The sequence below is a fragment of the Schistocerca serialis genome, chromosome 5, assembly GCF_023864345.2.
Source record: "Schistocerca serialis cubense isolate TAMUIC-IGC-003099 chromosome 5, iqSchSeri2.2, whole genome shotgun sequence".
Lineage (NCBI taxonomy): Eukaryota > Metazoa > Arthropoda > Insecta > Orthoptera > Acrididae > Schistocerca > Schistocerca serialis.
In genome coordinates this window covers 154,253,289-154,325,377 of record NC_064642.1, presented here as the reverse complement: position 1 = coordinate 154,325,377, position 72,089 = coordinate 154,253,289, and positions in this window count along the sequence as shown.

Here is a 72,089-nt window from a genome sequence, read left to right as displayed (position 1 = left end):
TTGTATGATTATATGATAGCGGAACAAACACTGGTAGCAGTTACTTCTGTAAAATATCTGGGAGTATGCGTGCGGAACGATTTGAAGTGGAATGATCACATAAAATTAATTGTTGGTAAGGCGGGTACCAGGTTGAGATTCATTGGGAGAGTGCTTAGAAAATGTAGTCCATCAACAAAGGAGGTGGCTTACAAAACACTCGTTCGACCTATACTTGAGTATTGCTCATCAGTGTGGGATCCGTACCAGATCGGTCTGACGGAGGAGATAGAGAAGATCCAAAGAAGAGCTGTGCGTTTCGTCACAGGGTTATTTGGTAACCGTGATAGCGTTACGGAGATGTTTAATAAACTCAAGTGGCAGACTCTGCAAGAGAGGCGCTCTGCATCGCGGTGTAGCTTGCTCGCCAGGTTTCGAGAGGGTGCGTTTCTGGATGAGGTATCGAATATATTGCTTCCCCCTACTTATACCTCCCGAGGAGATCACGAATGTAAAATTAGAGAGATTAGAGCGCGCACGGAGGCTTTCAGACAGTCGTTCTTCCCGCGAACCATACGCGACTGGAACAGGAAAGGGAGGTAATGACAGTGGCACGTAAAGTGCCCTCCGCCACACACCGTTGGGTGGCTTGCGGAGTATCAATGTAGATGTAGATGTAGAATATTTACAATAATGATAATAATAATAATAATAATAATAATAACGTCGTGTGGCTCATTGGCCTGGTGCAAGTCCTTCTTTTGGACGCCGGTGACTTGCCCGCTCCTAACCTACCACAGTTGTACAACTGGAGAAAGGGGACTTGCTGTTTAAGGCGGAATCTGAACCATGTGCCGTTTCTAGCGACCCCTCTCGTAGCTGAAAGGTGCAGGATAGGTTAAAACTGAAAACTTCAATATCCGACCGGGATTCGATCCTGAAACCCCTCTTTTCCCAGTCAAACACTTCACTGATAGACAACGACGCTCGACCCTTCGAGAGAAACCACAGAATCTGCCTCTATTGACTTTCCTTGTAAGAGCACGACACTTGTATGACTGATGTTATTTGTCTCTTCTTCGCCGAGTTTGAACTTAACCGGCTTGCTCTCTGCCCCAACAAGAGGACATAGTCTAAGATTATCCGCAAAACCCGACTTTTTGTTAAAACGTACCTATTGTCTGAAGATTAATCCAAGACTTCAGCTGGAGAATTAGTACGGAAATACGTAGATAAAATTATATGAGATCTTAGTTCAAATGGTTCAAATGGCTCTGAGCACTATGGGACTTAACATCTATGGTCATCAGTCCCCTAGAACTTAGAACTACTTAAACCTAACTAACCTAAGGACAGCACACAACACCCAGCCATCACGAGGCAGAGAAAATCCCTGACCCCGCCGGGAATGAGATCTTAGTAACCATGTGTTCAGGTCCAAGTTAGTTCATCACACGACTACTGGCTACAAGGTGTAGCACAGCTTCGCTTTCTTTCTTGGATAGATTTAAAACTAACGTGCCCAATAACATGGTAGGAAAAATGGACGTGTCAAAATTTCAGCAACTGTACATTCTGGTACGTTAAAAATAGTGACATGCTTTTGCATTAAAAGAAATTGTGTGCTGTAGTCTTCTTTTGAAAACCAATTTATTTGCCCAGATGGCTATGTTAACAATTACTGGATTACTAGTTTCGGCAATATATATTGGCATCCTCAGATCTACAGTCATATAAAAAGAGCGTAGTAGGGCATACACAGCGGCTTAATGGCAAAAATTGCAGACCCATGAAACCGGGCAGTGCTAGTTACATCATATAATACTTACACCTTTCTGTCTCATGAGGACTATACAATATGCTATAAAGTATTAAATCTCATAAAATTCTGCTCATATGGATGAATACAATCCGAAGTCAACATCTAATGACGAATACCTGTAATAAAAAAAAATTTAAATAAAAAGATACCATAAAGAATTCGAGGCTTTACAATGACATGTTACATTCCTTCTGTTAATGCCAATGTTACATTAGTTGTAACTGACGTCATGCAGTGCTGATCGCCATCTGATGGTACGTCTGAGCACTAGGTTCCGTTCAAATCCAGTGGTCAGTTATTCTGTCACAGCCACAATGGCATTACACCATAAAGCGGCAACATGTGGGTTGTGTCTGTCTTGTTCGTACCATTCGTACTTCAAGTTCTACATACTTTATGATAGCACACCGGGCATGTCATTCTAGTGCCTCGCCTTTTTATGGTATGCTTTTATTTGAAAATTTATTTATTAGCTGTATTCGTTATTAAATGTTGACTTTGTATTGTAACCGTCTGTAAGAACAGAATTATGTAAGATATTTTACAGCATATTACGTAGTCCTCATGTGACATAGTGGTGTAAACATTGTATGATGTGAGTACGATTTCCAGTTTTATTGGTGTGTAATTTTTATCACTGAACTGCTGTGTATCTTCTCCTACATTTTTATATGTACCCTCGACATATTTTCTTTTTATAGATCCGAGGATGGCAACTAGTAATCCAGTAATTTTTTATCTTAGCCATATACGCAAAGAAATTGGTTTGCAAAAGAAGATTACAGTACACAATTGCAGGTCGCCTCCTGCACTGAATGACTATATCAGGTAACCATAACAGAAATTGTATTTTACACGTTAGAAATATTAAATTCTAAATAGCAATCAAAAGCTAAAAGCAGTGGTTTGGATTTAATGAGATTCTAAAATACATGCAGTAGGCAATGTGTCCAGGTCAAGCATAAAGTTATACCTACTAGCGGGCAGTAGACTGTGAGGTAGATCAGAGATCCACGACACAGCACGTAACTCGAGTATAGCGAGTGCACTATTATGTAGTCTGGAAACATAGTTGCAAGATGCCTTGAGTCATAGATAGCACTTAATGTGTGCGGTATCCCTCTGCCAGCGATAAACATATTGACAGAACTGTCATTCCACTGCATGATAATGCAGAATGATGAACATGTTTCCATTCTGTGGATCACAGGAACCATCATGACTCTTGCTGATACCTCTTATTAGTGACAAAGTGCCCTCTGAAGGTCATAAATGGTCCATGGTGGTCGTTGAAGAGGTGCAGTCACTTGTGATAGAGTGCCCTATTTACTTTCAGTTAGATTTAAGTCCAGAGAAGCCAGCAAGCCGCGAGGTCTTCACCTATCTGGTAGCTGTCCGCCAGTGTGGCTGGACATTATGATCCATTATATAAAGCCCAGTTTCTCATACACCATTGAAAAGGAGCATATTCCGTTGCAGGATGTCAGCCCAATAGATAACAACTGTTACAAAAACTCCAGGAAACCAACTGAAACAAGTCGGTACCATGTGCTCTGCCCTGCTTCGTGATTCATACACTCTGCTATGCCGTGTCGGACGCATGGCTAGTGTTCTCAGGCGACAGCGATGATCTTGTTCTTGGCTATGTAGTACAGGTGCTGCCAGCTTGTGGCTGCTGCGAGACATGTGACCATCGGTAGCGCCGCCATGGCTGTGTTGAGGCACGGAGTAATATCTTTGTCTGTGGTTGGAGACGGGCGCAGTGTTAGGGGATTGGCAGAGAGATGTCAACAGTCAACGCGGAGGTCTGTGGCGGCGGCCAAGACTCGATGCTCGATCCGGGCTTGTGATGGACCGTGAGTGATGAGGGTTGCTGGAGGGACACCAAGGAAAGCAGGTCAGTAGGAAGCCAAGTACTGATGGAGTTGGCGCGTGTATCGATACCAGATGGACACGGTCAGCACAGACAGCAATGGAGTGTGGAAAACAACCTGTCGAATCGGGTGCTGTTTTCTCCTGTCCCATGCATGGCGTTGCAGGAAAGCAAGGAACGCCTTCAGTAGACCGCAAGGAGCACAATCGGAGTGCTTTAGAGTTAATGTTTGTATCCTGGTGCTCTTGTGTTCAAGTCGAGACAGTGTTATAAGTGTTAACTGAAGTTAATTGTAGCTCAAGTGGTCGAGATTTGTCATCGTTGAGTTACGGCATGTTATAGCTACCTGCATGCAGTCCGTGCTAAGTCAGTTCTCATTATTGCAAATGGGGCGTCCTAAATTGAATATTATGTCACAAATCAGTCTGGTTGGTATCAGAACGTGCAGTGCACGTGACTGTACAAAGATTAAAAGTAATTTAAAATCTTGTTACAGCTGTGGATCTGTTCCATGCTCGGTGGTTCATTCATGTGAATTGTGAATTGCTATATTCCCTTGCATGAACGAATTCTTTACATTTGTAACTGGTGTACTGATCACTTACACGTAAGCATAAGTAGTTGAGTGGTATATTGGGAGTTGGTGTCATGGTGATTGGGGGTAGCTACTAGTCACCAGGCGAGAAACAGCTAGTAGCGATTTCACTGAGTTTTCTTTTAACAAATGTGAACATTTTCTGGTATAATTTGTTACTATTGGCATAGCTATTGAAGGCCGAAGGCCGTATATTGTAAAGTGATTGAATTGTTTTATATTAATTATTGTTATTATTTCACGAAGATATTTTGTGCTGTTCAAGCCCCATTCAACTGTATTTGGGTCTAAAAAAGTCTTCATTTTATTTTAATAGTGTTTTCTGCTTAGTTAAATAAGTCTTTGCGCAGGAAATAAAATGCTGGAAAGAATAATGAAACCCATGTCTGTGTAACTCCCAGATTGAAGCCACCTCTACCTGAATCCCATGTTACACCATGCAAGATCGCTCTGTGTGAGTCAATTGCTTCAAAGTATACTGTGCCTTATGTGTCGATAGGCAAGCAGCAAAGAGAATTCTGTGCCACTCCACGTGTTACATCTTAGTTTAGGTACTTCCACCAGCGTGAGACAACGAGAAGGCAGGCTGCCAAATTCAGTAGTAGCGATGTGCTCTGAATGGAGGAAGTTAAACACTTGCTTCTTCATCTCCTTCGGTGTAGTTTAAACATTCTGGGCGAATATGATGGTGTTTTGATGTTTCAGAATGCTGTTTGCTAGAACTAGGTAAGACTGGTTCTTGTTGCATGCGCTAGCTGTGTCATTCAATCATGATTCATTCATGGTTCTTGTGTTTCAAGTATATTCTGAAAAAACGTTCATTCAGAGTAACTTATGGAATCGGGTATTTGAGGATTTCCTGCAGGATTTTATTATTTTTTTATAAACTGTTAAAATTCACATGCACACATGTGTGGCAATATAGAGATATAAGTTTTCTATCGGTGACTAGAAATGGTTTATTTTACCTTTCCACCTCTCTTGTAAAAGAACTGAAAACATTTTCTAGCTTTTATTATGGATATTGTCGGGTGATTATGTGATTTGCGCGATTGTGTACCAGTTGCATTGGTGATCTGTACCTTCTTCTTTAAACATTGATTTTCTCAAATTTTTTACACATCATGTTTTTAGCAATATAGAATTTTCCTTTGTTCTGTGTTGCAGCCATGAGAATTTGTTCATCTGCATTCATTCAAACTGGACTCATGATACCTAATTCCATTTTACTTTGTAGTGTGTGTGGAAACCAAATTACCTCTTCCCTTTGTAATGCATGTACTTGCTATTTCCTCGTGAAGTATTTTCAGCAGTCAGGTAATGGCGTCTGTGGTGCAGCTCGTGTAATGTAGATTGGAGTATCAGTTTGATCATTTTCAGGTCCACCACAGCTCAAGGTTCAGTAATTTTGAAGATAAAGCGCTATAGAAAACAATCACGTAGCAGTTGTAAAGGTTCTAGCACGCCATTACCTAGGTTTTACGAGTCAGATGTTACACATGGTTCCATATTTGAAAATTGTTATAAAATCTAGGGTGAAACTTGTTCAAAATTTGTTCGAACCTGTACCAAAGTTTTAAAAGTTGTAGGATTTCACCAGGCAGCGACATACATATACCTAACACATTGCTGCTCTGGCAGAAATACTACCTCCACCATGTGAATCCTTTAAAAACTGCTACTAGGGTTACTGCGAGTCACACGAGCACAGATGAAGAGAATCGCTGTCTTGGCTAAGGGGTGAATCACCTGTGAAGAGGATACTATTCCACAATTCCTACATCCATTCATAGAGGACAAAACACCACAGTCGATGGGCCTCGTGTTCCCTATTTGTGAGAGGAGTGCGTCTGGTGAATCGCCAAGTAAACAGTAACGCCCTGTAGCCGGTGGTACACAGTCTAACGGGAGATATGTAAGGTGGAGGCTGTCTAGAGGTCTCAGGAAAGAGTAGCGCTGGATGGACGTCTTAGGGGAGACAAGATGATGGTCATAGTGATGGGTAGTAGCACATTTTCTGTAGTGGCGTAGCAAGACAGCCACGCCACTCGGAGGTAGCCGAAAGGCACGCGTTAAGCTCACGCAGTTTGGCGTGAGGTCTGGAACAGGACAATATCTTGAGAATTGCAAATAAAGTACGTAGAGGATGTAATACTTAACTTTAATCCATAATCGGTGTACATCGCTCTTGTACAGATATAATCTCCATTTCACTATACACTGGTAATGGCGCCTTGCTAGGTCGTAGCCAATGACTTAGCTGAAGGCTATGCTATGAGAGCGTATTGGTCAGTGTAGCTTCGCTAGCAAAGTCGGCTGTACAACTGGGGCGAGTGCTAGTACGTCTCTCTAGACCTGCCGTGTGGTGACGCTCGGTCTGCTATCACTGACAGTGGCGACACGCGGGTCCGACGTATACTAATGGACCGCGGCCGATTTAAAGGCTACCACCTAGCAAGTGTGGTGTCTGGCGGTGACACCACGTTTTCCACCTCACTCACACTGCCAGTCAATGCTTCTTCTCCCGAGAAATTTTTTCTCTGCTGGGATGTACGGTACTGATGACTTTCCACTGGTAATCCATCTTCCACTGACTATGTCTTGCCTAATAATTTGATAATGTCATGCACAATGCTACCCAAATATGTGCGCTGCCCCACTGTGCTTCTCTGCTACCCGAATGCTGTGTGACACATGCACACAACAAGTGACCACAGTAACTACACGAGATGCCCTTTACGTTTTTACAAAAACAATAAAAGAATATCGGTTTTTACTGTTCGTCCTGCCAATTTTCTATTAGAAAAACAAATAGTGAACTATGTTTGCAGTGAAGAATCGAAAAAATTTCACTTCTGTGTGTTCGTGAAAGGACGTTTGAAATTATGGCTCACTCGTACAAAGAAATGGGCACAATGTACAAATGTATAAATCCAATATCCGAATTAAGAAACATGATTCCGGACAATTTCTGTATGCTGGACGCAGCTGCTTCGCTTGTCCACGACGTGATTTTGTGAACGCCTCTACGGCAACGCCTCTTCATATCCCTACAAACGGCTATCATTATCGCCTGTAGCCGTTTGTGCTTCACGGTTGAAAGCTGTCAAAAGCGCTGGCGTGTAACAAGGATTTCCTTAAGTTGACTCGACTGTAGGAGCGTCTTAGTAGTGAGGAATAAATGTATTAAAACATCATTTATGATAGGCATTTTCTCACGTATCTCAGTGTTTATGACATCATATCTTTGAACTACGATAGGTAAATGGTTCTTACCCCTACAGTAATAGGCCGGCCGAAGTGGCCGTGCGGTTAAAGGCGCTGCAGTCTGGAACCGCAAGAACGCTACGGTCGCAGGTTCGAATCCTGCCTCGGGCATGGATGTTTGTGATGTCCTTAGGTTAGTTAGGTTTAACTAGTTCTAAGTTCTAGGGGACTAATGACCTCAGCAGTTGAGTCCCATAGTGCTCAGAGCCATTTGAACCATTTGAACCCTACAGTAATTGTTGCCTGACAGTAAGGGATATGTGTACCAAATTCGGTTGAAATCTGTCAAATGGTTTAGGAAGAGATGTGGCATATACTTACACACACACACACACACACACACACACACACATGCATATACATAATTTTATAATATGTATGGATTTCATAGGTTCGGATCAGTTCCTGCAACATTTTTCTACTTTGATGTCGATAGCTCGAGGAAGGATTCATCTTGAGATGTTGAAAATCGCTGTTTACACATTTTTTGTTTGACACAATGGGACAAAAGGAAGCTGTCAGTCAATCAGTCTGGCGAACAGGGACGATTAGTTTGATGTTTCGTTCGTCAAATAATCGACCGTTTAACTTACTGTGTGGCAGCTGGAATTTTCGTGACCATTTATTTATCGGATGGCTTTTTAACACATTGAGAAAAATCACACATAATATAAAGCAAAATATACAATACAAAACCTTATAAACAATCATCTAGAGAATTTATGTGATCTTTCGACTTCGCAGTCGCCAGCAGGAAGTTTTCTGGTCTGCCATCATGTGGTGTTGTGGGGCGTTCTGCGGTGTATCTGATAGTTTGTGGGTCTGTCACATAGTGCGGATGTTTGCTTACCACATTTGTGTAAAAAATATGCATATATGCCATGTTGGGTTCCAATTCTGACAGCGTTGGTCATGTTTTGGGTGGCAGGTCAAATGCCAGTGCTTTTTGGGTCGAACATAGCATAATATTATTTTGTTGATCAGTCCATTCTTGAGGCAGTGCGTTGAACTTATCTTCGACCGCCACTCTTACTATTTTTTCTGGTTGTTGCATAGAGGGAAGTCAGTTATTGTGTGCATCATCGATGGTTTGCTATACTGGTAGATTTTTACTATCTGCCATCTTTTTCTACTCGTTCATGAGAGAACTTATGAGTCGTGGGCGACGATGTGGAGAATGGTTTAATACTGGTAGCCATTCAGTAGTTACTGATTTGACAACATGAAAAATAGTTCTCATGGTGCTATTTAGCTGGGCGTCTCTTTTTTATGCATTTGGGCTGTTCAGCCAAATTAGGGCACAATACTCTGCAGCTGAGAAGACAAAGACACAGAGCACAAGAACGTAGGATGGATACCTATGCTCTTGTTTTCAATTTTTCGGTCGTTTTTGTTAGATGCACTCTAAAAGATAGTCCTATCAAGGATTAACCCCTGATAAATGATGTTTTATTACGAATAAGTGTAATATTTTAAACTTTCGGCGAATTTATTGTATTGGTGAAGCAGGAATCCTCCGTTTAGGTGGCGTTTGGTTGGAGTCTCCATTTGTGAAAGTAATACCCAGCTAAGTGTAGATCCTCCATTACCATTTCTTCTGACAGTTCAGTTTAGCTACATCTTGGTGCAGGTACCCAGTCTTTGGTGTAACTAAGCTTCTGTGATTTTGTTTTTGACATGTCTGCAATACGCAAGCTGAAGAGGAGCAGGGGCTGACGCCTGTGGTAGACTATTTTTTCAGTTTTCTTGGGGAGCAGATATCGGATCTCACAACTACCTGGAATGCTCAGCCGTTTACCATGCTGTCGATTAATCGAGCGGTTGATTTGCAAGACATTATATGAAGACGCTTGTGCATCGTATGAAGAAGCATGTGTATCAGGCGTTATCTCCGTACTGTATCGTATGCCACTTATGGGTCAATCAATGTAGCAGCAGTTTAACTTTTAAAATATGTGCCTATTGGTTGTGTGTAACCGTGACGTGGTGGGGTTCGGCAGTGGAGTATGCAAACTGGCTGCCACACTTACGTACTCAACACGGAAGCGTTATAAAAGCTGCTGCACACCTTGTGTAACATTAAATCAGTTACAGTAATTGAAATACTCTATGATCTCAAAACTGTGGAAATTACAAATCGAAGCAATTCGTGTTAGTAATTCATAATGCAAAATGATCTAAATTTCCTACCGTATATATTAAAATGTTCCAAATAGAGGCAGCTGTATTGTCAATGGAACGCCGCCACAGCAAGAGCATAATTTAGTTTCGCAAAAAAAAAAAAAAAAAAAAAAAAAAAAAAAAAAAAAAAAAAAAAATCGGCCATATTTATATTTCAATTAGATTCGCCTGGCATGGGCTGTTGTAGGGAAAAAAGGATAAAATCCTATATTTTAACCTATTACTTTATTTTCTCGAATTCATTTCACAATTAGATGATTGAAAATTAGTTGTTCGAATAGAATGTGAATGTCTGTTCACACGTTTATAGCTCAAGTGGTTGCTTGCTTGAAGCCAAACTAAAATTATATGACTTGAAAATGAGTTTAACAGATTCAGTTCCATAACAGTAAACACACTAATGTGAGCACTGCTTGAGTAAAATTATCGTAGGTACAGTAAGCACTCTTAGTATATGATTAATGCCTCAGACCAAATGCTACGGAACCAGGATTCGTCGTCCCAGATATGTGCAGCTCGCAAACACAAGTGAAAAACGGATCAAAGGTCAAAATAAGTGAAATTACTGAAGAGGAAACGCTAGCTAAGGAATAGACCTCGCAAATTGTGAGCTACCCAAAGCAAAAGCAGCGTTAACACTTAAAATCCATATTTACTCAAAGGACTTTGCAAAACTGTGCCAGGCTGCGACTGCGTGCCACGACCGCACGGTCACACATCTGGAATAGAAGGGAGAACCGATAGAGGTACTCAAGGTACCCTCCGCCACACACCGTCAGGTGGCTTGCGGAGTATGGATGTAGATGTAGATGTAGATATCTATCGTCTTCTCCATGTACCTCTCTGCTCCCAGAACCCGACGGCTTGGAAGGGAAAACTCACGAATTTCGCTCCAGTGACGAGCAAGAATTTCTCTGAGCACGCCAAAACGCAGGGGAAACCTGCCAAAACTTCTCCGTCATCGCTTACTGTATGGTCATTACGTGACCAGAGGTTGGTACGCAGTATTTGCTATGTTGCACTCACTCGATCAGACATTCACACCATAGCACTTATGCTGATAACCAATCGGATTGGCCGACAACATCCGGAATGTGAAACTCAAAAACGCGACCTTATATTTCAGATCATAATGTTCAGCACCCAATGGTGAACATGGGTTTCCACAGCAGACGACCTCTGCGCGTTCCCATGCTGGCCCAACGACATCCTCAATCACGATTACAGAGAGCATGGAGTCATATATAATGCACCATGGATCATTGGGAACGAGTCTCCTGGTCGGCTGAATCATGTTCCATTCTACATCAGGTTGATGGTCGGGTCTGGATATGCAGAATCCAAGCGGACCACTGCTTGGAACATGCATTTCACAACTAACACTGAACAGTGGGGGCAGTATTATACTACGGGGATCGTTCACTAGGGTGTCCATGAGATTTGTGGTAGTAATAGAGGGCACCATAAGAGCTGTGGACTATGCGAACATTACTGTGGAACACATGCATCCCTTGATGCTTAATATTTCCATCGACGGCCTTTGTCACAAGGCCAGAATCCTACAGTGGTTTGAGGAGCTCGGTAGTTAATTCACATTGTTGTTTTGGCCAGCAAATTCGCCTGGTTTGAACCTGACGGAATGGCTATGTGCGCCAGCTCTCTGTCCACATGCTCTAACACCCCTCCTGGTTTGTGGGTCGCCTGTGTGTGTGTGTGTGTGTGTGTGTGTGTGTGTGTGTGTGTGTGTGTGCACGTTATACGCCTTTTAACTCTCTGAGTATGGAGACAAAGCAAAGCAAAGGATTTAACTAACGTGATATGAAGAGTGGCCCTGTCACTTACAGATACCCCCTGGAGGTAGTGATTAGAAACCATACCTAACCGATAACAACAAATAGTTGCATCACAATGAATAGCCTACAATTAAAGCATATCACACAGACTCTTCAGTGATTTCCTAGGATATTCAGACTATATTCTCGTCCCCAAGCTCATCCAAATTAACTATTGCATCTGAAGATTTTTTTCAAAAAAAGCAAAACAACAAAAATCATCGATCAAGGGAAACTGATGTCTACTGAAAGAATAAATGCAATTCTGAAGTATACAAAATTGTTTTAAGTCAGAATCCTTTTAAATCAAAATGAAACAATGCCATAATCGTCCAACGGGCATGTAAAACAAAATAAAAGTCACGCTAAACTAATATTAAGGATCAACTGCCTAGTTCTTTTCTGTTTTTGGATGTGATATGCGAAAGAAGATGCAAAATGACTGACATCGCCTCAGTTCGAAATTCTAGAAGAAGCTGCTCCCAAACAATAAATGTGAAACCTCACTGGAGATAAAAAAATATGTTAATAGTGCTCACAGCAGTTCACTTTTACAACCACATAACGCGGGAGTGAATCGTAATATCACCGTGAATACAGCGTGGTAGCGCAACAGAGTGACGTTTAGCGAAGAAATCTGCGCCGTCGAAAAAGCTACAGCCCTTCAAAATATTCTGAATGCTAAAATAAAAGATCCTGGAGAGCAGACTGCGATCCACACAACTGTTATATCTGAATACCGTCTTGTAGATTCTTTACACATAACAGACGGGAGACGTGAACTCCCAGCCAGAACGGCAAAGTTCAGAAACGTATCAGCGTGGGTGCATAACAAGAGAAATGCTCTCAAGATCACCATATTCTGCGAAATAGATGAGAACTCTAAGCCAGAAAGGCGAAGTTCAGAATTGTCCAAGTTTACAAGTACAGCAGTCTAAAATAGAACTTTGCCTGAGAGCAAAAGACAGCAAGTCCGTCCGTTGTCAACAAGAACCGACACGGAAGACGACCGTTCCTTACGGGAGGACCTTCTCTAAGAACCACTGGCTCTCCAGCAAACCTCTGATTTCCTTCATCCTGCACTCTCTCCCTCTCTGCTCATTCTTCCAACCGCCGACTACCCAGCAACTTTAGCTTGGTTTTTGGCGTTAAAATTTCTAGAATTTATCCTTGTTTTGCTACCTAAACAAAATTCCACCACTCGGAGATCACTCAGTGAAAAATTCGTGGAAGCAGCCGGCGACGGTGACCACCGAGCTAACGGCTGCTGGTGCCACCGTGTCACTTACGACGTTCCATGCTTCCTCTATATTATTCAACAAGATTTCCAGACTCGACTACAAGGTGCCAACTGAGCTCAGGTGCCCATCGTGTCTGCACTCTCGCGGTCCAGTCTGTGAGTTCACCGATCGCTCTAGCATGAAAGGACTGTGCCACCCAGAGTGTTCTTGTGGGACTCCTACAGTGAGCTGGACTGGGGAACCCCCTTTGAAAGCTGTGCCGCCACACCCTAACACTAAATGCCACATCTGGGTTGGCGAGGACTGCCAGCACACACACCATGAGACCTATGTCCCTTTCCTGTCTCATATTCCATTGAGCTGACAGTCTTTGATAATAAAACCAGACACCCATCGTGCAATGAACATTAAGAATTAGTGGAAAAATGTACCTTATGATGTCAGTCACATTAAAATGTCCTCCTAAATGATACAGACCCTACAAAACATTTCCTAATTTCAGATTAATCACGTGGCAAGAGGTGGAAATTGGATCATTTACGACGCAAAATACTGGCGCTTTACCAGGGTTCTTAATTTGCGGGAATTGCCTGACTTACGGAGAGGCTTTCGACATCATACAGCTCTGGAAACCTACCAAGGGTTTGTCGAAACTATGCTATACAGATTCATTGCTGCATTGATTAAAGTGGACCATCACACTATTAAACAGGTGAGCATAAAGTTTTGAAATATCAGTGTGTCTCAATAATGCCATTAAGTGTTCATATACAAAAAACGTGAAAGACAACCGTCCTATAATAAAAACCTGTATATACTTAGTGTTGCGGGTAAAAAGACGTGATTTCTTTCAGATGCATCATATATGCCACGAGTTTCCGTAGTCTCTACATATACGTAAATATTTCTACAACTGTAGAAGACTTACACAATAACAGCACATGTAAGATCCACTGAGACGTGGGCTTCCGTTTTTTAGGGTTCAGCACTGTCCCCAAAACCATATAGGTTAGTTTCTTCAAGGTTGTTAGACATTTTGCGTACTGCACTGTTAACAGAGCGGTAAATTCATCATCAGGTAACGTGAACAACTCTTGGTGTGCGTTACCACTGACAGCTGGCAAGAATACTCTAAAGTAAAGCTCAGTTACATTTTCTAGGAGATCTGCGACCTAAGAGATTCCGCTGCACGCTATGGAAACATCGTTGTAGAAGATTAAATTTATTGGCGGGTCTGGCTAGGACCTCAGTTTGACCCTTGAGACAAGTTTAAATTATTAGAATCTCAAAACATTACAGGCTTGAGCCCAGTAGCCACTTTATTACGTTCGTTAAGACTGACGTTTCTCTCGCTGGGCCAGAAACAGAAGCCCGTGGAAAATCTATGTTTTATCCTCCAACTTCGTTCCTTGCAATGTTCTTGGAATTTCCAGAAGGTAAAGTGTCAGGATACTTTTAGAAATATTTGATTGCAGATCGTCAGAGACGTACCACGTTGTACCACAAATGTCTGCCTCTTACACTCTATGATGTTCCACAGTCGACTGGCCAGTTTCGCGATTCCATAGAAACGCTAAACGGTAAATTAACGTTTTTAGTTTAAAGTAAACTGTCGCTGTTGTGGTGCAGACTGATTGCCTTTAGTCTCTGTAACGGGTGTTCCTTTTGATCCTGCTCCCCTCCCGCCCCCTCCCCCCATCTACCGCTAATTTCATTTATTTGTTAATTAGGATTAGTTTCTGTTTACTTGCGTCAACAGTCCTGCAATAGTTTATAAATGACAATATTTTCCGCCTGGATTGTTACTGGATGTACTTTTCACGATTGACGTTTCGTTCCGTTGTGGCATTCTCAAGTGACAGCTCGCTATGAAGTACATCAAAGAATGATCGTCCCATTTAAGAGGGCACTGCCCTCGTGTCAACCATGTTTACTTACTCTATATGCATAGCGGAGAAAGTTGTAACTTCTCTGAAACTTACATTTATTTTTGTTCCAGCCTGCGGACCAGTTTCTGCTGACGCCGTAGGAATCTCTCTGCGACATAGGCTACCCGCTGTTTTAAATGACAAGCGAAGTCCACCGTTGTTGTGGCACTTTCGGACTTCGCCCAGGCAACTAGAATCTAGACTGGATGATTTACAACTATGTGGGTCCTTCGTAGCAGACACAAATGACATATATCATGATGCTATTCTAAACCGCTTCACATGAAAACTAGGACTCCTTAAAGTGGCTGCTGTACGTTTCATTTCCCATTTTCCTGCAGATGAACTAGTTGCTCGTCCTTTCAACAGATAAAGGAAAGAGGTAAAACTCTTCTTACCCTCTCCCTTCCCCCCCCCCCCCCTCTACACTAAAATATTGACTTTAGCTGACAGTGAGGTTCAAATACAACTCAAACTACATGTGAACATAAATGATCTTCGGGAACAATGCTCTGCGTAGAAGCGTGTCTCTTTTAGTATATTCTCTCATGGTACAGCCTGACTACATTGATCTTCCTCTACAGCGAACATGGTATTTGCTGTAAAAGGTTGCTAGGAGATAATACGCACTTGATTTGTACTACAGCATCGCGTATCTATATAGAGCGCTAAATACATGTGAATGTGGGTTGCTGAACTTCCTTAGGGACTTCACGCTGTCGTATGTTGACCAGTTTCTGTTGAGACGAAAGAGATTCATCATTTTGGGACGTACTGAGGCGGTCAGTGCGTGTCCTACAAAACCAACGCTTGTTGGTTGCCTGCTGGTAGCTCAACACACGTCTGAGGAGTTTGTGTCCATCTATGGCACGTTGAGTTTGAATTATAACATTTTTATGATTGGTGCTGCTATAACAATTTTATGTGGCATGATGACAATCAGTTTGATCGAAAATTATTTGTTACTTAGCAGCTTTTTCACAGAAAGTATTATTGATTTAACCATTGCTAGATTTGTTAGTACCACTTACTGTCGAAATTGAGCCCAGTTTCATTAACATCTCTTATCCCTTGCCGGACCAAACATTTATGATACCAGAGTGTCACGACTTTGTTGAAGGAACAAAGTATTCCAATGACTGGATACGAAGGAATCATATGGAAGCCCACAAAGGGGCTTTCTAATTACAGTTTTGTCTTGGCTACTGCATCTTTCAGTCGAAACAATAGGTTTTCTGGATCCTGCTTTGCGACAGTTTTGGCATTTTCTGTAGCATAAGATATGAAAGTGTAGTACTCCTAGACAATTTACATCAAAACAGGACAAAAAATATCTAAGTAATCGTATACATTGTGGGGTGGCTTAAAATGAAACTAGGATCTTCTCAGCTTCAACACTGAAAATTAACCGTACTATGAAACAGAAATAGAAATAACAATTCCAGATGGCTGTATCAGGAATATATTCTGCTCTTCTGGTGTTCTTATGCATATAGTGGACGTAATGGGAATGTGACATTGGGTAGCCTTTGATTATACCAGACGATCATTCTTATCCACGTAGAAAACACTACGACTGACGACCAAAAATTTCTTCACGCGAAAAAAGAAACACAATTTTTAAGAGATAATGTTATCGCCTAAAGGAATATACTCAGTTAATGGATGTACAGGTATCGAAGGCACATTACCAGTAGGTGGGGCAGAGCCAATTGTAGCTCAATAAGTCCATTGTTCCCCCTATGTAAACAAACCAGCCACGTGGCCTAGGATCCTTCCGAAAACGAACGATACACTTGTGCTCTTATGTGAGTGTACTTTATGATCTAAGTACTATAATTTATGACGTAAAAAATAGGCACCTTTTCCTCTCCCACTCCCACTCTCCTCTAGTCCAAACTGTGTGGTGTAACACTCTATTATCATTATATAAAAATTAGTTTAAGAAAAACGCGTTGATCTCGAAAAAACTGGAGGAGCGATTCTTCTTGGTGTTGTAGCTCTCTGGGCTGCCCTGGGACCAATGGAGGTAACTTGTGAAACCTGTGTGAAAGTTTACATAAAAATGGTATAAGATGTTTAGGCAACAAATCATTGTCAATTGGATTCAAATTACGGCACTCTCCCAGAAATTTTAAGAAGCAGATTTAAGCCACTCAAACATGTAGTAAGCATTAACAGTCTCGTCTTGCTCATCAAATTCAGAATTTTTCAGTTACAGCATCTTGACACATTTGGGCATAATTTGTTCCAGAATATTTAGGACGACTAGGTTTAGATGGTTTCTTGAGAAATGCAGTGTTCTGCAGTTATCATTCTTCTTTACCAGCGACTAATGAATGATGCTTTACTGAATGATGCTTCACAACTTGCATTATATGCTTGTTACCGTTGCTTAAATTAACAACTGGTACTATCACTCTGCATTTATCCATTTATCATTGATTTTTAAACAGTATCTTTGTGAGCAATAGCACTGAACTAGCTGTAGAATCCAGTGCATTCTTCTTTTATACATTAAAGCAAACATGATATACATTTTTCACATTTTAAGGTTGCATAAACTGCTGGAAATGCTATTTATTAACAGTGGATAAAAGAACATTCTCCCAGTCATAAAGAACTCTCAAAGGATGAATGTGTCACATCGTGCAGTGCAACTTTCCTCCACTTCACTGCGACACGCAAGTAAATATTAGCAGTGATGATGATGGGAGTAACATATACTCATACATATATGCTGGTAACACATTGTTCAGTTTCTTTATTTCACACAGTTGAGGCAAAGCCATCAGAGTCACCAGATGGGAAAACAATGCTGTTTAATTAATAATGCCATAGTTAGCATACCAAACTCTGCATCCATTGGTGGAAATCGTCACTCAGCTTCATGATGCATGCTGTGCATTAGCACAAGGGAGTATGCATGAACCAGCCATGCCTGATACAGGCAGCGGACTGCACCTTTATTTAACCATGTTCATATATCCAAGTATATGTAAGACTTCATAAATACAAAAATATAGGAGTTACTTGTACGTTTGTTCTCTCTGTAAAATCCCTTGTACACTAATGTAAAAGTATAGTCACCACTATGACTGAGTTGACAAAACAGCCTGTTCACAATGATTTTGTAGTAGTTGAGTGGTTCTGGAATGATACAAATGAAAAACAGAAGAAGAAGAAGAAGAATGGACCACCCTTCCTGACAATATACGAATGACAGTTGTAAGTCCATAAGATTGTAGCAAGACAAATGTCATTTTGTCATGGCGAACACATGCTGATGGGATTCATGTTGGGTAAGTGCATGTATTTGAAAAAAAAAGAAGAACTAGCTATTGCAGGAGATATTGTCCAGCATCGATGGTGTAACATCCATAACATGCAGGAAAGGCAGTGATGTCATGCTACTGGAAAGAGTAATGTCAAACACTGTGACGTTGTGCCACTGGAAAGATTAAAGCTGAACTCTGAGTTTATATTTAACGATATTGCTGTGGAGAACCAGGATTAGATATGGAAATAATTCTGTGTTGGACGTCGTATTGGGATTGATGTGTTTTATTTCGACCAAACAGATTCCAAGAGTTTCTGTTTAAAAGATAGTGTACCAATACGTCACTGTGTCAGTATATTGTGTACTGCAGACAAATTCTAATGCATGTTATGCACTCATTCCAAGAAGGGGGTGCACAGGCCAAACATCCATTTATAGATTAATATGTAAAACTGAAGCAATCAATAAAAGCGTCAACGCAAAAGTGTCGGAATTAAATAGTCTTACCAAGGCAACAGCTATGAAAGTAGAGGTGTGTGTGTGTGTAGTGTGCCCCTCACTCTACGGTTATTGCGAAAATTTGACTGTGTTGCAGGTGTACCCAACAGAAATAATAAATTTCTTTAAAGTCAGTACTGCCACTAGACGTTTATTTGAAATGTTAGATTTACACATACACAATCATGATTTCGGTTTCAAAGTGCCATTATCAAGTGTTTTCTGAAAGCAGATTAGACGATAACAGTGAAATACATAACAAGTGATATAACCATACATATAATGCTTACTTACAAGTGTTATACATTGCCTAAGATGGCATACTGTCATATTAAAATATACTATTAGCCACATTGGCTAAGAGCACAGCCTATTGGTTTGTTTCATCACTGAGTATACCATCTTGAATGAATGACATTTGGCTGTCAAATTGTCTTGGTCAAAGAAATTCTTGTTACAAGCAGGTGACTTTTTCCTTTAATCTTTGGCTTCAGTGTCCAGTAGGATGGGGAATGTTAGGTGCAATTTATTTTCTTTGGTAGTTGTTACATCTTTGCAGTACCTGTTTATCGTAGTATACAATGAAGTTTACTGCTCATAAAAAGTAACAAACATCTCGATAATATTAGCTGCATCCATAAATATAACAGTCCAGCTAATCATTGACGTTGTTTAAAGTACATTTTAGTAGGTAAATATACAGCTTTGTGCGTGAAATTAACACATGGCCACCTATAAGTTGTGTAATTTTGCCCCAGTTCAGAATTAATACAATACAGTGCAATTACTTATTCTACTCTCTCATTAATTAACCAGTGATGTTTGAAGCGATATTTATTATGTACATATCATCAGGCATGTAAATCCTGTTATATGTGGTAGATAATTACTTAGGAATAAGTGCAAATAACACAGGTATGTGAAACATGTCTTGTACATAAAAGCATGTAAGCATCGTCATCTTCTCAGTAACCTGCAATAGAGTTATCAATACAGGCATACAAGATCCCATTTCCAAATGTGCCTCTAACCGCATGTGAGTAACATGGTACTGTACTAAATTAACAGGAGGGCAAGAAAACATCTGCTAAACAGTTGGTAACTGTATGTAGCCAGTGGTCACGACGCCATTGGCCGAGGTGAATCTGATTATGGTCTCAGTTGAGATGAAAATGGTATCGAGTCTGGGCTGAGGTGTTGTCACAAAACTGCCTCCAAATGGTTCCAAATTTTCCACAGCAAAAAACAATGATGTAGCTAAGTATAATGCGTATATGTGTGATTATTCTGAAATAAGAATCTTATAGAAATATCAATAAATTTTTATAGTGTTTATACAGAAATTCATCTGCATCTCTGTTTTTCGATATAGATTCCATCATCTCATCATCAATAGTTTTATTGCCTCTTAATGTATTCTCCAGCTCACCATGGGAATCTCTGTCCTCCACCGCAATATCATTATCAAGCACACATATAAATGAAAGAAAGTCTAATACACAATGTATGCAAACATGAATTATTGTAGAAACACTCTTTTGTTCCCAGAATGAGATTTTCACTCTGCAGCGGAGTGTGCGCGGATATGAAACTTCCTGGCAGATTAAAACTGTGTGCCCGACCGAACTCGAACTCGGGACCTTTGCCTTTCGCGGGCAAGTGCTCTACCATCTGAGCTACCGAAGCACGACTCACGCCCGGTACTCACAGCTTTACTTCTGCCAGTATCTCGTCTCCTACCTTCCAAACTTTACAGAAGCTCTTCTGCGAACCTTGCAGAACTAGCACTCCTGAAAGAAAGGATACTGCGGAGACATGGCTTAGCCACAGCCTGAGGGATGTTTCCAGAATGAGATTTTCACTCTGCAGCGGAGTGTGCGCTGATATGAAACTTCCTGGTAGATTAAAACTGTGTGCCCGACCGAGACTCGGAAGGTAGGTAGCTCAGATGGTAGAGCACTTGCCCACGAAAGGCAAAGGTCCCGAGTTCGAGTCTCGGTCGGGCACACAGTTTTAATCTGCCAGGAAGTTTCACTCTTTTGTTGGTTACAATGTATGTATAAACTTATACACAATTGGATTATAGCCATGTGCACTTAGAGCTCAAAATGGCATCATGCCTAGTGTTGGATAAAATGTAACTTCAGCAGCTACCACATCTGCCTATTCCATCATTGTAATATCTTTATCAACCACATCTATAAATGAAAAGCATCTCATAAGCACACACCTGTAAATGGAAAAAACAATCATTCATAAAGTATGCATGCATAAATTATGTAAAAGTACTCTTGTGAGTTACTATACATGTATCTGTTCATCGACATTTTGATGGAAAATGCTGTGAAGTAATCTGGGGTATTTCTATGAAACACAACAAAGAATGAGGTATGTGTATCAGTCACAAAATATTCTTGGATATCACATTGTTAATGCAGCTGTACAACTTGGGGACTGGCCTCTTCTAAGATAAGCATAGTGCATACACTCCAGGATCTAAGCACATGCATAGCTGACAAATTTGTCATAGTGTCTACTTCCTGGGAGAACACAATCAGTGGCCTGGGTTTGGTCGTAACATGCTCATCCATCCCCATCAGAGCAACATAATTCAGAAATCGTTTAGGCAGAAATCACAGCATTAGCTAATCATTGTAAAACAAAATTATTCATATTCAGTTATGTAAAGACATGTAATTATGAGCATGATCTTCGTTTGTTAGCAACGATGGTTTGTCCATCCCTGTACCAGCCACATCCCCCCAGATTTAAGAGGTCCAGTGTTTTGTCACCCATCAATGGCGACAGTATGCTGCAGTCTGTCTGTACCACGAAAGAAAAAATCACTAGTTCATGACTATACACAAACACACACATACACACATAAAGTATTTTCAATGCATATCTGGAATCAATGAAGCAACTTACCACCGTTTTATTTTCAACCCATAAAAGAAATGGATGATGCTACAATTGTTATTTTCTTTTACAGTGCAGACTGGAGGAGGAGGAGTTCTATTTACGCAGATGTATCACTTCTGTGTGTACGGCTGCATTAAAGTACTGAATTCGGTGACTGTATGGAGGACTAATAGAGCACAGAAAATTTGCCAGAGGTTAATGCTAGTGTATCACACATGTGCATGGGTGCATTGATAAATCCAATCACTGCTTTGAGGACTGATAGTGCACAGCAAGTTTACCAGAGGCTATAAATTTCTAGTGTGTATTATTCAATGTTTGTATCAAATTCCATTATCATACTGAATATGTGCATTATATTGCCTGTTCATCCAGATGCATAGACCTCGTAATAGAGGCAGCAAATCTGGGAGGCATCTGATTTGTACACGGTCAAGTCACATTAATGTGATCACTGTCTATGTTCAACTCAGTGTCCAATAACTACTAACAGACAGCAGGTGGCTGCACTGGGGTATATAAAGCATGTCATTGATGCGGAAAAGCCGGCCTGAGTGGTCGAGTGGTTTTAGGCAATACAGTCTGCAACCGCCCGACCGCTACGGTCGCAGGTTCGAATCCTGCCTTGGCATGGATGTGTGTGATGTCCTTAGGTTACTTAGGTTTAACTAGTTCTAAGTTCTAGGGACTGACAATCTCAGAAGTTAAGTCCCATAGTGTTCAGAGCCATTTGAACCATTTTGATGCGGAAAACAGTGCAGTCATTGTTCGTAATACAGAAACAGAACGATTTGTCGATATTCAAAAGGGCACGATCATTGGATTTCAGGCCAAGGGTGGAAACAATTTGTTAACTGTTCATACGCTGCCATGGTTAAAGTATACTATACATGGAGAAATAGCGCCATCCAAAAATGGTCATGAGGCAGCTGTTGTCCTCCATGTGCCGTAGATGACAGAGGTGAATGACAGCCATGGAGATATGTACAGGCAAACAGATGTGCAACTGTTGATCCAAGAGGCTACCAACAATGTCTCCTCAATGGCCATTCAGTGAACGTTGCTGTGTATGGGCCCCGACTGTTGTTTATAGCGACAAAGGTTGGAATTTGCACGCCATTACTACAACTGGACATTCACTGAGTGCCAACAGGTGGCCTTTTCAGATGAATCACGTTTTATGCTCCATCAGACATATGGCCATTGATTTATGTCAGGAGGAACGTTATGGTTTGGAGAACGTTTTTGTGCCATTCCCTGGGTGATCTCATCATTCTGGAAGGCACAATGGATCAATAGAAATATGTATCTATGCTTGGGGCCCATATGCACCCCCACAAGGGAATTTTTCCTATGCACAATGGCATCTACCAGCAGAACAATGTAGCTTGTGACACAGTTTGCAGTGTACTTGCATGGTTCAGAGACATCAGGATGAATTTATCATACTTCCCTGACTACCAAACTCTCCAGTTTAAACCCAATAAAGAATATGTGATACTACGTCAATGGAGCTGTTGCACTATGGATCCTCAAACGAGAAACCCAGTGCAGCTGGCCACAGCACTGGAGTTAACATGTCTCCACATCCCTGTCAACACCTTCCAGAATCTCATTGACATTCTTCCTGCATGTCACACAGCGATGCACACTACAAAAGTTGGTTATTCTGGCTTTTGACAGGTGGTCACATTAATGTGAGTGGACTCTGTATTATTTACATTACATTGGGAGTTTATATGTGGAAACTTGGACACGCTCTGTTTAAGATAAGAGCAGCCTACGTGATGAAATGAGATTACATTGCAGTTTCTGGCCTGTGATGAATAGAGGGACCTGCAAGTTGGCAGCTGCAGTGGCAGGGACTCAGTTCTACACATCAATCTTAGAGGAGTAGGGAAAGGGAGTGGGAGACGGGGGGGGGGGGGGGGGGGAGGTGGCTATTTTTTGGATCACAGATTATATTAACTTGGTCATAAATTAGATTTACATATATATAGAGCAGAAGTGTGTGGTTTGTATGCATGAGGGTTCCACGCCATATGGCTGGTTTGTTGATATAACAAGAATAATGGGCCCATTGAGCTAGAGCCAGCTGTGCAACTCTACTGTTAATGTAATGTAAGAAAACTTTCTTATTTGCAATAAATGGATATTAAGCATGAATAGCTTCTTTTCTTAAGCCCTGATATTAAAATCGCACAATAATCTTTTGTCATACACTGTTGCTACGGTCGCAGGTTCGAATCCTGCCTCGGCCATGGATGTGTGTGATGTCCTTAGGTTAGTTAGGTTTAAGTAGTTCTAGGTTCTAGGGGACTGATGACCGCAGATGTTAAGTCCCATAGTGCTCAGAGCCATTTGAACCATCATACACTGTTTCGGTCGTTTCTTCTATGGTGCATAGTGAAAAACCCATTGGACAAGCTCACAAAAATTGTTTTAAACCAAAACTAAACACTCATTAGCAATGTTTATTTGAATGTGTTTTTGATCAATGGAGAAGACATTCATCACGCAATGTGGTAGGTTCACTGTGTCAGTATCTTTGCAGCCTCAGTGCTTTCTGGATTCTTCGGTATGGTAGCACTGAGTCTACAGCTATGACGTTTCACCACAATATCAGCGATTGCACAAGTTTGTAGACATCCTGGGGACTCTCTACCTACAGTTGGATGTATCAAATTGGTGCAAATGGCTCTGAGCATTATGGGACTTAACATCTATGGTCATCAGTCCCTTAGAACTTAGAACTACTTAAACCTAACTAACCTAAGGACATCACACAACACCCAGTCATCACGAGGCAGAGAAATTGAATGTATCACCATGCTTAAACTCAGCGATCCACTTCTTAACAGCCGAACGTTGGAGAAAACAATCCTTTAAATTCGCATATGAATTCTTTTTTATCTTTATCGAGGTTAAGCCCTTTCAAGTGAAAAATTTTATCACAGCTCGTGATTCAATTTTATCGTTTTTGCTAGTCTTCAAACTCGATTGTTTATACGATCATTGTTAACCATCAGGTATATGTGTGTTTCTGAAAATTCACAGGTTGCCATACAGAGACACATGCCATCCAAAAACACTTACAGAGGTGGAAAGTGTTACGCCATGATGAAACATCCTGATATTTACCGAACACTGTGAAGATATCCAGATCACATAACCAGTATTAAATAATTAAATTTTCTTTTAATTCGAAACTGATGTCTGTCATCAGCAATGGCACGAAGTGTGATATGGATACATTGTTGTACTCGTTGGGGCATGGAAACAATCGAATGTCACCTTGAGAAATTTCTAGCCCTGCTTGAATAACGTGAGGAGTCAGTTCATGTACTTTCAATAAGTAATGCCAGTTTCCGTTAAAAATGCGGAATTTGTTGTGGGCATCGTGGAATATTCCCGCTTCAGCTGTTATAGTCTCATGGATAGATGGCGGCTCTATACGTGACCTTTGTAACCGCTCAATGTCATTCAATACGATCACGACGACACCCCTCGATCGACGTTAACACTCGTGGTGTCACTCGCCTTCATACATGGCAGTGGACGTTTGAAAGTTCGTGAAGCTAGCTCAATGGTCGTCAATTGATTTAAATGTATTTCCCGGCTGACTCTTAATTCAATTACTGCCACGGGGGTGAGGAGAAAGAACACATCCTGGTGGTACCAGGATTATGCGTATTTAGATGTTCGATTAATCTGAATGGTTTGCAATGTTCCAGCGATTCTATTCGAACTCAATGCTGATGTACCGACAAGGACCATTTTCGCAGATAAACAGGCAAGTATGTAATGGATGTTCAGTTTCTCTATATAGTTCGTCGCAATCACACATTATACATCCGCTGTAAGAACAATTTCATGCATTTACATTTTTGGTGGACCACAATATTGGTTGGCTAAATATTATGACGATACGTTGCGTACAACTTCCACAGATATTGTTTATCATGTTGTCAAGACTACGTAATGAAGCCAAAATCGTGGATAAAACTGAATCTGTTACAGTTGTCAGAATTGCAACTTATGATGCAATTCTTGTATTTAATGATGGGAATCTAGTGAGGATGAAGATACCAGAGAGATTGGGTTTTAAGATAGGAAATTTCACTTACGATTTCTTCAGACAAAAAGATTTACAGCGCTTCTCTGTAGCTGAAAAGTCTGTTGAAAATCTGGTAAAGGAAAGAAGGCAGAAAACAAGATTTTAAAATAAGAAACTAGAATAGAAACCTTGAAGGGAAAGAGGACCCTAATTACAAATCTGGAGCCTTCTTAAGACGTGACATAAGAAAAAGCGTTAGGCTGAACTTTATATTACATTGTCTGCAAATTATGTTTTTTAAAATTATTGTACCTTTCTCTCAGAATCTATGACGGCTGCAGTTATTACATTTTGTACACTTATTTATATAAACCCAATAAACTTTATCGCAGGAGTAAATTTTAAAATTCTGAGAGTCAACTGAAATATGGGGCAAAATACATGGAATTATCCCTGAATTTTATATTATACATAAGGAATTATAACTAAAATATTATTAATGTTGTGTTATTCGATATATTCATTAAATATGATGAGGGAGGGTTAGAATACACATCAAAAAAGTTTCGCATCACCCCGGTTCCCAGAACTCCTGAAGACAGACGTTGTCTGCGGATATTGTATCAGAGATACAGTCCCTTTGACTGTTCAGAGCTGTCACTAAACCCCCCCCCCTTCCCCAAAGATGTAAACAACCATGGATGAGCAGGGCCTATTAGACGGAGGAGACCCGATAGCCGATCACTTCCAGTCATTCCACCAGGAAGGAGGTACGGTTCGTGTTGTCTGTAGTTCAACCATGCCCACACGGTCAATAGCACGGCTCGACCGCGTCCGCATTGTTGCTTTGTGCCAGAAAGGGCTCTCAGCAAGGGAAGTGTGCAGGCGTCTCGGAATGAACCAAAGCGATGTTGTTCGGACATGGAGGAGATACAGAGAGACAGGAACTGTCGATGACATGCCTCGCTCAAGCCGCCCAAGGGCTACTACTGCAGTGGATGACTGCTACCTACGGATTATGGCTCGAAGGAACCCACTAAGTTGAATAATGCTTTTCGTGCAGCCACAGGACGTCGTGTTACGACTCAAACTGTGTGCAATAGGCTGCATGATGCGCAACGTCACTCCCGACGTCCATGGAGAGGTCCATCTTTGCAACGACGACAGATGGGCCCAACAACATGCCGAATGAACTGCTCAGGACTGGTATCGCGTTCTCTTCACTGATGAGTGTCGTATATGTCTTCAACCAGACAATCGTCGGAGACGTGTTTGGAGGCAACCGGGTCAGGCTGAACGCCTTACATACACCGTCCAGCAAGTGCAGCAAGATGGAGGTACCCTGATGTTTTGGGGTGGCATTATGTCGGGCCGACGTACGCCGCTGGTGGTCATGGAAGGCGCCGTAACGGCTGTACGATACGTGAATTCCATCCTCTGACCGATAGTGCAACCACATCGGCAGCATATTGGCGAAGTATTCGTCTTCATGGACGACAAATAGCAACCATCGTGCACATCTTGTGAATGAATTCCTTCAGGATAATGACATCGCTCGACTAGAGTGGCTAGCATGTACTCTATACATCGCAACTGCCTGGGATAGATTGAAAAGGGATGTTTATGGACGACGTGACCCACCAACCACTCTGAAGGATCTACACCGAATCGCCGTTGAGGAGTGGGACAATCTGGACCAGCAGTGCCTTGATGAACTTGTGGATAGTATGCCACGACGAATACAGGCACGCATCAAAGCAAGAGGACGTGCTACTGGGTATTAGAGGTACCTGTGTGTACAAAAATCTGAACCACCACCTCTGAAGGTCTCACTGTATGGTGGTACAACATGCAATGTGTGGTTTTCATGAGCAATAAAAAGGGCGGAAACGATGTTTATGTTGACCTATATTCCAATTTGCTCTACAGGTTCCGGAACTCTCGTAACGGAGGTGATGCAAAACTTTTTTTAGTATGTGTATATGCAGAGAGACTGACAGGGGACATTTTTGTAGGAATCTCTTGAACAGTTTCTCAGAAAAAGGTACAGATATTATTTTTTGGAAATAAAGTTTTCGAATTCCATAAAAAGTTTATTCAATATGATCTAAGAAATTTAAAAGAAAATTTACAAATTTTATGTAAAGTATGGTACAAAACTTCATTGCCGTTATCTCCAAAAATGTTGATTTGGTGCTTCTTTTAAATAGTGTGTGTTTTTCATGAACGTCTCTCCTTAAAAACATCCAGTGGCCATCATGTACTCACACCATTCTTCATATATAGGAATACGAAGGCTATCCAGAAAGTAATAGTCGTTTCGGTCTATCGCAGCGGTGGGTGGGGCTACAGCCGCCATTTTGGTACCATTATGTTCCTACACTCAATATCCATCCAGTGATGGTAGCGTGTGCTCTATGTCTCCGTTACTTTGTTTCCTACGACGTGTTAAAATGTACGGTACATTAGAAAATCCAGCTACTTGTATGGAGTTTTATGTGATTAGGTTTCTGCTGACAAGAAACTGCAAACCAATTGAAATTTATCGCGACCTTTGTGATACGTTTGGAAACGGAATATTGAGTGAATGCTGAGTAAGACGATGGTGCACTGACTTTAAGAATGGCCCTACCGATGTTCACGACAAGCACCGCAGTGATAGGCCTAGCCTATGTTACAGACTAGCTGCAGTACTGATCTTCATCTAAGATTACGTGAAAAATGGTAGCGATGTTTATCTATCGTATCGTAACTGGGGACAAGACTTAGATGAAGCTTGTCAGCTGTGAATCGAAAGGACAGTCTATGGAATGGGACACACAGATTCCCCCAAGAAACCAAGGAAGCTTTGCAAGACGCTGTCAGTAAGAAAAATCATGACTACTGTGTTCGGAGACTCCAAGGGAGTGATTCTTGGTGATTTCCTTGGACGTGGCGCAACAGTTAACTCAGAGAGCAATTGTCAAACATTGACAACGTTAAAGCTGGCGATACAGAACAAGCGTCGGAGGAAACTTACCGCAAAAGTTTTGTTTTTTCACAACACACATCCACACAGGGCCATTCGTTTCCGAGAAGTTCTATGGAGTTTCGGATGGGAAGTGTTTGATCATCCACCTTACGGCAATGATTTGGCGCCGAACGATTACCACCTGCTCCCAGGAATTAAGACGTCGCTCACTACACAACACTTTGATATAAACCAGTGGTTGCTGTTGCAGGTGACTGATTTCATCAGAGACGATACTGAAAACTTGTGCCACGGTATGATAAGTGCCGCAATTTGAATGGGGATTAAGTAGAAAAATAGCTTAAGAGTACCTTTAAAATGTGTATAATAAAGTTTAATTTTCCTATATTGCTATTTTTTTATTTCGAAACGTTTGTTACTCTCTGGATAGCTTTCTTAGTGGAAATATGTTCGCAAAAGGATGGAATCTCAATCAACATACCTCGCAGACATGGAAATATCGAACTGTCAGGCAGATTAAAACTGTGTGCCGGACCGAGACTCGAACTCGGGACCTTTGCCTTTCGCGGGCAAATGTTCTACCGACTGAGCTACCCGAGCACGACTCACGGCCCGTCCTCACAGCTTTAATTCCGCCAGTACCTCGTCTCCTACCCTCCAAACTTCACAGAAGCTCTCCTGCGAACCTGCCAGGAAGTTTAATATCAGCGCACACTCCGCTGTAGAGTGAAAATTTCATTCTAGATCGAACTGTCAGTTTGGCAGCGTTCAGGTAGGCTGATTTGTACGTTCCTTTCCCATAAGTGTAGAGTGAGTGTGTTCGTGAATTAGGGGTGCTAAACTACGAGGTTATCACTGCATGTAGTATCAGTTTGATGAAACTGACTCTGAGGCTGAACATTTTGAGAATATCCTTGTAAGATGGAAGGAAGGCTACAGCTTAACCCCGCATCGGCAATTTGGTCATTACAGACGAAACTTCACTAGCATTCTAAAGTATGTTTTGCCACTAGTGATACTTCGGATGGCCAGTGATGAGGACTTGACATTGCATAAAGATTCTGTAGAGTCTTACAGCGAGTAAAGACGCGATCAGCCATCACTGGCTCTTCCAGCTCCAGGCAGTCTCCCATCCACAAGCTGCCCCCTCCCCTCCCCCAGGCGCCCCTGTCCCTCCCTAACCTAACCCAGGTGTCACGCCTCTTCGGACAGCCTTCCCCCGTGCTTCCCACTCCTCCTCCGTGTTTTATTTAAACCCGAATGGTTTAACAAGTGACTCCTCGCGGTCAAAAGCTACGTCGGCCGCCTCGGAATATTTTACGCTATCCCGCCGGGCGAACGGAATGCGGCGCGGGGTGCTCGGCTACAAGCAGATAACCGGCGGCCTGCATCGGGATAAAGCAGCGGGATGGGAGACGGACAACCCTTAAAGAGATGGGGCGACAAGAGCGCTCGAATAATTACGACGACGCCGTCCGATAAATAACCCGCGCCTCTCCAGCCCCGTATATTCCCTTTCTATTCCCCCTCCCCCCACTCCATCACTCCCCTAGCTTCCCCGGTGCACTCCACCTTTCCTCAGAGACCAACCCCTCTTCTTTCGCGGCGTCTAACCCTTCTAACTCAGGGCACACAAGATCTATAAAATAAGAGGTAAACAGCAATAAATACTCGGGAACATCGAAGGTTACGAGACTGGGTGGCACGGGTCAAATGCTTTAATTCCTGCCCTGACCCCATAAAGGTGATTCTCCGACAGAGCATGTGGTGCGACACTCGACTGCCACAGATGGACGTCGTAGAGCTTCGGACAACTAATCGCTTGGTAGAACCACAAGACAAAGCATCTGCCATACGTCTCGTTGATTTTGTACATATTTACGAGCCGGCACGCCCAGTACAATAGATCTTGTCTATTAAACCCAACGTTGTTGTACTTCATAATAACTTAAGGCCGAAATCAAGATATCAATGTAAAATAAAGAAGTTATACACTCAAATGACGGAAAAATCATTCAGACATTTGAAAATTTAATCACGCGTGAAAATACTTCGTACCATATTAATGTGCTACTGCCACACGCACGAATGAGATATGTTGAAATAAACACCCTCAGTAGTTCTTACTTTTATTATTCATTTGCTACATGTCCATTACAATATTTGTAATACTACGTGTTTGGTTTACTTTTATACGAGCTAGTTAAGGAAAAACTATAATTATAGTGAATTACATTAGTGTGGATGGATAATATACAATTAATTATATTCACAATAGTAAGCTTCTTTGTGATACATAATCTTTGAAGGTGGTGTTTCACAATAATGGAGATACATATCATGATATGTTTAAAAGGTTTCAGGTAGCATACTCAGCTGCAAGTAACATAGGTATTCATACGTTGGGAAACATTATTTCATTACAAAATTTGTGAAATTTGTCCGTTTATAACTCTCTCAATACGTTTACCGCACTCCCATCTGCGGTGAGCTAGGTGTTTAACCAACCTCGGCGCATATGCAAGCAACACTTGGGGCTAGCCTGACTCGATGGTAGTAAGACATTAATTTTCCACGCCCGGTCAACATTGTTGAAAGGCTAGATGACTGTGGTAACTTTATGGAAAGACGATGTTGAACGGACGGACACGAAACTCTTGTGATCACTTCAGCCCATTCTCGTTCCAATTTCTCTTTCGGTGCGCATCTTAATTTTCTTTTGTTCAAGACGGAGGATTTCTGTTGTAGCTTTCTGTTACGTTTTCTCGAGCTGCTTGTTTGACAAGCTTGTTTGCCAGTCCATTGCCAGAAGTTCCTGAATGGGCTTTTTTCCATTCGAAGTTAATATACCATTTCCTCTGATGCAGTTTCTGACCTCTTCTATAAAATATTTATGATTCCTGGAAATTTTTGACGAGTCCAGCTCAATTCGATGGTGTCTGCCTATCACAGATACCATTCTAAAATTATCTCTCGCAAATTATTCAATTTCTCTAATCTCGAAAGGTTCCTAATTGTTCTGCTTGGTTAATTGTGCAACCACTCTTCAGTCTGCACTTTGACTGATAGGACGGTATATCAGTAATGATAATTGCCACTCCTGAACCTGTTCCGTTGTTCAGGTAAGGCTCTGTTGGATATTCCTTGTCTTTGTAACTTTCTTTTGGATTTACTGTACTTGCTGGATGGGACCACTGTAATTTAAAAGAGTGTCTGTAGAATGGTCAACGTTCAGTTTTATAATTTTATGTGTAAAGCTTTGAAGCAATGTCTGTTAAATATTACGCTAAACGCGCTGCGAAATTATTTCATTTTCTCGTTCATATTCACGGGGAATCACACCTGCTGCAAAAATTCTCATATGGCTGAAAAAGAGTGTAGATTATTATTGTTTGCAAAAATGTTAGATAAACAGGTGTATACAGTAGAGAGCAACACTGCCGCCTTCCACCTGTTACAGGACACTAGAGCTTATTTTAAGCTAGGAAATTATGACATTCCCGGACTAAAAGATGTTTTTTTTTTTTTTTTTTTTTTTTTTCTCAAAGGAAAGGGTGGATTCACGAAAACACCGCACGTTTGAAACACAGTTTGGTTTATTCCTACACGACATCTTGCGAATCGTAAATGCAAGTGAACAGGTCGATCCTGTCCCCCTACATTCGTGAAACTCTTAAACTCTTTCATCACTGTACCTCAGTGGCTACCATGATGCGATATTCGGCTGACGGATCCATTTCGTTATGTGAGAAGTAGAGTGCTGGGCAGATACAAAAGTAATGTGGATATGATCTAAGGACGTGTCGTAGGACCACTAAGGCTCTCGATGTACGCAAAAGATTTATCAGGTAGAGTTAGGAACACTGTCAAATTGTTCACTGAGAATGTTGCCGTCTACAGCAACATGTCCTTGTTGGTCGAAACCAAGGAAATGCCGAAAGGCTTGAAGAAAATTTCCACTTGATGTAATGAAAGGCATTTAAACGTTAAAAAACGCAAAACAATATCCATAACAAAGAGAGAAAACATAAGAACATTTTCTTACAAGATTTGTGGTGAATTTATAGAACCAATCATAGTGTTTATACAAATGGATCCGAAAATTAAAATGTGTATCCCCTGCACACGCAACTTTCCCAGACAGGTTAAAATATGCAATTTTAAAACCTCTTCAGAAGAAGGAGAACAGGACAGACTTAAGCAATGATCTTCCAGTCTTCTTACTAGTATCTTTTTACAAAAGCAGTCTCACACTTAAGGAGAAGCAATTTACTTAGCATATCACAGTTTCGATTCCAGAAGGGTTGCTTGACTGAGAATGCTATTTATGCATTCACTCCTCAAATACTGCATGCCTTAAATAATAAAATGTCACCAGTTGGTATTTTTTGTGATCATTTCAAGACTTTTGATTGTGTATATCATATTATTCTCTTAGAAATACTCAAGTTTTATAGAATTAATAGTTTTACGCACGGTAGTTCGAATCATAAAGGAATCCGAACACGGGGTCGAATAATTCAACGTTGGAAGGATAGAAAATTTTAGTGACTGAGGAGAAATCACAAAGGGAGTCCGATTCAATTTTGGGTCCACTCCCATTCCTTATAAGCGTATATGTGAATGAGCTTTCACTTAACATTCAACAAGCAGCACTGGGACTTTTTACAGACGATACTAGTGTTATAATAAATCACATTAGAGAGAAAACAACTGAAGAGACTATGAATGACATTTTCCAAAGAATTATAAAGTGATTCTCAGAATATGGAGTCTCCATACAGTCTGAAAAAAACACACTATATTCATTTCTATGCAACAAACAGAGTCGTACCAACAATTGACGTGGAGTATGAGTCGGAGACAGTGGATAGTATAGAATACTCCAAATTTTTGGGTCTACATATTCATGAAAACTTCAACTGGAAGGAGCATATTACTGATCTTCTCAGACAACTTCAGTTGCATTTGCTCTAGGTATAATTGCTAATTATGGAAATAATTTACACTCAGTAATGTCTTATGGAATCAATTTCTGGGGTAACTCGTCACTAAGAAAAAAATTATTGATTGCGCAAAAGTGAGTTGTAAGAATAATATGTGCTTTTCATCCGAGGACGTCATGTAGTACCTCTTCAAGGAAAGTGGCATTTTAACTGTGCCGTCACAATATAAGTGTTCGCTAATGGAATTCGTCGTAAATAATACATCACAATTTTAGAAGGACAGTGATGTCCACACCTACAACACTAGAAGGAAAAAAATCACTTTTATTACACATTATTAAAGCCGTCAGTACCTCAGAATGGAGTTCTACATGTAGCAACAAAAGTTTTCTATTATTTACCGATTACCATAAAATACCTGACAAGTAACGTAGCAAGTTTTAAATCCAACTTAAAATCCTTTCTCTTGAACAGCTCCCACTACTTAATAGACAAATTTCTATTTAAAGACTGGTAGCCATGTTCGTTAATGTTAACACTAACCACGTACACATAACCTGTAAACTTAGTCGTTGCATATTATTTCGATAGAAGACTCGTTCAGTTTATCTACGGAACATGTTATTAACTAACAGTCAGAAAGGCTAAGGGAAGACATAAGTATGTTGGAAGTCTTCTGGGAAAATGGGGTGAATCTGTAAGGAAATTCACATACAGGACATTAGTTGAGACCATATCTACAGTACAGCTCCAGCATTTGGAGTCGTTAGCAAGCAGGCAACGCTGCGTACATTGAACGAATTCAGATGCGCTTTTCCAGGACCATAAGTAACAAGTTTGTATAGCCCACAAAAAAAATATAACAGAGATGCTCTGCGATCTTAAGTGGGAATCATTGGAAGATACGCGACGTTGTTCTCTCTGTTGGATAAATTTAAATATTCCAGGGAAAAAGGGTGACAGTTCGGGTCCCATTATTATATTTTATGCGTACTGTTAATGGGAGCTTGACGAGAGCGGTGAGGAGGCATGTAATACTTTTTGTTGACTCAATAGGCGAATGGAACAGGGTGCAAGATAGATAATACTCATATGGAGAACCCAGGGCCAAGCATTTTAGCGGATTTCGGAGTTTGTATGAAGTTGTAGCGAGGAATTCTCATTAATTTCATACAGCGTAGTGACATACTAAACTATATTTTCATGAATCTCGTCCTGATAAACCTTTTAAAGTGATATGTTACTTTTCCAGAGGTTAATGGGGACTCCAACCAAAAATTTAATTCTTCTACTTTTCTGAATTCTAAAACCAGGTTTATCACGTAAAGGCATAGCAATAGCGAAGCTCTGAAGTCCAGGCCTTCAGTAGATTTGAATTTTTAGTATGATTATAATAGTATTTTTAAAAACCAACTTTTAGTACTATGCTCACAATTGTCACATTCCAAATTTTTTAGGTACGGAACATTGTTCAACAATTATATGCACCCATTTTACGAGAAATGTTATTAATGTACTTTCAATATTTTTTCAAGTTTCAAACTTAAATTTTCTTTATTTATTGATGCATGAATGTGATAGTAAAATAAATAAACTACATTTTATGTAAAATTAATACATACGAGTATGCAAATACCTAAAGACTACTTCCTGCCATAATTTCATTGAGATTGGTTATTATTTAGAATAAAGCAGTCGGCACTGAACTTAGAAAAACAAACTTAGAGGAAAACGGATTTTAAAATTTTATTGAAAAATGAATGCTAGTACAAGACATAAACTCAATAAAATTCACCAGCACCATACTTTTCCCTTCCTGCTCTTGTAAGGCTTGTTCTTGTTGGTAGCTTCTTTTTTGAAATTTTCCTTCTCCAGATAACATCTTGTGCACTGCTTGATCCGTCGTTGATGTCTAGATAATCAGATCTACTTCTGGAAAGGTGAGGAAGGGGTGCTGGGACTACCACTTTTTTCAGTTTTTGAACATCCCATATTTAACTAAGAAACAGCTTTTGCAGCATCTAATAGTATCTTTTTTTCCTTGGGTCACTTGTACATAATGGCACAACCAAACTTTCTTTCGCATTTTGTATGTTGCTATCAGTGCACAATTGCCAATAGTGCATACGATGCATGTCTCTAATGGACTGGTACTCCCCACACAGCCCATATTTAAATATTTTGTAGGCATCCCTGCAATTCGAATATAACCAAATCGTTATGTGGTCTAAGAGTAAATACTCAAGAGATGTGGAATAGTCATTAAATTTTTTTTGAAAAAAAATTAAAATTTTGGGGTGCAGTCTCGCCTTAATCATTTTTATTCTCATTTACTGTGCTGTGTGGCTGATTATTAAATTTCTCAAGAACTAAACATACTAACAAGTTCTTCTACATATTATCAGACTATCTTAGTACAAGGGTCATAGTTTTCTCATAGAATTATGACACTCCGCCATTTCACAATAGACAGGCCTTTATTCTTGTGGAATGTACGTAACTGTTCTGCTTTGATAGATGTCAGTGTGACAATGTATGTGTTAAACTGCAGCGGAAGATGAACAATGGATACTTAATTTAACTGAGGAAATGCTGACTTTTCTACTAATAGTAGGATTTTACATTCAGCCTGAATAACTTTGATCAGTTTTCAGCGTTTTTGTTAATGTAATTTCTGACAGCTGCTGCTCTGTGTTACTGTGTTTCGTTTGTGGATATCTTGAGATTGGAATCTTTTTCATACAGTTACACTTTGTGTATTTTCCCTAAATCACTTAAGGTAAATTCTAGGGTGGTTTCTTTAAAACGCACACGCTTGATTTGCTTCCCCATCGTTCTATGCGAGTTTCTTCTCTAGCTGTAATGACCTCGCTGCCGAGGATCTTTAAAAGCTAATCTGCCTTCCTGACTTACTTCTGTCATCTGCGCTCTCTCTCCTCGATTAGATGCGTGGAATATAACGATAGTTAATTAATTCATACATTAATGGGAAAGATATTTAAATCAACTTCTGTGAGTAGATTATCAAACAGCACTTTCCACGTCCACCATTAATTTTGCTGCTAATTCTGGGAAGAAAAAGAAAACTACGTTGAGGGAAATGGCAGGCAAAATAATGCGAGCACCTGTACTTACTTGGGACTGGTTCATTAATAAGGGGTTGGATCCCCATTTGCTCATAATACAGCTGAGATTCTTCTTGGAATACTGGCATAAAATGATTGTATAGTCTCCAGTGGAATGTTATGGGACTCTTCGATCAGAACCTCTTCTAGCTCCTGTAGTGACGAGGGAGGCAGAAATCTGCTCAGGAGTCTGCGCTCCCATAAGTCCCACAAGGGTTCGATAATGTTCCAGTCCCGGGACTGTACTGGCCAGGGAAGACGCTGCAGTTCAGTTGCATGCTCCTCATACCGTGACTGTACTGTCCTGGCTATGTGAATGGGTGCAGTATCGTCCTGAAATATGGCATATTTGTTGGGGAACAACATTCGAATCATGGGGTGCTCCTGATCACCTAAAATGTTCACGTAATCGTTGGCTGTAACACGGCCTTTGAGAGTAATGATGGGACCAGCAGAATACCATGGTATGGCTGCCCACGCCATCACACCTACGCCTCCATGCCTAACCGTTGGAATCAAGAAATCAGGATCGTAGGCTTCTTTTCGCGTTGTCCAGACGTAAACCCGGCTTGATGTTGGATGTAAAGAAAACGTTGACTCCTCGGACCATATGAAGTGTTTCCACTGATCAGCCGTTCTGGATTTATGCTCCTGACACCGTGTTTTACGCTTCTTTGCGTTGGTTGTCGTCACTAATGGTTTCGGTATAGCAACTCGTCCATGAATATTCTCTTTATGGAGTTCTCGGCGGACGTGTCGACGGATAGGGGGTCACGAAGATGGCTATTGAGCTCTGCAGTCATATTAGTCGCAGTGGTTTTGTGTTGCATTAACACAATTCGTATTAGCGAACGACGATCTGTGTCATTTAGTTTTGGTTTACGTCCACTATTACGCTTACACGATGATGTCTTTCCACGTTTTGTGTAGGCTGTCATGACTATTGAAACAGTTGCTCTCGAAACGTTCATTAAGTTGGCTGTTTTGGTTACTGATGCTCCAACTAACCTGGCTCCCCCAAACTGCCCTCTTTGGGACTGTGTTAGGTCTTTCATTGCACTTCGACCTCGGCCTCTGAATGCAAATACAAAGTGTGCGCTACTCGTGAACAACCTACGCTGATGCCTAGTCCGTACTGAACACGCACAGTCCAAAGCGACACGTGTCTTGCTGCGTTGTTGACCGTCAAACGTAACCATCCCACTATTACCGTTGTTCACATTATTTTGCCCATCACCTATATATAAAATGGAAAACGTCACAATAAAAAAACAGAAAGTCACAAGATGCTTTCTATAATCTTGCCTGTGATTGTGATAGGGTCTGCAGCTGCGATGATTTTTTTTTTAATGATTTCGTGATGTCTTCAGCTGATATTCTCTTTATTTGCTGTACGATTGTACAATTTCGGCCTTAGGCCGTTGTTAAGTATCTAAATGAATAATGTATCTAAACGTATAATGCTACCGGTTTGGATATTTGAAAACGGCCTGAGGCCGAAATAGTACAATCGTACATCAAATGAAAAGAATGTCAGCTGAAGATATAACGAAATAATTTAAGAGATACTCATATACAGTTATTAGAGATTGGCATGCAGTCTCAAGGAACACAATTTATTGTAATTTTCAAATATTCCAGTACGACAAAATCTATTAACGCTTCCATTTGGCTTGTATCCCTCTACGATCAGCAAGCGAAGTAACGGTTGTTGGAAATACCTTTGACGATAGAGATTTAGATTTTCTGTTACTTCTGTATTTCCTTAAAAGACCAGTGCCGTCATGGTTCCCCATTCTTTCTCAATCCCAACTTTTGCCTTGTCACCAATGACATCGTAGTCGACGGGACGTCAAACTCTGATCTTCATATAAATTATAATTTTGACGAATTGACCGTCAGGCGTCAGGGACACATTTTAGTACAAAATACAATATTCAGCATAGGAAACCAAAGAGTAAGATGACAACTCCCTCTGCGGTGTAACATAAACGTAAAAATTAAGCTTTTATCTACATTTAAAGACTCATTTTCAGAGATAGAGGCAGATAGACAGTTTTTTTCCAAACTGATCATCAGCTTTCTCTGTCTGCTTCCTTCTTCTTCTAGCGTAGGCCTCGAACTGCACTATATTCTCCACTGTAGGGCTATTTTGTTGTACATGAATTTCGGATTACGGTTATACAGTTAGGTCAAGAAGAGAGGCATTGCTGCAGAGATGTTGTATGGCGCGTCATACCTGAGAAGCTGTTAAAAATGAGGTAAATTACAGGTCCCGAGTTCGAGTCTCGGTCGGGCACACAGTTTTAATCTGCCAGGAAGTTTTACAGGTTTACTGTAATTCAGTTATACGAGGGTGAGTCAAATGAAAACCTTAAATTTGTAATAACAAACCGAAATTTCGCGCCGTTAACCTGTAAGTTGGTAAGCGTGCTAAAAACAGTGTGCAGAATGCCCTGTAGGTGGCAGCGTGGTGTAGACGCACACATACCGTCGCAGTATCAGTGTAAAGATGGCCGCCCCACTTGCGACTTTCACCAGGGAAGAACAGCGTTCTGTTATTCGGTTTTTGCGTAGTGAAGGTGTGAAACCTATTGAAATTCATCGACGAATGAAGGATCAGTACGGTGATGCATGTTCGTCATAGCAGCAAGTCAACGAATGGAGTAGGAAGTTCGCAAATGCTGTGATTTCAGTGGAAGATGCTCTTCGTCCAGGTCAGGCACAACGAGTTGTGACTCCACAGAACATTGCAGCCATAGTGAAGGAAAACCGCCGAGTGACACTCAATGACACTGCAGCATGTTTACAGATTAGTCATGGCTCAGCACACCACATTGTGCACGATGTGCTCCAGTTTCACAAAATGCCTGCAAGATGGGTACCACGGCAGCTGACTCCTGAAATGAGAGAACGACGTGTTGATGCTTGTGAAGAACTACTTCGGCGCTTTGAACGGAAGGTGATGGCTTCCTTGCAAGAATCGTTACTGGGGACGAAACCTGGGTTCACTTCCACCAAACGGAAACGAAGAGAGCGAGCAACCCAGACCCTGCCTCAAGTGATTTCCATATGTTTGGACCACTCAAAGACGCAATTGGAGGAAAGAAGTTCCGTTCTGATGAAGATGTACGCCACGCGGTGCATGAGTGGTTGCGCGGACTACCAAAAGAATTTTTTCTAAAGGAATTTCTCCACTTGTTAAGCGCTGGAGGACTTGCATTGAGCGTGGGGGAGATTATGCCGAAAAGTGATACAGCTTTGTACCACTTCTGCACAATAAATAATATTTAAAAAAAATATTTAAGTCACTCCATATCTGAATGCACGCATCATTCCTGTCTTTTAAATGTTTATGAGCAAATCCTACATATTCACAGTTATGTGGGTGTCTGCGTATAAATACTGATGTGGGAGACAGGCATCTAAACAACTGTCAATTATTCATCTTGACAAAGTCACTTATTATTGTCGAGAGAGGCAGTGTAGCAATCTTCTGTGAGACTAGGAGTTATTATGTCTATGTAACTTCAAGAATATTTAAAGAATTAATTTCACCGTTATCTCTTTAAATAATTATTTCAGCAACCAACTCCCTTAATTACTGTATTACCAACTGCAACTATGTGACATTCCTATTATATAATATGCACTCTTTAATTTTCTTTATTTACGCGGGGGCTATAGCAGTCGCCGGAAGAATATGGTGTTGCCGCCTTTGCATCTGTTGCTTCCTTAGTAAAATTTCTCGGGGAAGCTTCACCATTTAATTATTACGGTGAATTCGCGGACCAGGCCGTAAGCATAGCTGCAGCGCTGCTTTTGAATATCTCTTACTTAAGGGATTTAATACCTCCTCCTTTCCCAGATCTGCGAATATTGTTGTATCGCTCAAACATAATATTGGTTTATTTACGTAGGTAAGTCGGATATTGGCCGACTCTGTCGCACTCATGCATGATACCAGATACTTCGTCCAGCGAAAGTCGGACCTTCCAGTATTTACTTGGTCTCATACTTTCTGCCGTTCATTGTCAAACAGATAATTCTGTTCCCAGTTACAGATGATTTTTTGATGAATGAAAGCTTCCACTCCGTGTCTCCTTTACGTTGCTGTCCACAATTTCTAATTTGCATGTCAGTAATCACAACAAGGGTTTCAAACTGCGCCGATCTATAGGCTCCCATGAATCCAAGGAACAAACCTAAATTATGCACAAGGCTTTCAGTCATGGGACTCGCCAGAGACTGCGGTCCCAAGAGCCGTCGAAATTACCCCGACAGGAAGTTTACACTTCACAGAGACAATTTTATTCGTAATTTTCCTTGTTTTTCAAACATTCGTTGTTCTAAAAGCATGTCTAAACACTGGGTTACTGATGCGCCTATTTGCAGTTTCTTCTCTGCATTACAGATGTGTGTGTTGTACGTTGGTTCGATGTTTTCCTATACTTACTTCAACACCTACACTATGTGATCAAAAGTATCCGGACACCCCCAAAAACATACGTTTTAATATTAGGTGCATTGTGCTGCCACCTACTGCCAGGTACTTCATATCAGCGACCTCAGTAGTCAATAGACATCGTGAGACAGCAGAATGGGGCGGTCCGCGGAACTCACGGGCTTCGAACGTGGTCAGGTAATTAGGTATCACTAGTGCCATACGCGAGATTTTCACACTCCTAAACATCCCTATGTTCACTGTTTCCGATGTGATAATGAAGTGGAAACGTGAAGGGACACGTACAGCACAAAAGCGTACAGACCGAAGTCGTCTGGTGACTGACAGAGACCACCGGCAGTTGAAGAGGGTCGTAATGTGTAATAGGCAGACATCTATCCAGACCGTCATACAGGAAATCCAAACTGCATCAGGATCTACTGAAATGCTATGACAGTTAGGCGGTAGGTGAGAAAACTGGGATTTCATGGTCGAGCGGCTGCTCAGAAGCCACGCATCACGCCAGTAAATGCCAAACGACGCCTCACTTGCTGTAAGGAGCGTAAACATTGCACGATTGAACAGTGAAGAAACGTTGTGTGGAGTGACGAATCACGATACACGATGTGGCGGTCCGATGGCAGGGTGTGGGTATGGCAAATGCCCGTTGAACGTCATCTGCCAGTGTGTGTAGTGTCAACAGTAAGATTCGGAGGCGGTGGTCGTGTTTTTCATGGAGGGAGGCATGCACCCTGTGTTGTTTTGCGTGGCACTATCACAGCACAGGCTATATTGAGGTTTTAAGCACCTTTTTGCTTCCCATTGTTGAAGAGGAATTCGGGGATGGCGATTGCATCTTTCAACAGGATCGAGCACCTGCTCATAATGCACGGCCTGTGGCGATGTGGTCACACGACAATAATATCCCTGTAATAGACTGGTACGCCGACTTTGTGCCAGGTCTCGCCGACCGACATCGATACCTCTTCTCTGTGCAGCAATCCGTGAAGAATGGACTTCCATTCCCCAAGAAACCTTCCTGCATCTGATTGAACGTATGCCTGCGAGAATGGAAGCTGTCATCAAGGCTAAGGGTGGGCCAACACCATATTCAATTCCAGTATAACTGATGGAGGGCGCCACGAACGCGCAAGTCCTTTTCAGCCAGGTGTCCGGATACTTTTGATCACATATATAATAATAACTCATTTACGTGACCATTGCTTATTTATCCATGTCTAACAGTAAGCTACAGTAATGCAGGTAGGTTTTGAAAGTGTCACAGAAGGAAACAAAATCTGAATATTGTTCCTCAGTGCAGAACAATGGAACTTTTCCTCAGTAAAACACATATTATACTAGGGGTATAATTTTTAGACAAACAGGCTACTTACTTGTAGTTCACTGGCAAGTGAAAGCATTCCAGCAAAACGCCAATTCGGCGATCAGGGTACCTGACCTGTCATGTAGAGGGTGCCGTTGACCGTTAGGGTCGAAACAGTACCGATGGTGGAGGATCCTAAATTCAGCCCTTTGAAGTATAGAAGAAATCATAGGAAAAGAATAGGTTTTTTTATTGACACAAAGAACGCACACATTATACGCAACAACGTAAGCTCATAGCAAGTCAATGGCAGCATTGCAAAGGTGAGTAAAATTTTGCCTCTGGCTCAGTTATGCCTGTCGCCCCTTCTACAAAGCGATCGCCAACTGAGACTTTAGCTCATTTTCAGTTTCTACTGTTTTATTTATATAAAATAATGACTTCATATAGTCCTGTAGGGAAAACATCCAATGTGTCCACATCACTGAAACGACTGCAGATTGTTATTCAAGATTACGCCACCAACGTCGAACCAGAAACAAAACTAGTTCATCAAATGGCGTACCTCATTCGCTCTGCGCATTCGAAACTCATACCACCAGAAAAATTCTTTTTCGATCGTTGGGTCCACATACCCAGGCACACGGTTCAGGATCTTTTACAGATTGTACAATTTTGCTCATAAAAGTCTGGGACACAATCTACGGACCGTACAGTTTCGTTGACTGTGACAGATGATCGCAGAGTGTAACGTCGTGGTTGTGTTGTTGACAGTGTTGGCAAGCAGGAAGGGGGACTGCGAAACTCCGTACTGCTATGTGCCATGCTTCCGTCGCAAAAAAGGCCAAGGGGCCACCAAGTTTAAGGTCCATACTGCCACGTATGCTCATTCGATGAGAATCTACAGAGATATTAGGACTGAACCCATTACACTGGATCTTCTTCCTTTTCACTCTTTTTTCTAAGAGTCGAGCAGGGTACCTCCAAGGCGAACGCCGCCACAAAACAGTGAATATTCATGTTCGAGCACCCAGACACCCGGAAACATCGATTTCCTTTGTAGATTCATGACTGGTAGCTTTTGATATTATAAATGTCGTTCACAATTAACTAAAAAAGCATAGCATTCTGTAGCAAATAAATTGATGTACGATCCGCACTCAGTACGAAAATACTGTATGCGCTGCGGTGGCTGATCAGGACTAGCTGAAACGATATAAATCGAAGGTATTACACCAACTCTGACAGCTTACCTATCCTGCCAACGCGTCCTGAGTTCGTTGAATAAATTCACAACCAGTGTAGATTGTGAATTTAGCATACTGTCTGTTTTTGTATGCGAAAGCTGATATGACACGTGGAGTTAACGACACATGAAACAAAATTCAGGCGAATATAACACAGAACGGCTGAAACAGTGCCAGTGGACACTGCATTTTATGCCGGGATAAAGTTGGAAACGACTCGAAACAAATGAATATCGGTCCAAACTCGTACACCGTCTTGCGACTATCAGTTTAGCTACTCCCGTCAGCCACCGGACAGAGTGTACTCTCCGACTACGCGATTAGCAGGGCTACGTCTATAGCGAGACAGCGTGTCATTGTTCCTCATTTGCTTCCACGTTGTTGTTGCCCGCCTATCACTCCAGGTCCATCCGTCTCCTCCCTTCCTAACGATCTTCGTATGTAGACATCACCTCGCACTATCCAGCTGTCAGAAAAACTCAAATTTTCATGGTTGGTAACTGATTTTTTTTTAAATTTCATATTAAAATCGGAGGACAAGCAACCTCTCAAAACAAGAAATAACCTTTTTTTCATTCAGAATTTTGCAAATGAAAATGATAAATACGTTTTCTTTTTCTGAAGCAGTTTTACTGATAGTGTCAGTATATATCCTGTGGAAACGTTGGGAAAACTGTTAGCTAATACTACGTTGACAAGTATTTGGTGACCACATTATTCCATGTTTCATAATTTCTGAAATTAAGTCATTTCTCGACGTAAAGGATATATCAAATCGTTTTCACATTGTTTTTTAAATATTTTGGTAAGTGAAAACATTTAAAACAACAACAGTTAATGTTTCCAAATTCATAAATTGTGTTTCGTATCAGACGACATAACTGCCTAAATTTCGATTCAATCAATAAACCTTTTTTTTTTTTTGCTATCTTCAATTCTTTGTCTAACAAGGGGAGGCCGCCAATTGTGAAATTCAGATTCGATTCATACTGCGCATAATAAAAGCTCATGGCCAGAGGTGTAATGTGGCAAAGCACCAAGATGCACTTCTCAGCCGTTGTCGAGAAAATCGACAGTTAAAAGAAACCGTTGCGGTGAAGTACTCTCTACGATTAAAAATTTTCTAAGGCGTCGTGGTGCAGCGGTAAGCGCTCGGGTTCGTAATCCGAAGTTCGCCGGATCGAATCTCGCGCCATGCAACCTTTTTTTTTTTAGTATTTTTTTTTTTGTAATTAATATGTACACACACACACACACACACACACACACATATATATATATATATATATATATATATATATATATATATATATATATATATATATATATATATATATATATAATTCCCGGCAATCAGTTGCAACAATTATGCATATAATAAGTTGTTGAAAGTCGTTTCTCGTGGAAAAACTGGCGACTTCGAACATCATTATGTTTTTCGCAAACAAAGTTGTATTTCACAAATGTTATTAATTGTCTTCATAATGTTAACCACGTATAGTTAACGGAAGACGTAGAAACGATATTCCGAAACGAATACGTGTAGTGTAAGTCAAACGTTCGAATTAGAATAGAGACCCCGCGAACACAAATTTGCTGTGGTAGGTATGAAATATAAACTCCGTTACTCGCTCGTTACACTTGAAGGACAGATGTTGAATGGGCCGAAACGAGCCGCCGTATAACAGCGTAGTTGCCTGCTAACTTCGCAAGAAGGTAGGTGCGGTCCCTAGCGCAACTTATAACATCGTCGAAAATCAGTGCGGACGTGAGAGCTTTGGTACACCCTGTTAAACAAACGGAAAAATGGAGGCGGTACAATTGGAGAGCGATCCGCCTTCACCAACATGCATAAGCAATTTTTATATATATATATATATATATATATATATATATATATATATTAGAATTACAAAAAACTAATAAAAAAATTGCATGGCGCGAGATTCGATCCGGCGACCTTCGGATTACGAACCCGAGCGCTTACCGCTGCGCCACGACGCTGTAGAAAATTATTAAACGTAGAAAGTATTTCACCGCAACGGTTTATTTTAAGTGTCGATTTTCTCGACAACGGCTGAGAAGTGCATCTTGGTGCTTTGCCACATTACACCTCTGGCCATGAGCTTTTATTATGCGCAATATGAATCGAATCTGAATTTCACAATTGGCGGCCCCCCCCTTGTAAGACAAAAACATTTTTACGTGACGAAGTCTGTACTTCGGCTTCTGCGTGGACGTGCGAACCATTCCTTGAAAATTCAGTTTACTTAATCGAATTTCTTAATTGTGTTGAGGTGTTCTGGTGTGTTTCATAGAAGTACCTATATTTATTGCAGAATAAGTTCGTTGAAGAACTGAAAAAAAACAAAATTCCAAATATTACGCACACCGAAACGGTGATAAAAGTTTGGAGTTGGTGTTCAAACGTTTGATTTCTTTATCTTCTCATTTCTAAACCATTTCTCCTATTTGACTTCCATTTCTATCTGCAGCCTCCCCATCTCAGGCCTTTGTGACAGGCTAAACACACACCTATCAGCTTCAGTTACACACATCATTCTCTACGGTATTGTACGTGCGTACATGTTTTTAGGAGCAAATATTTCAGTACATGTTTTCAGGGTGCTCTATTGTCCGGCACTCTGCAGGTTTGTGTGGGTAATGTTAGGATTTTGATGTGCTTTTTGGCAAATTTTTACATATGCGTTTAGATGTGGATGCGCATGCTGTTTGATCTGTAATTGGACTTCTACATTTGTATCATGGTTTATTTTTACGCTTTTGTGTAGATGAGAACAGAATGGTCGTTGGAGCTTAACGGATCCTCAACAGAGATTGTTGGAAGTGCTGAACTAATTCAGCTGGATAAAAATTTCATGTTTTCCTATGTTTATTCATACAAGGGAAAGATAAGGTTTCTACTATGAGAAGCTTAATTTTCTGGATACTCCATTACTATCGAAGGAAGAGGCACGACTTCAGCTGGTAAAAGTGAGAGAGAAAATCGATGACGGTCTATAGCAGGGCCGGCCAAACGCTGCACAGTGTGCAGACGTGCTGCACATGTGCGCACGTGTGCGACAGCGAGCGACAGCGACATCTGTTATTAGACATGTGTCCTAAATGAACGGCGGCGGCTCGACTTCCCTGTTTATGTGGTGCAAGCAAGAGCACAACATACCCAGTCTCGTTTACCCCTGGTAACCGTAACCTTAACAGAGGAGGACTGAGAAATGCCAGGTACTGTGAGAAAGCAAAGGACGGGTGATCTATGTTCTCAGTCGTTTAAAAATGACTGGGAACTGCAATTCTTTTTTGTATCTGTTGGTGAAAACTCACAATGTTTGCTGTGCCGCCGAATAATAGGCGGCCAGCGTAAGTTTTCAATTGAAAGACACTAGAATAAACATCACAAAGACGAATGTAGTGTACTCAACAGTGAAGAACGGCCAGCAAAATTAAATGTCCTTAAGAAAATGGATGAGACACATCAACTCGATTATCAATTCTCATGACCAGTGATAAACGTGTTTGGATTTGTTCCTTTCATAATTAAAAATTATTGTTTACTAACTGTGCATTATTGCCTCATTCTGCTCCATGTTACATTATTATCAGGAAAGTTGGTCATTAAATCGATTGTTCCAATGTATACTTACATTTAGGGATTTTTTTAATGTGTGAAGGGCTACGCTCAGCTGAAGTCGATAAAACACAACATTCATCTAATTGTCGGTTATTATGCAGATTTCAAACGTAACTGATGAAAGATATAGCAATAATGGTATTGAAATAACAGGTGATCATCGAGAGGTCTGCGGTTATTCTGTTCAGAGGTCAGTGAGACATAAATTATGTGGGTGTAACTGAGGGCACCGAGAATTAGTTATAGGAAACCTTGCATTAGTTTAATGTTATTTGAAATCATGAATAAGGTTCGTTGGAAGTCGGTAAGTGCTCTCTTTCTTAAATACTAGATCAAAAACATTACGCGTATTTACGTGCCGTCAGTCAAGCTGCCTTTAAAAAAAACCACGGTTGTTAACTGGGGGTTAAACTGTTAACATAAAAGTAGACGTCTCAATAAGTAGACTGTGACAGTATTTTAAATGTTTAATACGCGAAATACCTTCCCATGGTTGGCTTGCAAGCTGTGGAACGAGCACTAGAATGCGCCGGTACAGAGTATCCCAGCAAGTGGATAAAGCGACATCTGTGCGTAGAAACATGCACTACATGAACGTTGACGGCTGCGGCGTGCACGCTGTGACCCGTAAGTTGCACATGTGCAGCAGCGCCGCACGCGTGCAGAATTTCTGGCCGGCCCTGGTCTACAGGAACGAATCGTCCCCATACCTAATTAAGAATGGCCGAACGGAAATTAGGAACTCGCTGTTCCTTAATATTCTATCGATGTGTGTAGACCTATTTGTACATCTTTGTGTAGGTATACGTCCATCCGCTGCTGCCTGGTAAGGAGCCCTCGCATCTTACTCGAATGATGGAGAATATTGTTAGGTTTCCTTCTAAAATGTGAACAACTTTGAAACCTCTTGGCAAATTAAAGCTATGTCGATTGAGAGTGGAAGTCTAGGAAAGTCAATATTGTGGTTCGAGTCACGATTTGGTATACAATCGGCCACGCATTTTCCGAACAGTGTGAACTCTGTTAATGAATGACATATTCCTTTTGTAAACAATCCCTGGGTTGTGGCTGAGTCACTTTTCCTTGATATGTTTTCTTCCAGGACTGCTAGTCTAGTGATGTATGTAGGAGAACTTCCGTGAACTCTGGAAAGTAGGAAAGAGTTTTGCTCATAGTCAAGCTGAGTGGATGTTCCAGAGTGGCGGAGTAAGGTTAGGCATTTGGTGGAGATACAGGACTTGCATTCAGAAGGAATGGGTTCAAATCATCACCCATTTATCAGATTTAGGTTTTCCGTGAATTTCATAAATCAGTTTCAGTGAATTCTGGGATTATTCCTTTGAAACGTTGATAGACAATATATTCCTCTTGTGTCCTGAACTTGGCTCTTCTGTCGAAGAGATGTAGGCTTGTATCAGATGCAGTTGTAACTTTTCGTTTAATTTTGTTTAAGGGTTTATGAATGAAGATGCTTACATGTTCCTGTATGAATTTACAAAACTGATTCACTACTGTACTTGTTGTCTGCAGAGCAGATGCAGTTGTGTGTTTCCAGCTTGGACTGTACGAGGGCTTGTTGGAAAGTAATGCCTCAGAATTTTAGTGTGAAAGTTCTCAAAGCTTTTAAATAAAGTAAACGGTATTTTCTGCACTTTATTCTTCACGTATACATATTTATTTCTCTACATTCACTCTGGCGACGATAAGATTCCTCCCAACGAGAGAACATTTTGTTACTGTCATTGCAGAAAATTTGACTTTGTTGGTGGAGCCACAACCTCACTCTGTTTGCACCGATTTATCACTATCAAAGTGAAGTCCTCGAAGATGTTCTTTAAGTTTTGGGAGCAGATGGAAGTCGGATGGGGCCAAGACGGGGTTGTATGATAAACATGTGGTCTGGCTTTGTCACTCTGACGGAGAGGGTACTCCATGCATAGAAATTCTTCGAATTCGAAACTGCATTACAACACGCTGTTTTCCACGCACCGACATAGTTACGTTACACACCGCCCATCTTATACACTACAAATCGGAGCCCTCTAGTGGCAGTAGGTTTATCCTTTCGTCAGCGAAGGAATAAAGTCGACCGAGTAATATGCAAGACATGTAATACCCCAGCCGATATTGAGTTGAGAACAGAATAAAAAATTAGGAAGCATTACTTTTCAGCACGCCTTCGTAGGTGTGTTTCGAATAGATTTAGTTGGACTTGGCCGGCCGGTGTGGCCGAGCGGTTCTAGGCGCTTCAGTCTGGAGCCGCGCGACCGATACGGTCGCAGATTCGAATCCTGCCTCGGGCATGGATGTGTGTGATGTCCTTAGGTTCTGGGGGACTGATGACCTCAGATGTTAAGTCCCATAGTGCTCAGAGCCATTTGAACCATTAGTTTGACTTATAAGACTGTATGTGCATTTGTCTGAATGGCGATTTCTTGCACTTGCAAGTTTGAGTGTGAATTTAATTCCACTTGATTTTGTTGTTGTAGTAGGTTTCTCTGTGAATTTCATTTTAGTTGTTGGTCTATCTGTGGATTTTATTGTACTTGTTGATTTGTTTACAGATTTGACATTGTACTAATTTACTTACGTATGTTATTGCACTTGTTGATTTGTGCGTGAATTTTATTCTGCTCGTAGGCTATTTTTTCTTGTGAACTTAACTGTAGTTGTTGGGTGGTAACTGGAGGTTTCTGTATGGATTTAATACTACTTGTTTATTGTTACTGTATGTTTGTGTGAGATTAGCCTGTGTTTTGTTGTTATTGTACCTGTTCGTGGCTGTGTTCGATTTGCTGTACTTGTAAATCTGTGTATCGATTTAATGGTATTTGTACGTTTGTATGTGGATATAGGTTAGTGTGGATATGTTTGCACTTGTAGGATTACAGGTCGGGTTTTTAGGTTTGGTTTACACGTACGTTATATGTGGAGATGTGGAAGATGTATGTGAAGGCAGACTGAAATGAGATTTCATTTGTGGATTTTATTGCATGGAGCAGTTATAATTAAAGTACAGCTATTCACAGAGGTCCAGTGTGGGCTGGTACTTGTAGGTTTTTGTACGAATTTTAAGTCTGTTTGAGGGTGCTGTGTGGATGTAACTGCAGTTACACATTTGTTTGTAGGTGTAAATGTGATTGTAAGTTTGAGTGTGTGTCGTTCTACTTCTAAGTTAATGTACCTATGTGTGCCTCGTTTCGGTAGTGCAGCCACATTAACTTTTGGAGAAGGGGAAGTAGATCTGAGTGTACACTCAGGTGAGGAAAATCATGGGATACTTGCTAAAATCGTGTCGAACCTCTTTTTGCCAGGCGAAATGCAGCAAGTCGCCGACGTGGCATGGGCTTAACAAGTTGTTGCAAGCCCTCTGTAGAAATGTTGAGCCATGCTGCCTCAATAGCCGTCCATAATTGCGGAAGTGTTGCCGGTGCAGGATTTTGTGCACGCACTGACTTCTCGATTATATCCTATAAATGTTCGATAGGACTCACGTCTGGCGTTCAGGTTGCCCAAAACAACCGCAAACAACTGTGGCCCAGTGACGTGGCGCATTGTCATCCATAAAAAATCCTTGGATGTTTAAGAACATTGCGTCCATGAATGGGCGCAAATGATTTCCAAGTAGCCGAATATCCAGAGGACCCAGTCCATTCCATGCAAACACAGACCTCACTGTTATGGAGCAAACATCAGCACGCACAGTGCCTATGACAAGTTGGGTCCATGGCTTCATGGGGTCTGCACCACACTCGAACCCTACCATCGGCTCTTACCAACTGGAATCGGAACTCGTCACAGTTTATCTAGTCGTCAGGGGACTAACCGATATGGTCACGAGCCCAGGAGAGGTGCTGCAGGCACTTACGTCAGTCGTCTGCTACCATAGCTCACTAACGCCAAGTTTCGCCGCATTGTCTTAACGGATAAGTTCGTCGCACGTCCCACATTGATTTCTGCGGTTATTTCACGCAGTGTTGCTTCCCTGTTAGCAGTGACAACTCTACGCAAACACCGCTGCTCTCAAAGTGTTGTCCATGATGAGAGGTAATGCCTGAAATTTGGTATCCTCAACACACTCTTGGCACTGTGGATCTCGGAATATTGAATTCCCTATTTCCGAAATCTAACGTCCCATGTGTCTATATCCGACTACCATTCTGCGTTGAAAGTCTGTTAATTATCGTCGTGTGGCCACGATAAGACATCTTTATGTGTGCGTATGGCTGTTCCGTGACATTTTGTGTGGGCGTCGTTGTGCTTGTAGATTTATGTACACTACTGGCCATTAAAATTGCTACACCAAGAAGAAATGCAGATGATAAACGGGTATTAATTGTACAAATATATTATACTAGAACTGACATGTGATTACATTTTCACGCTATTTGGGTGCATAGATCCTGAGAAATCAGTACCCAGAGTAAGCACATCTGGCAGTGATAACGGCCTTAATACGCCTGTGCATTGAGTCAAACGGAGCTTGGATGACGTGTACATGTACAGCTGCCCATGCAGCTTCAACACGATACCACAGTTTATCAAGAGTAGTGACTGGCGTATTGTGACTAGGTAGTTGCTCGGCCACCATTGACCATACGTTTCCAGTTGGTGAGAGATCTGGAGAATGTGCTGGCCAGGGCAGCAGTCGAACATTTTCTGTATCCAGAAAGGCCCGTACAGGACCTGCAACATGCGGTCGTGCATTATCCTGCTGAAATGTAGGGTTTCACAGGGATCGAATGAAGGGTAGAGCCACGTGTCGTGACACATCTGAAATGTAACGTCGACTGTTCAAAGTGCCGCCAATGCGAACAAGAGGTGACCGAAAAGTGTAGCCAATGGCACCCCGTACCACCACGCCAGGTGATACGCCAGTATGGCGATGACGAATACACGCTTCTAACGTGCGTTCACCGCGATGTCGCCAAATACGGATGCGACCATCATGCTGCTGTACACAGAACCTGGATTCTTCCGAAAAAATGACGTTTTGCCATTAGTGCACCCAGGTTTGTCGTTGAGTACACCATCGCAGGCGCTCCTGTCTGTGATGCAGCATCAAGGGTAACCGCAGCCATGGTCTCCGAGCTGATAGTCCATGCTGCTGCAAACGTCGTCGAACTGTTCGTGCAGATGGTTGTTGTCTTGGAAACGTCCCCATCTGTTGACTGAGGGATTGAGATGTGGCTACACGATCCGTTACAGCCATGCGGATAAGATGCCTGCCATCTCGACTGCTAGTGATACGAGGCCGTTGGGATCCATTACGGCGTTCCGTATTACGCTCCTGAACCCACCGTTTCCACATTCTGCTAACAGTCATTGGATCTCGACCAATGCGAGCAGCAATGCCGCGATACGATAAACCGCAATCGCGATAGGCTACAATCTGACCCTCAGTCAAAGTCGGAAATGTGATGGTACGCATTTCTCCTCCTTACAGGAGCAACGCCGGTCAGCTGCTGTTAGTGTATGAGAAATCAGTTGGAAACTTTCCTCATGTCAGCACGTTGTAGGTGTCGCCACCGGCGCCAAGCTTGTGTGAATGCTCTGAAAAGCTAATCATTATCACAGCATCTTCTTCCTGTCGTTTAAATTTCGCGTCTGTAGCATGTCATCTTCGTGGTGTAGCAATTTTAATGGCCAGTAGTGTACTTTGTCTCGTTTCGGCAACGCATCGATTTTCAGATGCTTATGAAGAAGGGTAAGTAGATCTGGGCGTACAGATGTAGAATTAGACGTGTATCTGATGAAGATGCTTTTGTGGACGGGCAGTGTCAGTGAAAAGAAGATCGTTTAGAGGACGAAGGCACGAGAGGGTCCGTCTTCCATCCCTCTCGCTCGGGTAGTGCGGTGCACGCTGGGAAAGACCGCGGCGGGCGCAGAATTGGCTATGGCCGGCCCGGGATGAAGAAGATGGATCGTGGGTGTCAGGCGGCGGCGGCGGCGGCGGCGGCGGCAGCTGCGGCCGGCGGGGCCCCGTGATGTGTGTCCGGGGGAAGATTGTAATTCACTAAGAGCGGCGCGGGCGGAGGGGTGGACAGGTGCCGGCGAGGGGGCCGGCGGAGCTGACAACGCGCGCGCAGAGAAGGAGAAACAACCATTTGTTTGTTCCCGTTTAATATTTATTGGTCGGTGTCCGAGGGCCCGCTTATATACCTTATAGCCGGGCAGGCAGCAGCCGGTCGTTTGGCGCTGCGCTGCGCGGCTCGGCGCGGCCAGGCGTGGTGCTGCGAGCTCACAGTGAAGGTGCCTGCGATGGCCGCCGGTCGCCGCTCGGGGGCGGCTGCGTCGTCACGCGCAGGATGGCCTACCACCACCGCCGACGCACGGACGGACACCGGCGCATTCAGTGACCGAACTGCCGTGCGGCGTGTGTGTACGTGTCTGTGAATGCGTGTGAGTGCTCGGTGCTCTTCGTGTTAGACCGACGTCGCGCCCTCCCTAACTTCGAAGCGTCTGTCCTTCGGGCGCGTCAGCGGACTGGCTCTCTGCCCGTCCATATGTTCTCTGTGATCGGAGGGAAATGTCTTTGGTCAGAGATGCTGCCCTCGCGCATGCGCCAGTGTTGTCAGTGTTGGCGGGCGGAAAAATGTTGGGAGTGATGGTGGCGCCGCCACTGCCGCTGTGGTACTGGCGCGGGTGGCAGCATTGACGGCGGTGACTGACAGTGGAGCGGCGATCGACGCGTGGAGGGGATGCGGCCAGGTCTCCTCGCCAGCGACGCAATAGGCCGATAAATTTTTGAAGCAGGCGATGAACACGGAGCGGTGCAGTTGACCGGGCCCGCGCCGCGGTACTCGTTAACTTTCGTCCGGAATAAATAAAGCCTAATCTCACCCCGAGATAATTCAGGGGCATAATTACGCGCGCTGCTCGCCGCTCGTCGGATTTCTCCGCTCTCTCTCTCTCTCCACCCCGCCGTTTCTTTCCCTCGCTCTCTCTCTGTCTCTCCGTCTTTCCCTTCTTCGGCGATAATAATTAACACGCGTTCGTCTTGCGCTGGAGCAATCTTGGGTGCGTTTATAGAGGCGAGGCGGTTTAATTTGAGCGCGTCTGCGCGCGGCGGAAAGCAGCACCGGGGCAGGCCGAAGGAATGCAAGCGAGTAGATACGCGAGCCACGGGTTCTCTTGCTCGTTCCTTCATGCTCTGAGTATAAACCGTGGCGCGCCTTGGACGCTCTTGTGCCATAAATATCGAGTACACTTATTAAAGGGTCCTTCGGTTTAATACGCAAATAGGGAACACTGACGCTCGTGGCTGTCACTGCATCTCATCTGCCTGACGCATTTTTGGAACTACTGTCATGTCTGTATATTGTAACCGAATTTGTGCAGGTAGTGCACAGCAGTTATTTTTGTTTGTGTAACTGAAGTACCAAAATAACTGTTACTTTTCTAAAGGATAGTTTATTTTGTAAAATGAAGAAGCCTCACGACAGCTGCTCAATGCACGATCTTTTATTGTGTATACGATCGGTTTCGTAACACTTAAAATTCCATCATCAGGCGTAAAAAATAAAATCACCTTACCATCTGAGGTCACCTTCAACCTAATGTTGTCATGAAACCAAAGATTTCATGTCAAAATGATAAAAGGGATGTAAATTCCGGCCGGCCGTTGTGGCCGAGCTGTTCTAGGCGCTTCAGTCAGGAACCGCGCTGCTGCTACGGTCGCAGGTTGGAATCCTGCCTCGGACATGGATGTGTGTGATGTCCTTAGGTTAGTTAGGTTTAAATAGTTCTAAGTTCTAGGGGACTGATGGCCACAGCAGTTGAGTCCCATAGTGCTCAGAGCCATTTGAACCTTTGAACCACATAAATTCCACAAAAACCGTTCCCCGATGCTGAGCGACCGGGAATACAAACAGGAAATCTGTCGCCAGATGAACTGTAGGTGTTTCGAAACCGGCCATGTACACAATAAAAGATTGTGGATTAAGAAACTGTTGTGCGGTTTCTTCATTTTACATACTGGACTTATACAGTTGCGGATGTCCAAGAACCCCAAAGGACTGTGGCGGGTGCACTCTCTTTTAATACTCTTTAATAGACTTGATGCCGTATGACACTTTTCGTCGTACTTTCTCATGGGATGACTAAAAACGAAGTGAAACCTTGCATTGAAACTTCGTTTTGTGATCGCCCAAGTAGTTAGTTCTTCTATGTTGCTTTAGTCATCTACAGTTCTAAGCCTGGTCTGATACAGCTCTCTGCCATAGTCTGTTCATTGCAGGCCTCTTCATCTTATCGTAACTATTGCAGCTATATCCATTTCAACTTGCTTAATGAACTCAGGCCTTCCTTTCCCTCTACAATTTTTATCCTCCACACTTCCTTCTATTATCAAATTGACGATTCCTTGAGACCCCAGTTCTACTACAGAGCTTCTATGAAGTATTGCTCTGTGGCTTGGCGCCGAAAAAAAAAAAAACTTTGAAAATCGTAAAAGAGCATATAACAAAATATTGTAATAATATATCGCTCTTCTTTAGGTAGAAAATGAATTTTTGCTGGTGCTAAAAAGACAAACATTTCTCCGCCTACAATGAAAGACTATTTTTTTTCCAACATAGTCCCTCTTTGTTAATTACACAGTCTGCCAACGATTGCCGGCCGGAGTGACCAAGCGGTTAAAGGCGCTACAGTCTGGAACCGCGCGACCACTACGGTCGCAGGTTCGAATCCTGCCTCGGGCATGGATGTGCGTGATGTCCTTAGGTTAGTTAGGTTTAAGTAGTTCTAAGTTCTAGGGGACTGATGACCTGAGAAGTTAAGTCCCATAGTACTCAGAGCCATTTTTTGCCAACGATTCCGAAATGTCAGAAAGCTCTAAGCTGCCTAGCAGGCTATCACTTTCTTTAGATACGGGAATAGGTAGAAAGCAGAGGTTGCAAAACTAGTGATTAGGACTCACATCCCTTTTTCTCACTGCCAAAGAATCTGTAGGGACACATGAGTGATCGTGACGAAGGATGACATGTTTTCTTTTAACTACACAGCCTATTCTCTCAACTTTTTGCGTACAGTTTTTTAAGAGACTATTGCAGTATTCTCAAGTAATTATATTGCAGAGACAATGCCCTTTTTTATCCAAGAAAACTCTGGGTATAATTGCCTTTTTTGGCACAAAGCTATCACTTGTTACCTGCTGCTTTGATCGCTACTTCATTTCTGGTGTGAAATAGACCAACGCCTCCTTTGTGGTATCCAGTCGGAACACGAAATGATTCCTACCTTCTTTTAAATCGATCCAAACGTAGCCGATGATTAAGTTTACGTTTTCGAATTCGTATAGTGACATTTTGGTAGTGGGTGATTCGAAGCAGAGCGCTACCTCGGATTGCTTAACGGTGTCGGTAGGAAATATTCAATGCTTTGTTGAAATTACCAATCAGAATTTGGATGGAACTGATTTAGGCAAATCATGGAAAATACGGGTACAAAGCCGTATGGATGAACTGGGATTTGAACTCGTCTCCTGCGGGATATGATTCCAGTGTCTAAAATGCTGTGCTACTACACTCGGCAGTTGTATGTTGGAGAATTGTGTCGTCCCGTGATATCTACTATGTATCCGCCCCCCCCCCCCCCCCCCCGTGTATCACAGAGAAGATACTGCACTTCGACTGACCTGAACTTAGTTTTGAAATGGCTTACCAGACTGCTATGAAAGTGAGACAATGTCTCCCTTTCCTGATTTTACCACTGTTATATTAATATGAGCCGATATCAACCTAACTGCCACCATTTAATCTCAGATGAGTCGGGAAGTAGCATAAACAACCTGTTTGCAAACATTTTAAAGCTACTTTTGTACTTTCCGAAGCAGAGCTCAAAATTTTTTCAGATGTTGTAAGATAAGAAATGACTGATGCAGTAGTCATTACAATAGCCCCCAATTTACTCCGGGCTAGACTCTCTTTCCTGTCTTGCGAACTGGTGACCTACGCTTAATCTACATTATTAAACCTTTTTACGAAATATAAGTAACATATCAATGCGAGGAACATGTTTCATAAAGGATTCAGCGCAATTCCACAATCTGAGCAGGCTAGTGACTAGTGAATTAAAATGAAACATTTCTCTCTTACGTTAAAATTAATGTTTAAAGTTACAGTCCATGCTCAGGAAGTTCTCGATAATTTTTCATAGTGATCTCCAGGAGAGAACCGAAGGGCAGCATGGGGTAAAATCGACAGCAATGGAAATACTGACATCGTGAACTTACCGAACGTGTTAAGAAAGGTACCTGATTATTCCCGAGAATAACCGAAGTAATAAGTATTTTCTGACCTACATTTACTGTAGCGTATATGACAGAAAATACAAACCGAATGGAATCCCTTCGAGACCACGGTAAAACAATGAACAGAGGATCTTTGTTAAAAATACATATTTAGTGGGTAGGAGCTGTAGGCCCCGGGGTAGATAACTGACAAAAATTCCACATAAACATTCCAAATTTCAAAATGAGCAGCGACATATTTTATGTGTCATAACTTAACCGATGCAGCTATGTTTGGTTTGCATAGAAAGTATTTCACTGTACACGGCAGGAGTGTACTCACTGGTAATCATAAAAGATTTCATTTTGATATGAACATAATTTGTTTCGGAAAAGGTTTCAATTGACATGTTTAGTGCACTGCACTTTTATTATCTACATGCAAACATTATGGGATTCAACCGTTTCAAGAGAGATTTAAAGCATCTTTACAGATTGCAAATAAAATGATTAGTGTTACGACCTATATATATGAAATTTTCTTTGAGAGAAACTACGTACAACGTTCTGTACCTTACTTACTTTAAATATATTTCTTAAGCTAATGCAAAAAAATAATCTTCTTGACTTAAGGAAATTTCTTGCCTGCGAATGATATTTTTGTTGGGGAAACAGCTTTTTCTTCGCGGTAATTTTAAAACGTTGTACGTTTGCGGTGGGCTATTACACAAGACGTACGTTTCCTAAAAAACCTGCTAAGGAGAATTATACCTCCCACTTTTCTTAGAAATTATTAACATAGACGTCTCGATACAGAAGGGTGATATTACAGGTATTTGTTTTCTTTTCTGATAAAAGTTCTAAAACTGTTTCTGAAAGTCTGTGGGAAGTTATTTATTTTTACGCAACTCACGTACTGCAAAAGTACAAAGTATATTCCAAATATTTCATTTTAGGCCTTGATATCAAGTCAACAGTATGCGTTTTGTGGTCTTAGCGATCTCGAAGTGCCGAAAAATATTTAAATGGCGTGTTGCATACTGAATTAAAGACACTTGCAATTATTTCCTAGAAGATTCCCTTTAGCTTTAATAGAAAAGCATCATTTGAAAGCTGTAACAATAACGATGCGCTCGTTACTGAAGTTCTAAAATTATAATCGCGTTAAAAAACGAACGATCTTGAACATTCAGTCTCTTCTGCACTTAACGTCATACGTAACTAATACGTTACTCAAGAAGCAATAGCGACAATAATGATAAATCTTGTATAACAGTTGTGACAGACCAGACTTGCTTTCGTTTCCCTCGTTCACATGTTGTATTTATTACATTGCGACATCCCCGTATCAGGTATTATGACTTTTTATCATCGACGTTGTGTGGCATGATATTCTGTTTGTTGTGCAAGACCTTTTCATGTACTATGAAGCACAACTAGGGTGGTTTACATGACAGAACTACTCTCCTCTCCGTACTCAACAGCAAAACCCGTCTGAGGTTGTCATCGTAGTCATTATTTATGCAGTACACATTCCATGTCCGCGGGCGCTGCGAAAATACGGGACTAACACGCTACGCGACTAGCAAACGTTCTTAAAGGCCTTTCCCACGGCACACTGTGAACGTGCGTTTTCCTAGAGCCACGCATGACTCTTCGTCTAACACAGTAAATAATTATTCCCTTAATCGATGTCTCCACGGATAACAACAGAGAAAGCCTGTTTACAACTTCGTGTTGTCGAAATGCCTAGAATAAATACATGTGTAATTCATGGTACCTGTGAAACATAGTGTGATGAAGTTAACTAATGGTACGTGCTGCTGGTAGTAATGTTTTTCTACCGCAGCAGATCATCTTACATTGAATTGGTACGTTGATAACCGAGACTTTCGGAAATATTATTTACTTTCTCTTTTTATTCCAGGACGCAATTTAAAAATTTCATGGCCGAAGGCTATCCACTGTTGCGGTTTTTTAAAACAAGCTTCGTCTGAAACTATTTTCATCGAGCTACGTAGGACAGTGGTTCAATTAGTGGAATCTCATTCCAGCCATCAAAATTCAGTTACTCCGTGGTTTCTCTGAATCGATTAGCGAATACTGGGTTGGTTTCTTCAATATTTCTTCCCTGTCCATACATCGCTCAAGATTGTACTTTGATGACAATGTCGTTGACATTAATTGAAAAAAAAAATTTTCTAAAGGTGCAGTTATCTGTTACTGTGACCAATGGTAATTACGTTGTTTTAGTTGGGGTACAGGGGTGTAGTACGGGGGTCAGGATCCGTATGAAGCGAAGCATAGATAGTTAGTTATTCCGTTAGTTAATGCGGTATTTAATTTGAATAAGATGATAGTGTATGAGTTTATATTTCTTCCATTCCGATAATTTTTCTATTTTTTGACGCTACAATTTCTCAGAACGCTCATAACAGTGACGTGTCTTGTCGAAAACTACATCTATTTGCAGCTTTCAATGCAAAATAGATGAGAATGAACGCTGAAAATCTTAACTTTCACTGGTGATTGTGCAAACGTTTACAAATTCTCACTGGGTAGCTATAACTAAGTAACGGGGAAACTGATTCTCCACATTGATTCAGTATTGTACAGTCTAGGACACGGAGTTGAAATAAATTCATCTTTGGTGGCTAGTAACGTTGCATAGTGCCTAGCTTCATTTTAATGAGTGAACGTGGAGAGAGGTGTATTTATAATATTGAGAAACCTCACTTACCAGATAATTTGCGTAATATCACTACAGAAAAGTTTCTGCTGGCGTAGGTACAGCAGAAAGAAACAGGGGAAGGACAAGTCTGATAATTAATGTATCAGCTCTGTTTCAAAGGGATCTATTACGTTATAGTGAGGTAAGCGCTTTCAGGCAAGTTTTTGCAGAAGTAATAGTAATTAAGATTTTTTGCTATCGGTTTTGAGTCACAAATGAATAGAAGAAGCCAATTTTGCATTTTTTTTGTCTTTTCACTCACTTCCAATCTTGTTGTTGTAATTAGAAGGGGCGTCTGTCTTCAGGACACCCGTGGGGATCTGCAGATGGCTCTCGTGGCTGCCGCCAGACAACGTTGTGTAAATTCAAAAACATTTTTCCAGAGCTAACTGCCCTATAATTTAAGGTGGTTGCTGTGGTTACTGCTGGCACGTAGCAATTTTCGGGAGTTGCTGCTTTCCACTAATAAACACCTGAAAATGTCGAACATTTGCCTCCAGGGAAATATTATGAAATTTACGCGTGTCCCGGTCACAGAGCAAAGATTCGTATATTCAGTTTTCAACTTACAATAATAACAGGCGTAAACCAACGATTTAAAAGAGAAATGATTGATAGACTACCCTTCCACCACAGTATTTTATGGAAACTTTTTGACGTAAAGAATTTAGTTTCAAAATAAATTTATCTTACACCCCTCTCTCCTTATGAGCAATATATTTCAATAATCGTATCATGGAAATTACAAGTGATTCAATGGTCAAAACGTTAGTCAAATGGCCGACTTAATTACAAAAATCTTTTGCGATCATTTTGTGATTATGTCGGAGAATAGACACTAATGATGAAGTTTTTCTGAAACTGATGTATTCTGAAAAATTAATCTGCCAGATTTAATCCTCTGTATGATCATTCAGTTATGCATGCACTGTCATGATTTCCATACCTTACACAACTTAATTAGTATGTTGTTGTATGAAAACTGTTTACATTTGCAAGGCTACGGCATCGAAATGTGTACAACAGATTTTCAGAATTAACAATCGATCCTAAAGTGTCGTATTTCTAATTTCGTCTTGTTAGAAACCTTGGTTCTCTCACAAGAGAATGAATCGAATTTTCTTGAGGCGATGTGAATCGGTGGAACATTTCTGCTGCGATCTATGTATTTTTCTTTGCAGCTTAAGTCTGCGATGCAGTAGCGGCGGTATTAGTGGAGTCAGCTATGTAACGTTCTGTTATCATTTAAGCATACTTTTATGTCATAAGAATCTTTTATATAGCAATCTGAACGTTTTAACGCTTACTTGCGTAGACGTGTCTTCGAAATTTTACCTTACGTTGAAAGAGAGAATATTTTCTCTCCGTATTAATGCAACCTTCTGTCAGTCCCTGACAGAAAAAGGAAGAAATAAAAGACTAATCTTCCATCTAAGAAAGAGTTTGCCACTTACAAAATTCATCCACCGGCGTTAGCTGACAAGTTCTTTATATAATACCCAGAACAAAGCTTGCAAGTGTGTAAAACTCGTTTCTTGATGACACTTACGGGCTGACAAGTGCAAACTGACGTCCAAATACTATGTCTAATTTGTTTCTTGTTGCAGTACAATCATTGATAACGCCGTTGTTTTAAATCCCATGAGGTCGTCTGTATGTTTTGGGGCAGGCGAAGTGATTTGATAATATATAAAAGAGTGAAATTATATTCTGATTCTTCAGTTGTATTTCTCGATGTTTACAAAACGGTAACAAAACCTTGCTGATCGTGATGAGAGCTTCAAAAAGGTCCCATTAACCGTCTCCAGTCCATTACGTAATACATGGACAAAGATTCGCAAGTGCGAAGAATTCGGATCATAGATTTATTTACTAGTTACCTATCAGGCTAATAAAGTCTGAACAGTGAGTTGTTTACACTTTGCTTATTGCACCTGCCGATAACGCAACTGTTTGTGGTCTCTTCACGTTTTATGTTTAATTGTTACACAGCGGCCAACGTGATTTGAAACTGTATGGAAGGTTGTAATTATTGCTTTTCAGTTCAGTGGTGTGTCTTACTAATTACGAAAAGTTATAGAACTCCTGCTGAACTAATAATGTATTAGAGGATTCATAAGTGTCGCAAAGCCTTTACATAAAACATAAGCAAGGGTTGGGAAGTGAGAAGAATTCAGATCATGGGCATATTGCGCCAATGTATTCTGGATAATGAAGTTCATTTTACTATGGATGTATTTTCTGCGATTATGCTCACTGATAACACTGCTTAGGATCACTTGAGGTATTGTGTGTAACTGTTACGCAGCGCTCGAAGTTATTTGTTACCTATAGAAGTTTTTATTTGTGTCAATAGTTCAATAGTTTAGCTTGATAACTGCGGAAAGATATGGAAATCCTGCTTGTCTATTAATGTGTTCAGAGCATTAAAAAGTTCCCATTAATCATTTGGACATCGATAAGGAATTGTCGTAGAATGAAACATCTTTCCTACACTAAAATTCTTACAAGAGTTTAGCCACTCCATGTGATAAAGCTATCAACTTTCAGCTGCTATTGCACATAGCCTTCATCAGGATGACTACCAATGGTTTTATTTACTGCTTGTTATTTATTATTAGAAAATATGTGGGCGTCCTACGCTTAGACTGATTGACAGGATGAAGGGGCAGGAACATCAGATGCTTTTTGCTGGGAACATCTGATATTAATTGTTATTGGTTGTCGCTGGCGACGCAGTAATCATTCAGCCATCTTGCAAACGTTCTCTAGAACTATCGTTGTTGAAGATAATGTCATTTACTAATTCCTTGTAACCATTCGAGCTCCATTCACAGCCCCCCCCCCCCCCCCCCATACACACAAAATCAGACTTCATAAGCATGGCAGTACCGAACTGTCATTAAGTTTTCGGCCAGCAATTTCCCACCATCATTTTCCGTTGTTTAATAATAATATTAATGTTAATAAGAATAAAACCAGAACTTCCTGGTGCGCACGTTACGTCATCTCTAGACTTTTCTGATTCTGCGCGTTTAGTGACCCTACTGGTATGCTACATATACACAGAGGCGGATATCCATTTAGCCAGTGTAGTAGCAGCAATGCTACGGGTTCCATACGTCATGTGACCCGCACCCCACTATCTGTTTTGTCTGGGGAAACTTAACCATAATAACACTGTTTAGGACTGTCTCTTGTGTGACTGCACAGTGTTTTTAAACACTAGTAATAATTGGTAATGATACATAATTTTGTATTTTGAAACGTTTGACGAATACATTCGACGTAATTCTCTGTTATTATACCACATTTCACGAACTATAAATTGGTAAAAAACTACTATTTACTTGTTCTGTTCCAGTATGGTGTGATAGGTATTGTTAAAAAGTTGCGCCACAATATTAATTGCAGGTTATTTGCTTTACAGCTTTAACCAACTTCGCCTAAAATGAGTTATGGTAGACCCTAGCTGCAAACACCTTAGACCACTTGTCGAAACAGCCGTACAACCAGAATTCCTAATCGTCATTTGAAACAAGGCCGGTAGTTATATTGTAGCTCAGTGCCGGTATTGCAGTCACGTTTTATACTCCTTTTACCACTCTGTGTTCGGTCACAGAAAACCTTTACAATCTGTTTGTCTGCCGTGTATCAATAGATCTGTAAGGTTTTCATGCATACCTTAATGGTTGCTTCATTCTCCCCCGCCGAGTGTCAGAATGTGCAACGTAGTTGCACAAGCCCTTCCCAGTCGGTGGTGCGACGTTTTGCTCTGTGGAACAGAACAGTGGAGCACGTCGCGAAATTTTTTTTCTGACCAGAGGTCAAATTTAAAACTGTGTAACACGACTTATATTAGTTTTTAAATCGCATTGTTGTAATTCACCGTCAGTTTCGAAACAGTCTGCAACTGCGGGCAGCTGCTAATTATTTTTGACTGTAATTCAAGCATTGGTTAAAGGTCTGAAACAGTGACAACTCCCGCCCCCCCCCCCGCCGTCCTCGCCGCCCCCCCCCCCGAAAAAAATAAAAAAGAAAAAGAAAAATGTAAGATGAACTCTATTCGCTTGATCAGCCTCTGTGTACACACGGCCTAAGTTGCTAAAAAGATATTCCAATTTTAGGACGAAGAGATTTATTATTAGCAAACTGAGTTCACTTTTTCTTTTCTGAATCGATTGTGACGGATAGGTTTAATGTCTTGAGTAATGGAGGAGGAGGAGGAAGAGATTAGAGTTTAACCTCCCGTCGACAACGACAGAACGCTTGGATTAGGGAAGAATGGGGGAGGAAAACGGCCGTGCCCTGTCAAAGGAACCATCCCGGCATTTGCCTGAAGCGATTTAGGAAAATCAAGAAGAACCTAAATCTGGATGGTTTGGACCGTCGTTCCCCCACATGCGAGTCCAGTGTGCTAACCACCGCGCCACCTCGCTCGGTGCTTGAGTAATATTGACTGTATTAAAGGGGGTAGGACTTCAAACGGACCGACTTGGAGCAGGAGAGGCATCACAGGATATTTTAGTTTCCAGTATCTATACTTTTACAAATAAATTCATAAAGCTTTGGCAGCATCAGCAGGAAGGATTCAGGATTCACACTCATTGCAGTGGAAGTTCGAAAACATAACAAAATATTTTTTTTTTACCTGTGAAATTTCATCATTTTTTCACTTACTAATGGCTGCATTTGTTGCTATAGGTACACTTTTCTTCTTAAGTTAGAGAAATTCTTCGATGAATTTTGCGCAGCATACATACCATACTTACAGGTGTATGAAACTCTAGAATTTATTTAAATTATGAAAAAACGTATGAGCTGTTATATTTTAAACTTCATGTTTAGAAAAAAACACAAATTTTTTAGTTCATTACCTCAATTTTTACCACAGTTTTTAATAGATTTGAAAAATTCTAGAGTTTCATACACCTTTAAATATGGTTTCTATGTTGTGCAAAATTCATCGAAGAATCTCTCTTACTTATGAAGAAAAGTGTACCTATAGCAACAAATGCAGCCATTAGTAAGGAAAAAAATGACGACATTTCACATGTAAAGAAAATTATTTCGTTATGTTTTCGAACTTCCACTACCATGAGTGTGAATTCTGAATCCGTCCTGGTCGTGTTGACGAAGTTTTATGAATTTATTTGTAAAAGTGTAAACAGTGGAAATTAAAATGTCCTGTGGTGCCTCTCCTGGCTCCAAGTCGGCCCGTTTGACGTCCTACCCCCCTTAATCAGATAATGATTCGAAAATGAAGGGTATAGTGCCTGTTTGTGGCAAATTGATGAAATAAAATTTTATTAGTCTTTGCTTTCAAAAATTACGGGAGTAAAATTATATACTTAAAAATTAGAACATATTGACGCATAGAGGCCCCACCACGAGCACCGCTTCACCTTGATGCAGCCCTGCATCTACACTGAGGCAACGAGGTATTATTGGACTTTCGTTTGTTCCCGAGTGTGGTGAAACTGTGGTAAATGTCATACACACAGCAGCGTCAGCTGTTTTCCAAAAGTGACGTGTTTTCACTGGTAGCTGCGCTAGATTTCTTCAAAACAGACGGGCAGTACTTTGAGGCGCCTCCGCGGCGATGCGCGGTTTGGCGAGCGGCGCTCGGCGGCTGGGTTGGCCGGCAGGTGGCTGCCCCGGTCCCGGCAGCAGGTAGCAGCGGCTCGCGGGGCCCCGTGGGAACAGCAGCCGTCGCCCGCCGCGCTGTGCTCCCTTGTTAGGCACGCATTCACTCCAAGGAAGCCTCGCTCTTCGCTTACGCAGCTCAACAGTACTAACAAGAATTTCCCCTGTAGCGAACACTGTCAGATTTGCTGGAAATTTTAAATTTTTTCCAGCGGCCTAAATATTCAAAGAAGTTAAGAACCTTCAACATCGCAGCGCGTCAGCAACCGTTGGTCAATGTATTAAAGAAACCAAAAAGCCGCCTCGATTGCGAAAAAAGCACCTAGTGTTAACCTAGGTTTCGGCGTATATAACTACACCTTCTTCAGCGCAACAATAAAACCCACAAGTGCATAAGAAGACCTTTGTCAATGATTAAAAGAACACCACAGCTATACATTTTTAAACGACGTCTTTAGATTACGTCCCCTCAGCCCCCTCCCCCCCCCCCTCCTGGCTAAATACTGGCTTCGGGTATAGTTTTTAAGAGTTCCTCCTGTTGTCATAGGTAGCTTCATATATAACTTTCTTTACTAGCATAAGCAACAACGTGCTGTTATTTTTAGGTTTCATCTCCTATTTAGCTCGTCTCTTGTTCTACCCATTTCATTTTTTGAAATACGTTGATCCACGGTTGGGAATATATGGGCTAGTTAGTCCCGACCCATGGATAAACTTTCTCGTATTCGTATGAGCATGCGCATTCAAGTAACTTCCCTTGTCTTGCGCACATGCGTACATAGTGGGCCAGGCTTGTAAGTGAGCGACCGTTTGTATTGCAGTTTATGGCGGGTCATGGCCCATCGAACATAGGCCGGTGTGAGGTGGAGCATACACCATTAAGTTAAGTAGTGGTTTTGACTTTGTACATATGTACTGTTTGTGTTTTCCTTTTTTTTCGTTTATAAATGTATAGCTATGGTGTTCTTTTAATCATTGACAAAGGTCTTCTTAGGCACTTGTAGGTTTTATTGTTGTTCTGAAGAAGGTGTACTTATCTACGCCGAAACCTAGGCTAACACTAGGTGCTTTTTTCGCAATTGAGGCAGGTTTTTAGTTTTTTAAATATGATTCAAAGAAGTTACGGACTTACTGCCGATCGTCGTTAACTACAATTCACGGTATTTCGGCTGGAAACATGCCGGTCATCTTCAGGTAAAGCATCGAAGACAATGAGCCACCTGAAGATGACTGGCAGGTGCCCAATCGAAATATCGTGGACTATAGTTATATAAGGTATTAAAATCCATGGAGAAGAAATAAAAACTTTGAGGTTCGCCGATGACGTTGTACTTCTGTCAGAGACAGCAAAAGACTTGTAAGAACAGTTGAACGGAATGGACAGTGTCTTGAAAGGAGGATATAAGATGAACATCAACAAAAGCAAAACGAGGATAATGGAATGCAGTCGAATTAAGTCGGGTCATGCTGAGGGAATTAGATTAGGAAATGAGACACTTAAAGTAGTAAAGGAGTTTTGTTATTTGGGGAGGAAAATAACTGATGATGGTCGAAGTAGAGAGGATATAAAATGTAGACTGGCAATGGCAAGCAAAGTGTTTCTGAAGAAGAGGAATTTGTTAACATCGAGTATAGATGTATGAGTCAGGAAGTCGTTTCTGAAAGTATTTGTATGGAGTGTAGCCATGTACGGAAGTGAAACATGGACGATAAATAGTTTGGACAAGACGAGAATAGAAGCTTTCGTAATGTGGTGCTACAGAAGAATGCTGAAAATTATATGGGTAGATCTCGTAACTAATGAGGAGGTATTGAATAGAATTGGGGAGAAGAGGAATTTGTGGCACAACTTGACAAGAAGAAGGGACTGGTTGGTAGGACATGGCCTGAGGCATCAAGGGATCACAAATTTAGCGTTGGAGGGCAGCGTGGAGGGTAAAAATCGTAGAGGGAGACCAAGAGATTAATACACTAAGCAGATTCAGAAGGATGTAGGTTGCAGTAGGTACTGGGAGATGAAGAAGCTTTGCACAGGATAGAGTAGCATGGAGAGCTGCATCAAACCAGTCTCAGGACTGAAGACCACAACAACAACAACATAGTTAGTTACCTGCAGCAAGCCCGAAACTTCTTCGAATACGATCAGATTTAATTAATTCGGCATCATGAGATTGCAACAGATAACTAAACACAAATAAAACAGATTCCTCAGTAGGTCGCTTGTTTTTTGTACCATATGCGTTTCGTTGCCTCACACCATTATCTTCAGATGGAGAATTGACACAGCGCATATAACCACAAACTTCTTCACCTGAAGATGATAGAATGAACTAAAGAAACGCGTAGTCGTACAATAAACAAGTGCCTCACAAACGAGAACATTTTAGGTTGTGTTTTATCGTGACTGTTACTGACATTGATTAAAAAAAAAGGTTACTGTAACCAGTAACAATTTATCTTATATCCACTGCACGTTACAGAGATTTGAGCCTCCTTCATTAGGTGGATTTATGAGAGTTATTACGACATATAAGTGTTGTGTTAACGACCATCGGATAACCTGTGGTACTGTCTATAAAAAAAAAAAAAAAAAAAATATATATATATATATATATATATATATTCGGAGCAGAAGAAAAAAAGAAAACACGGTTTGTGTATTTGACTGTTACTTTTGTATAGGTCTTGAATCGCAAATTTACAATGCGCCTACAATGTTTTATGTGATGTAACACGACAGAAAAAGCAGCCAAGGACTGCTGGAGATATTTTTACTTTTACATTTGTATTTTTGTTCATCTTTGCATCAAAGACCTCTGCAAAACTATGAACCATGTCATAAAATGGTGTTTTGCTTTAACTCGCTGTCACTGGACAGTAGCATAGATTACGTCAAAGTCGTGAGCACAGACCTTATTAATTGACATAAACTCATCGAATGTAGACGGCTTTTAAGCCTCGGAAGACGTATTGGTAATAAAATAAATTGTGACTGCTAACGGTAGACTTCTTGTTTCAATCAAAAAAGTGTCTGACTTAGAAAACTATTTTATTTATGCTGTTAGATTTCCTGCAGGAGGCGACAACATAGCAAAGCACAGAATAATATTTTCTCTCTCGACTTAGTTAAATACCACAACCAGTGACGTTTCACGCTTTATTGTTCATACACGACGCGTGTCTAGAAGAATTTGTTTTCCATGAAAACTCTAGTTTCTTTACATTCACTCTGTGTATGCGAATATTTTATGTGTGTGTGTGTAGATTATGGGCGCTCTACGCCGAGCTCATTAGCAGGAATTTCTTGTTTCATATCATTTAAATAGGTCTGAAAGTGAAAGTTATGTTGCATATTACGTTCTGTAATTTTACAGTGATGTAAATGGCTGAAAGTTGCAAGTGTACTTACATGGGATACGGAGAAGAAACTGGATGACACACACATTCTTACATCTTCCACTGTTGTATTTAAATATATCAATGCTTTTTGCATTTGAGTTGTTAACAGTTGCGGTATTATTACTATAAATGCTTACATAAGCAGACGGTACAGCAGAACTGGGCCTTTCATTTAAAAAAAAAGAAAAAAAACCTCGCATGGTTTACGGTAACTTATATGAAATTTGATACGTTCATGAAAGTCACTGGTTCGCAACAGGTTGTATTTTTCATTGGAATGTATTTTAGAATTTCTGATGAGTTGTGACTTGGCACATTAACAATGTGTCACTTCTTTATTTAAACGACCACTTTCAGACGAACAGCAGACCAGCCTCAGGCAAGAAGAATGACAGTAATTGCAAGCCGTGTTCGTTGTTTGAGTCTGCATTGTGCTTCAACCTGAGAGCACGTTGTGTAACGTACAAATCAAGTACATGTCCGAATTCTATAACTTTAATGCTATAATGCGTAACATTGATCCTGATGTTCATGGTAGGATGGACGGAATGTAATTAATGTCTTTCTTCATGTCTCAGCATGGTCTGTTGATTGACTGGAATCAGCAGTTTTAATAAAAAATGTGTCATTTTGTTGTTGTGTCAAATCATGAATTTTCTTAGAAGTTTGTGAGCTGAATATCATAGACGACTTAAAACAACTGCGATATCTTGTAGTTACAGTCACGGTTGGGAAGCGGGAAAGATGACATATTGTATGCCCCCTAGCGCGGTCTCTGGGTGAGCGATATATAGTCAGCTGCAGAATATTCGTTGATCCCTCCCACAACACCTACGTTCATAATTTTTATTTCGGATTCTGCAAGAAATTAGGGTCTCTCTTCAGGCATTTAGATTTTTCAGTATTTTTGTTACTCTCTCTTGCGAAGCGAACGAGAAAGTTGCCATTCACACTGTCCTGTATATGTCACTTGTTGGTCAAATCCGTTACGGATCCGCAAACCTTGGTTAGTATTTCGGCGTAGGTCTATCAGGATTTTGAATGTAAAGGCGAAGTGATATTCTTCAGTATCATCCTGATAAATCAAAGTCTATCATTTGTTTTAGCTAGAACACCATATGTGACCATTCTTCTTTACAATCCCACGAATTATTATTCCCAGGCATTTTTGTGAATTCGGGAGTGACACATTAATACTGAAGACAAATGGCAACTACATTTTTGTGTTATTTGCAGTGTATAACTTTACATTTCTCCACGATAAAAGCTAGCAGTTAAAAATTTTATCAGACTGGTATTCAGCAGGATCTAACTCGGAATTACAACAATTACCATTCTCACCTCCAATTAAATATTCATGGGGGATCTGACTGAACGATGTAACTGGTGTACTTCTAAGGAACGTTGAAAGAATACTCTATCAGCTACGTATTCTTTGAATAAGATGGTATTTCTTTTTTACCGATTGAGTCGGTCAAAGAATTATTACAGTTATTTGGGAAGGTATTATCGAAGCAGCAAAGAAACAGCTATTTTTTTTTAAGGACTGAGGCTGGCGGCACATTCTTTTAACGTTCTTTGATAGACTAGGTGCCATTTGACAACTTCTGTACGTACTTTGTCACGAAATGCGTAAAAATTAAAGAAAAACTTGAATTAAGATCTTATTTTATGATTGCCGCAATGTTTAGTGCTTTTATAATTTTTGGTGTGTGGTTCGACGGCAAAGAAGGACCTTAGGAAATTCTGAAATTGTCAGCAACGAATAATAAAAGTAACCCATCGCTCCTCTTAAGGAGAAAAGTGAATTCTTCCGGTTTATAAAAAAATCTCCCGCCTGACAGTAAAAAAAAAAACTTTTGATTATACTTAAAAGCAATGCATTTTTGTCAATAGTTCTAGAATGTGTGGAAAATCTACGATTACAGCAATCTCTTTAGCAGACTCAAAAAGTTATTGGAGATACCATCTTACTTAGATCCGGGGATAGGAAGGGAGTGTCAAAGCTGTTGAATAGGGTTGAAAACAATCAGTTTTATCATTCTCAAGAAACTTTGTGGGGAGGTACGTGGACTTGATGAAAAAGGACATTGCTTCTTTTTGTATTCAACCCTTCCTCACGTATGTTTTCGGACATTTATTACAAAACATTACTACTGCATTCGCCAGTAGTACGTTTACTCCTTTTAAGATAACAGGGAGAATCCCCGTTGCATCCTAGAGAACGCTGGACACAACTGCGTTTTCAGGTGCATATCTACCAGCTACCACGGAATTCTTTGACTGCCGTTTCATTTCTGATGACATGGATCAACGCCTCCTTTCTAATAACTAGTGAGCACACAGAACAATGGATTTTTTGGGGTAAACATTCTACAACTGGACAAAGACGTGTAACACTTATTATTTTCTAAAATATAGCACATTGTTTTGTCTGTCTATTGTCAGTTATTTTATGCATTTTATTTCAGATGATCCACTACCATACTGTACAATCACTTGATTATTTGATTCGTGGCTGTAATTTTGGAACGTCCTTCTGTGTTAACACCCTTAAGAGATACGTCTCTATTTGGGTTTACATACTCATTTCTTATTTAAAATGAAGGAGTAGACCAGCTAAAAGTATTCACCAACTTTGAACGATTTTCCACTGACAACAAAACAAAGATTTTTATGGCGCTACGGTGTCTTAGTTCATTAGTTTAAAAGAAGCGCAACCACTACTTAAAAAGCCATATAAACTAAATAACTAAATAACCCCACAGACCTCTTAAATATAATTCATTCTCTAGGTGAAGTGAAACTTGACTTTTGACATATATTACGCAACATCTTCCTACATATAGAGAGCGGGCTTTTATTGATATGAACACCATTTCTGTGCCACGTCTGGAACTG